This window comes from Bos indicus, chromosome 12, assembly GCF_029378745.1.
Source record: "Bos indicus isolate NIAB-ARS_2022 breed Sahiwal x Tharparkar chromosome 12, NIAB-ARS_B.indTharparkar_mat_pri_1.0, whole genome shotgun sequence".
NCBI lineage: Eukaryota > Metazoa > Chordata > Mammalia > Artiodactyla > Bovidae > Bos > Bos indicus.
Window position 1 is genome coordinate 52,805,166 of NC_091771.1, and position 72,089 is coordinate 52,877,254.

Sequence of the window (72,089 nt, forward strand, 5' to 3'; positions counted from 1 at the left end):
ATTTGAATAGTTTCAGGTCCAGGACAGAGGGGCTGTTCCTGGTTGTTGCGTATCTGGCCCTGGTGATTAGGGCTGTCTTCTTCTAGTAGCCCCAAGTGTGAAAGCCTAGAAAGGACGTGGTTGGAGACTTAATCAATTAAGTTCATTGTTGAACTTATTTGATTAACTTAATCAAATAAGTTCAACAATCAATCATTGTTCAAAGAAAGAGAACTCATGGGCCTCTAACTAGCCAGGACCTCAATAGCCAGGTCAAGATAGTGTTTTAAAACCCAACTATATTCCATTCATACCCACCATTGTGCTTGGACCTCAGAGGACTTATGGAGTAGAGCAGTAAGTGAGAAGATGTGCTGCTATTGAAGAAACATCCTCCAGAAGAGGAGGATGATTTCCGAGGGTCAAATTCCCAGGTATATACAATAATTGTGCAAGGTGCCTAATAAGGAGGAAAAAAGGTATCGTAATTACTTCTGGCTTGGAAATTCTGGGTGAGCTTCTGCAGTCTAAATTCTTCTATAGACTTTACTAGTTCCATGTGAATGTCTGCTTCTTACTCAAAAAAAAAAAAAACAAAAACTTTATGGAGATGTAATTTACATAAAATTTATCTGATTTAAATATACAATTTAATGATTTTTTAGTAAAGTTACAGAATTTTGTAACCATTGCCACAATCCATTTTTAGAACATTTTTATTATGCAAGAAAGAATCCTGTGTCTATGTGCCATCCATCTCCTTTCCCAACCCCAGCCCTGTGTGCTAAGTGCGCTAAGTCACTTCAGTTGTGTCTGACTCTTTGTGACATTACAGACTGTAGCCTGCAGGCTCCTCTGTCCGTGGGAATTCTCCAAGCAAGAATACTGGAGTGGGTTGCCACGCCCTCCTCCAGGGGATCTTCCCAACCCAGGGATTGAACCCAAGTCTTGGTTGTCTCCTGCATTAGCAGGTGGATACTTTACCACTAGCACCACCTGGGGAAGCCCAACTCCAGCCCTATACAAAAAGCTCTAATCTGCTTTTTGCCTGTGTAGATTTGCCTTTTCTGGACATTTCATAGAAATGAAATTATACAATAAGTTGTCTTTAGATCTGGGTTTTGACTTAGCATGTTTTTGAGGTTCATCCATGATTTAACCTAGCACTTTATGTTCCCTTTAATAGAGGAACAGAATTCCATTGTATGGCCATACCACATTTTGTTTATTCATTCACCAGTTGACGAACTTTGAGGCTGTTTCCAGTGTGGGGACCTAACAAACAAGGTTGCTCGCAATGCTGCATAAAGTCTCTATGTGGACTTATGTTAATTTCTCTTGGGCAGATACCTGGGAGTAGAATTACTTCATCATATGATACGTTTCTGTACACTTTTTGAGAAACTGCCAAATGGTTTTCCAAAGTGGCTGCATTATTTTATGTTCCCATCAGCAATGTTTGAGAGTTCCAGTTTCTCCACATCTCCACCAACACTTGTGATTTATTGTTTGCTCTTTTGATTATAACCATTCTAGTGGATGTGTGCGAACATTTACTTCTTGGTCTTGGTGTTGGAGGTTGATGGGAGCAAAAAGTGCCAACTGAACTGAGAAAGTATCTTGAGACAGAAAAGTGAGGCAGCAAGCTCCATATGAGCAAATGGGTCAGTTTGTGATAGGGTAATTTACGCACAGGGCGGGGTCCGGCAAATGATGATCTGAAAGCATTTGCAGCTGTACTCAGACCTCTAAGGAGCCATTTGGGACCATTTTATCATTAACTCAGGGAAGGGGGGTTTGTGCTTGGATGTAGGATGTGTATTCCTGAGTCAAGATTTATGAATAGTGACTAGTCTCATAGTTGCCAAGAAAACACCAACAAAGGTCTTCATCATTGTTTGGAGACTAACAGAGCATAGAGGCCACCTGGACCTAACAATTATTAGACAATATTAACTACAAAGCCCTTGATGACAGGGAAGAGATTTACTACACAGCACAGTCCTAGGTGGTAGGGTCAGTGAAAGGACAGGAAGAGTTGAATGGGCCCAACATGGCATTGGTTATACTAACAATCCTACAACTGGTTTGATAGTGTGTTTGAAATGCATCTTTACCCCAAAAGCCTCTTCTATTCTATGAGGTGAAGATACTACCTCTGTCTTGGAGCTTACTTCCCAAGCTTAAGGGGAGGCATTCAGTTCCCTTTTGTTAGGACTCAGGGATCCAGAAAATGGGTTTGTACCTGTGTTCTTTGCTTGTTAGTCCCAGAATGTATGAAGGATATTTCTGTATTGATTCCCTAACCAGAAAGTCATGAAAAGGTATGATAAATGAAAAGTGAGTGCTTATTTCAAGCTTCATCTGTGGTAAATGATTCTATGGTGATAAATACTTCAGAATTAATTGCTGTGGTCCTATCATCCTTGGTTAATTGAAAGCACATAGCTGAAATACTTTGGAGTGAGAGATGGCAGACCTAACCCAGATTATCTGTGTTTCAAAATAGATTTGTTTATGGGGAAGGAAGTTGGTACAATGATATGAAGTTTGGATGAGGACTCAGAAGACAGATTATTATTAGTCCTCAAAGTGAAAGTGAAAGTGGAAGTCACTCAGTCGTCTCCGATTATTTGTGACCCCATGGACTATACAGTCCATGGAATTCTCCAGGCCAGAATACTGGAGTGGGTGGCCTTCCCCTTCTCCAGGGGATATTCCCAACCCAGGGATCAAACCCAGGTCTCCCACACATTGCAGGTGGATTCTTTACCAACAGAGCTATCAGGGAATCACTGATTACTGGGCCTTGAGCAGGGTTCTGGGACATAGTTACATTATCCATAGAATGGAAATGGTAAAATAATCAGAGGATTTACAACTTAAAAAAATATGAAGTTCTCTTTTATCTAGAAACCTAAGATATTAACCAGAAATAAGAGGGTTCGCTTCAATTTGGAATGGGATGAGATGCTAAGCTCCTAATTTTTTGCTTTCTTTTGTGGTTCCTTATCTCTCTCTCTCTCTTTGGGTAGCAATATTAACAGATCTCTAGGAATGTGCAGTAAGGAAATCACTGACAAGATCATCTGTGAAATTCCTGCTCAGTAACTAGGAATCGATTAGTATATAGCTTTTCAATTCTAGGAAAATTTCTTCTGATGCATTGTATAGATTTTGCTGCTGTTCAGTTGCTAAGTCATGTCCAGCTCTTTGCAACCCCATGGACTGCAGCATGCCAGGCTCCATTGGGTTCTACAGGCAAAAATACTGGCTACCATTTCCTTCTCCAAGGGATCTTCCTGGATCAGAGATCAAACCCGCATCTCCTGCATTGGTAGGGGGATTCTTTACCACTTAGCCACCAGTGGAGCCCACAGATCCTCAGTGGTATAGATTTTACCTCTGTGAATAAGCAATTGGCATTAAAGACGCTCAAAACGACTTATTTATAACATTTTACATGAAACTCATAAGCTCAAAACAATGTATTCAGACTATTTTACATAAAATTTGAAGAATATCAGTTCAGTTCAGTCAGTCAGTTGTGTTCAACTCTTTGTGACCCTGTGGACTGCAGCATGCCAGGCTTCCCTGTCCATCACCAACTCCCAGAGCCTACTCAAACTCATGTCCTTTGAGTCAGTGATGCCATCCAACCATCTCATCCTCCGTTGTCCCCTTCTCAGGGACCAGGTCAATTATCCATAATCTAATGATTAAAATGCAAAAGAAATATGAAGGTTCACTTTCATAATTTTGCCCTTCTTTGACTTCCCTGGTGGCTCAGACGGTAAAGCGTCTGCTTACCATGTGGGAGACCCAGGTTCAGTCCCTGGGTTGGGAAGATCTCCTGGAGAAGGAAATGGCAACCCACTCCAGTATTCTTGCCTGGAGAACCCCATGGAGAGAAGAACCTGGTAGGCTACAGTCCAAGGGGTCACAAAGAGTCAGACATGACTGAGTTACTTCACTCACTTTGATGAACTTTTAAATTAAATTTTTAAAAATTTTACTATATAGTTATTACCGTCTTGATTTTTAATTTAAAAAATTTAGAAGAGATTAGTTGTTTGTCAGTTGCTTCATTTGCTATTATTTTCTCCCATTCTGAAGGCTGTCTTTTCACCTTGCTTATAGTTTCCTTTGATGTGCAGAAGCTTTTAAGGTTAATTAGGTCCCATTTGTTTATTTTTGATTTTATTTCCAATATTCTGGGAGGTGGGTCATAGAGGATCCTGCTGTGATGTATGTCAGAGAGTGTTTTGCCTATGTTCTCCTCTAGGAGTTTTATAGTTTCTGGTCTTACGTTTAGATCTTTAATCCATTTTGAGTTTATTTTTGTGTATGGTGTTAGAAAGTGGTCCAAGCAACTCCTACAGCTCAACTCCAGAAAAATAAACGACCCAATCAAAAAATGGGCCAAAGAACTAAATAGACATTTCTCCAAAGAAGACATACAGATGGCTAACAAACACATGAAAAGATGCTCCACATCACTCATTATCAGAGAAATTCAAATCAAAACCACTATGAGGTACCATTTCACACCAGTCAGAATGGTTGCGATCCAAAAGTCTACAAGCAATAAATGCTGGAGAGGGTGTGGAGAAAAGGGAACCCTCTTACACTGTTGGTGGGAATGCAAACAAGTACAGCCACTATGGAGAACAGTGTGGAGATTCCTTAAAAAACTGGAAATAGAACTGCCTTATGATCCAGCAATCCCACTGCTGGGCATACACACTGAGGAAACCAGAAGGGAAAGAGACACGTGTACCCCAATGTTCATCGCAGCACTGTTTATAATAGCCAGGACATGGAAGCAACCTAGATGTCCATCAGCAGATGAATGGATAAGCAAGCTGTGGTACATATACACAATGGAGTATTACTCAGCCATTAAAAAGAATACATTTGAATCAGTTCTAATGAGGTGGATGAAACTGGAACCTATTATACAGAGTGAAGTAAGCCAGAAGGAAAAACATAAATACAGTATACTAATGCATATATATGGAATTTAGAAAGATGGTAACAATAACCCGGTGTACGAGACAGCAAAAGAGACACTGATGTATAGAACAGTCTTATGGACTCTGTGGGAGAGGGAGAGGGTGGGAAGATTTGGGAGAATGACATTGAAACATGTAAAATATCATGTAAGAAACGAGTTGCCAGTCCAGGTTCGATGCACGATATTGGATGCTTGGGGCTAGTGCACTGGGACGACCCAGAGGGATGGTATGGGGAGGGAGGAGGGAGGAGGGTTCAGGATGGGGAACACATGTATACCTGTGGCGGATTCATTTTGATATTTGGCAAAACTAATACAATTATGTAAAGTTTAAAAATAAAATAAAAATTAAAAAAAAATAAAATAACAAACAAAAAAAAATTTAGAAGAATATGACATACTATGTGGGCATCACCTCATGTCTTTCTACATACACATGTTTTAGAAAATCTGTCCATTCATCTAAGCAATTATTGGAAACAGCAGTTCATAAGTAGAAGATGGAATGATCTACCGGAAAGACACAGGACAGGGAGTCAGGGTATCTGAGTACTCAGTCTCGCTCTATGTCCAGCCATCTATGTAATCCTGGGCAACAGCAGTCAACAGATACTTGGTGAACAAATGGATTGACTCAGCCAATATTTGTTGCATGTCCACCATGTTCCAGGCACTGCTCTATGTCCTAGGATTAGAGCAGTGAACCAAAGAAACCCTGCCCCTGTGGAGCTGTGATTCCAATTGAGAAAAGGAGACAACAAAACAAATACATTTATAGGGTGGCAGATCTGATAAGCACTGTCATGGGGAAAAATAAAGCAGAGAAATAAGAAGCTATAGATTGAATGTTTGGGTCCCGTCAAAATTCATATGATGAAACTTAATCATCAGTGTGATGGTATGTGGAAGTGAGAACTTCGGGAGGTGATTAGGTCATGAGAATGGAGCTTTCATGAGTGGGTTTAATGCCCTTCTAATAGAGGCCCCAGAGAGCTCCCTTGCCCCTTCTGTCATGTGAGGACAGAGAGAAGACAGGCATCTGTGAACCAGGAAGAGGGCTCTCACCAAATATCAAATCTGCTGGCTTTGATCTGGGACTTCCCAGTTCCAGAACTGATAGAGGAGGTTGCTACTGAGGGAAAGGAAAGGACTTTGTTTTCTCATACAGGGCTGGGTTTTAAAAATGCTTTGTGGAGTTGGAGGTGGGGAGTCTCTCTGTGAATGCTCACACATATGTGTGTGTGTGCACGTGCACACGCACCTGCATACGTGATGGGGTAAAAGCAGGGTGAGGTAAGTGGTTAGGAAAATTGCCCTTCCGTCTCCACTTGCAAGTACCATGGTTTAAAAGGCATGACTATGTGCAGATTCTGGCTGTGAATGGCAGTTAATAGCTGCATGAGGCCTCTATCACATGCACATCGGATAGAAGGGGCATGTCTCCACATCTACTGTCTATCAGCTCCCTGTGTGTACTGCATATTTATTACCAGTCCCTGAACAGGAAGAACAGGCAGCATTGTATTTCCCTTTTGGTTTCATGCTCTGTGTGGTCTTACTTCCTACCCCTACTTTTGGCACAGTTGATTTCTTAGGAACCACACGATTTGGAAAAACAAATCCTTTTGACTGATTCATGACTCTTCTTCCAAGTAATAGAGCTGAAGGTAGATGCTAGATAATTGCACATAAGTGCTTTTTAAGAGATTTTACCATTTGGGATGAACATTCAAGACAAGAAAATCAGGCTATTCCTCTTATTGTCCCTAAATGGTGGATTGTATCACACGGAACTCACCATGACATATGGAGGAGGGCATGGCAACCCACTCCTGTACTCTTGCCTGGAGAATCCCATGCACAGAGAAGCCTGGTGTGCTATGGTCCACAGGGTTGCAAACAGTTGAACACGACTGAAGCAACAGCACACATGCACATCATGACACACAGTGGTGGGTTTTTTGGATTGACACTAGCCTCATTGATTTGTTCTCAATTACTCCTGTGAGTTGAATAGCATACAATGGTTTTTTTTTTTTTATGTATTAGGGTATATATATTTATTGTTCTATTTGTTATACCTTGATCTATTGACACTGATTCACAACAGATTGAAAACTTAGAGCTGAATTTCAAAAATGACTTTTCAAGCAATAGGCCTGGAAACAAGGTGACTTTTTGGTTTATATTTTCTTGGTAAAGGCAAACTTAAAATGTCTTTTTGGAAAGAGTACATGTTTGTTAAGATGTCTGGCTGGGTAAGTGGGATTTACAAAGAGGCACAGGAAGGAGAAGTAATCATAAACTTCCAAGAAAACTATAATTTCAATTCAAGCTGCTGTCCAATATTTATAGAAAGCAATTAAGTAATTTTCTCATGTAATAATCTCAACAAAGTCCTGTTGTCCCCATCATGGTTTATTATGTATAAGGAAGATTTTTTGTAGAATTTGTGCATTGAATATCATCTGTTTCAGCATTCCAAATTGTATTTTGTAGATATACAATTATGTGTGTCTAAATAACAGCTTTTTAGAAGTCAAGGAGAAAATAGTGACTTGAACCAAGATTAATCAAAAGAGTTGTTATAAAAGAGATGGGAATACCAGACCACCTAACCTGCCTCCTGAGAAATCTGTGTGCAGGTAAAGAAGCAACAGTTAGCATTGGACATGGAACAACAGAGTGGTTCCACATCAGGAAAGGAGTATGTCAACGCTGTATATTGTCACCCTGTTTATTTAACTCATATGCAGAGTATATCATGAGAAATGCTGGGATGGATGAAGCACAAGCTGGAATCAAGATTGCTGGGAGAAATATCAATAACCTCAGATATGCAGATGACACCACCCTTATGGCAGAAAGCAAAGAAGAACTAAAGAGCTTCTTGATGAAAATGAAAGAGGAGAGTGAAAAAGTTGGCTTAAAGCTCAACATTCAGAAAACTAATTTTATTGATTTGATTTTTCTCCCTTTGTTTCTTGATGAGTCTGGCTAATGGTTTGTCAATTTTATTTATCCTCTCAAAGAACCAGCTTTTGGCTTTGTTGGTTTTTGCTATGGTCTCTTTTGTTTCTTTTGCATTTATTTCTGCCCTAATTTTTAAGATTTCTTTCCTTCTACTAACCCTGGGGTTCTTCATTTCTTCCTTTTCTAGTTGGTTTAGATATAGAGTTAGGTTACTTATTTGACTTTTTTCTTGTTTCTTGAGGTATGCCTGTATTGCTATGAACCTTCCCATTAGCAGAGGAAGATAAACTTCCAAACTCATTCTATGAGGCCACCATCACCCTAATACCAAAACCTGACAAAGATGCCACAAAAAAAGGAAACTACAGGCCAATATCACTGATGAACATACATGCAAAAATCCTTAACTAAATTCTAGCAAACAGAATCCAACAACATATTAAAAAGATCATACATCATGATCAAGTGGGCTTTATCCCAGGGATGCAAGGATTCTTCAATATTCTCAAATCAATCAATGTAATACACCACATTAACAAATTAAAAAATAAAAACCATATGATTATCTCAATAGATGCAGAGAAAGCCTTTGACAAAATTCAACATCCATTTATGATAAAAACCCTCCAGAAAGCAGGAATAGAAGAAACATACCTCAATGTAATAAAAGCTATATATGACAAACCCACAGCAAACAGTATCCTTAATGGTGAAAAATTGAAAGCATTTCCCCTAAAATCAGGAACAAGACTAGGGTGCCCACTCTCACCACTACTTTTCAACATAGTTTTGGAAGTTTTGGCCATAGCAATCAGAGCAGAAAAAGAAATAAAAGGAATCCAAATTGGAAAAGAAGAAGTAAAACTCTCACTGTTTGCAGATGACATGATCCTCTACATAGAAAACCCTAAAGACTCCACCAGAAAATTACTAGAGCTAATCAATGAATATAGCAAAGTTGTAGGATATAAAATCAACACACAGAAATCACTTGCATTTCTATACAATAATAATGAGAAAATAGAAAGAGAAATTAAGGAAACAATTCCATTCACCATTGCAATGAAAATAATAAAATACTTAGGAATATATCTACCTAAAGAAACAAAAGACCTATATATAGAAAACTATAGAACACTGGTGAAAGAAATCAAACAGGACACAAATAGATGGAGAAATATACCATGTTCACGGATCAGAAGATCAATATAGTGAAAATGAGTATACTACCCAAAGCAATCTATAGATTCAATGCAATCCCTATCAAGCTACCAACGATATTTTTCACAGAGCTAGAACAAATAATTTCACAATTTATATGGAAATACAAAAAACTTCAAATAGCCAAAACAATCTTGAGAAAGAAGAATGGAACTGGAGGAATCAACCTGACTTCAGGCTCTACTACAAAGCCACAGTCATCAAGACAGTATGGTACTGGAACAAGACAGAAATATAGATCAATGGAACAAAATAGAAAGCCCAGAGATAAATCCATGCACCTATGTACACCTTATCTTTGACAAAGGAGGCAAGAATATAAAATGGAGCAAAGACAATCTCTTTAACAAGTGGTGCTGGGAAAACTGGTCAACCACTTGTAAAAGAATGAAACTAGAACACTTTCTAACACCATACACAAAAATAAAGTCAAAATGAATTAAAGATCTAAATGTAAGACCAGAAACTATAAAACTCCTAGAGGAGAACATAGGCAAAACACTCTCTGACATACATCACAGCAGGATCCTCTATGACCCACCACCCAGAATACTGGAAATAAAAGCAAAAATAAACAAATGGGACCTAATTAAAATTAAAAGCTTCTGCACAACAAAGGAAACTATAAGCAAGGTGAAAAGACAGCCTTCAGAATGGGAGAAAATAATAGCAAACAAAGCAACTGACAATTAATCTCAAAAATATACAGGCAACTCCTGCAGCTCAATTCCAGAAAAATAAATGACCCAATCAAAAAATGGGCCAAAGAACTAAACAGACATTTCTCCAAAGAAGACATACAGATGGCTAACAAACACATGAAAAGATGCTCAACATCACTCATTATTAGAGAAATGCAAATCAAAACCACAATGAGGTACCATTTCATGCCAGTCAGAATGGCTGCGATCCAAAAGTCTACAAGCAATAAATGCTGGAGAGGGTGTGGGGAAAAGGGAACCCTCTTACACTGTTGGTGGGAATTCAGACTAGTACAGCCACTATGGAGAACAGTGTGGAGATTCCTTAAAAAACTGGAAATAGAACTGCCTTATGATCCAGCAATCCCACTGCTGGGCATACACACTGAGGAAACCAGAAGGGAAAGAGACACGTGTACCCCAATGTTCATCGCAGCACTGTTTATAATAGCCAGGACATGGAAGCAACCTAGATGTCCATCAGCAGATGAATGGATAAGCAAGCTGTGGTACATATACACAATGGAGTATTACTCAGCCATTAAAAAGAATACATTTGAATCAGGTCTAATGAGGTGAATGAAACTGGAGCCTATTATACAGAGTGAAGTAAGCCAGAAAGAAAAACACCAATACAGTATAATATTGATGGTAACGATCATCCTGTATGTGGGACAGCAAAAGAGAACTGATGTATAGAACAGTCTTTTGGACTCTGTGGGAGAGGGCGAGGGTGGGATGATTTGAGAGAATGGCATTGAAACATGTATATTATCGTATGTGAAACGAATCATTAGTCCAGGTTCAATGCATGATACAGGGTGCTCAGGGCTGGTGCATTGGGATGACCCAGAGGGATGGTATGGGGAGGGAGGTGGGAAGGGGGTTCAGGATGGGGAACACATGTATACCTGTGGCAGATTCATGTCAATGTATGGCAAAACCAATACAATATTGTAAAGTAATTAGCTTCCAATTAAAATAAATAAATTTATATTAAAAAAAAAGAAAACTGAGATCATGGCATCTGATCCCATTACTTCGTGGCAAATAGATGGGGAAACAATGGAAACAGTGAGAAATTTCATTTTCTTGGACTCGAAAATCACTGCAGATGGTTACTGCACCCATGAAATTAAAAGACCACTTGCTCCTTGGAAGAAAAGCTATGACCAACCTAGACAGCATATTAAAAAGCAGAGACATGACTTTACCAACAAAGATCTGTCTAGTCAAAGCTATGGTTTTTCCAGTAGTCATGTGTGGACGTTAGAGTTGGACTATAAAGGAAGCTGCGTGCTGAAGAACTGATGCTTTCGAACAGTGGTGTTGGAGAAGACTCTTGAGAGTCCCTTGGACTGCAAGGAGATCCGACCAGTCCATCCTAAGGGAAATCAGTCCTGAATATTCATTGGAAGGATTGATGCTGAAGTGGAAACTCCAATACTTTGTTGCAGGAAGAGGGACCCCTTCTGGGGCCCGAAACTGGGCTCTTGTCTAACATTCAGAAATGAATTGTCCGAGGAGACTTTTGTGCTGACAAAGCAAGAGATTTTATTGGGAAAGGGCACCCGGGTGGAGAGCAGTAGGGTAAGGGAACCCAGGAGAATTGCTCTGCCACGTAGCTCGCAGTCTCGGGTTTTATGGTGATGGGATTTGTTTCTGGGTTGTTTTTGGCCAATCATTCTAATTCAGAGTCTTTCCTGGTGGCACACGCATCGCTCAGCCAAGATGGATGCTAGCGAGAGGGATTCTGGGAAGTGGATCCACACGCGATGTCTCCTTTTGACCTTTCCCGAACTCTTTCGGTTGGTGGTGGCTTATTAGTTTCGTATTCCTTACCAGGATGTCCTGTCATAAAACAGCTCATGCAAATGGTTACTAAAGGGCCTGACCAGGGTGGGCGGTTTCAGTCAGTGTGCTTCCCCTAACACTTTGGCCACCTGTTGGAAAAAAACAACTCTGATGCTGGAAAAGATTGAAGGCGGGAGGAGAAGGGGACGACAGAGGATGAGGTGGTTGGATGGACTCAATGGACTCAATGGACATGAGTTTGAGGAAGCTCTGGTAGTTGGTGTTGGACAGGGAAGTCTGGTGTGCTGCAGTCCATGGGATCACAAAGAGTCAGACATGACTGAGCAACTGAACTGAAGTGACAATTACATCACTATTTTTTTAAAAGTTTTTTTTTTCTCTCTCTCTCTTCTCCAGTTTATACCCAGTCTCTCCTTCTTGAAATCCAATCTCATCTCCTCCTGCTTTCTCAGGACTCTCTTCTTTACACCATTTCCCAAATCCTCTTCTGTATCTTCAAACCTCTCCCTCTCCAGCAATTTAACCCCATTATTATATAAACTCTGTCAAGATTCTTGTGTATTATTTTAAAAAGACAAATGTTGTAGAAGTTCTTCAAGTGTAAGTGACGCCAAGTCAAATATTTATATGTTCTTCCTTTACTTTCGGCGTGTCAGGTGAGTGCATGTGTGCGTACACACACACACACACACACACACACACACACACCCTTCAAAAGCATTAGAGGCTGCCTTTCTCTTGTGGCTCCCCCTCTCAGTGAACAGCATCACCCAAGTCAGACACCTGGGATGTGTCATTGACTCTTTACCTATCTGACTCCCACTTTTCATTGATCACTAGGTGGGATCCTGTTGATTTATTTTCTAAATATCTGTTTAGTCCAGCTACATCTTTCCAGAACTATTACCCTAGTCTAGGGTGCAATATCTGTTACCTCATAACCTAGGGCCTTTTAATCTGTTTCTAGAATTCCAGTTTTGCCCTCATTTACTGTCTGTAGAAGGTCCATGATCATCTTTCTAAGTGCACATCCTGGATTGAAAGTGCTTAGTGTCTCCCCATCACTGATTTGAAACTCTTACCTTTGAAGGGCCTTCTGAACTGGATTTTGTTTACTTGTCTGTCACTATTCTCTTGCTCTGATGCCACATACACACAGAGTTCAGATATACGCACATGCATATGCACACACAGACCCACACCCATGTACATACATATACATACAAACACACACACACACACACACAGACATTGTCAGAGATCATGTCCTCTCTCATCTCTAGGCTGTACGTGTGCTGTCCTCTCTCAGGAGAAATCTCCTTGTTTTGGACTTTGGTCTGGCTAACTCCCACTCACTCTTAGCCTTCAGGCTAAAAGTCACCTGCCCTAGGAAGCCTTCCCTAAATGCCACAGAATCCAGGCTCCTCTGCGCTTTGTTTTTCCTGTAAGAGTTCTTATTGAGTTCCACGTGTGTTGTTGACTTTTGAGAAGAATAAATGAACGGTGTTGCTTATCTCAGATTTATAACTTGGCTTTCTCCACAGTCTGTTTAATATGTACTGAACAGTGAGGCCAAAGTTGACTACAGTGTCAATTTAAGTACTTGAAATAATAAAAACTTTCCTAGTCTTAAAGCACACTAGGATAATGCTAATTGATAATACTAATTGCTAATTAGGATAATTGATTAAGCTATGTTTCAACCTCTTGGAAAAAAACAATTTTTCTAGCACCACCTACAATGTAATAAAGTGGACTTCATGTTCAGCCATTGTTTTCTTTTTCCCCTATTTCCTTTGATTTGCTAAAAAGTTTAAACTTTCAAGAATTAATTTAGTAAGTCATTCAAATTTGCCTGTTTATTATGTTAAATGTATTACAGTTTTAAAATCCCCTTTGGAATTTATTTGCTTAATCTTTAGTAAACATCACAAAATGCTTCTATATTGCCTATTTAGTAAAATACCCTTGTTATACTTCTGCCAACCCCAAAGCATTCAGACACTCTGCAAATAATAAACACTCTGATTAATATGTGGTATTAAAAAATCTAGCCAGAGTGCTTACAGAGCTTACAAACCAGGAAATGTATTCATATGCCTCTACCACTATTCCACTTTTAAAGATTAATTTTTACATTTAATAAACTAACATATGTGCCCTAGTTTATTGTAAGAAGGTTTATAATGAATACTAGCTTCTTCCTGCCCCTCCCCCATCCTTTGTTCCTGTGAATTCTGCATCATTAAGTAATATCTTTCTTTTTTCCTAGCCTTTCAAGCCTTTTTCTTTCATGTTTCTGAAAACATAATTTACTGCCATTTCTCAATTTTTCAATTAGGTGTTATCTACATTTTTCCTTTTTTTTTTTTTCCACTTCTTAAATTGTGAACTACAACATAACTACAGAAGTGGTCATAAGACATTTATACTTAAATAATATACAAATTTAGTAGTATATAAAGTACATCATATTTTATGTAATATGTATATATAATAGTATCAACATAACGCATGTATAATGTATGCCAACTTACATTCAGTTCAGTTCAGTTGCTCAGTCGTGTCTGACTCTTTACGACCCCATGAATCGCAGCACGCCAGGCCTCCCTGTCCATCACCAACTCCCGGAGTTCACTCAGACTCATGTCCATCGAGTCAGTGATGCCATCCAACTATCTCATCCTCTGCCATCCCCTTCTCCTCCTGCCCCCAATCCCTCCCAGCATCAGAGTCTTTTCCAATGAGTCAACTCTTCGCATGAGGTGGCCAGAGTACTGGAGTTTCAGCTTCAGCATAATTCCTTCCAAAGAAATCCCAGGGCTGATCTCCTTCAGAATGGACTGGTTGGATCTCCTTGCAGTCCAAGGGACTCTCAAGAGTCTTCTCCAACACCACAGTTCAAAAGCATCAATTCTTCGGTGCTCAGCTTTCTTCACAGTCCAACACTCACATCCATACATGATCACTGGAAACACCATAGCCTTGACTAGACAGACCTTTGCTGACAAAGTAATGTCTCTGCTTTTCAATATGCTATCCAGGTTGGTCATAACTTTTCTTCCAAGGAGTAAGCGTCTTTTAATTTCATGGCTGCAGTCACCATCTGCAGTGATTTTGGAGCCCCCCCAAATAAAGTCTGACACTGTTTCCACTGTTTCCCCATCTATTTCCCATGAAGTGATGGGACCAGATGCCATGATCTTCGTTTTCTGAATGTTGAGCTTTAAGCCAACTTTTTTACTCTCCTCTTTCACTTTCATCAAGAGGCTTTTTAGTTCCTCTTCACTTTCTGCCATAAGGGTGGTGTCATCTGCGTATCTGAGGTGATTGATATTTCTCCCAGCAATCTTGATTCCAGCTTGTGCTTCTTCCAGCCCAGCGTTTCTCATGATGTACTCTGCATATAAGTTAAATAAGCAGGGTGACAATATACAGCCTTGACGTAATCCTTTTCCTATCTGGAACCAGTCTGTTGTTCCATGTCCAGTTCTAACTGTTGCTTCCTGACCTGCATATAGGTTTCTCAAGAGGCAGGTCAGGTGGTCTGGTATTCCCATGTCTTTCAGAATTTTCCATAGTTTCTTGTGATCCACACAGTCAAAGGCTTTGGCATAGTAAATAAAGTAGAAATAGATGTTTTTCTGGAACTCTCTTGTTTTTTCGATGATCCAGCGGATGTTGGCAATTTGATCTCTGCTTCCTCTGCCTTTTCTAAAACCAGCTTGAACATCTGGAAGTTCACGGTTCACGTATTGGTGAAGCCTTCTTGGAGAATTTTGAGCATTACTTTACTAGCGTGTGACATATATAATACATGTATGTATAATAGATGTGTGTGCCTGCTAAGCTGCTTCAGTTGTGTCTGACTCTTCCCAAGCCTATGGACTGTAGCTGCCAGGCTCCTCTGTCCATAGGATTCTCCAGGCAAGAATCCTGGAGTGGGTTGCCATGCCCTCCTCCAGGGAATCTTCCCTAGCCAGGGATGGAACCCAAATCTCTTACGTCTCCTGCATTTGCAGGCTGGTTCTTCATCACTAGTGCTACCTAGGCAGCCCCATATATAATATAGTTATATTTAAAGTACATGTTGGGCTTCCCTGGTGGCTCAGATGGTAAAGAATCTGGCTGCAATGCAGGAGACTCGGGTTAGATCCCTGGGTCAGGAAGATTCCCTGGGAAAGGAAATGAAACCCACTCCAGTCTTCTTGCCTGACAAATCCCATGGACAGAGGAGCTTGGCGGGCTACAGTCTATAGGGTCATGGAGTCAGACATGATTGAAGTGACTTAGTACAGACATGAAGTATATATTTATATATAATATAGTTGTTACTGTTTTTGTTTAGTCGTTAAGTCTTGTCTGACCCTTTGCAACCCCATGGACTGCAGCCTGCCAGGCTCCTCTGTCCATTTGGATTTCCCAGGCGTGAATACTGGAGTGAGTTGACATTTCCTTCTCCAGGGGATCTTCCCAACCTAGGGATGAAACGCACTTCTCCTGAATTGGCAGACAGGTTCTTTACTGCCAGCTACCAAGGAAGCCCCTATATAAATAGTTAGCCCCTATATAAATAGTTATTACCATAGATAGCCATATTATATACACCATATATTTTGTATTAATATGCATGTTAGCATACAGAATACTATAAATTAATAACATAACAAATAATAAGCATCTTTCCAAAGCCAGTAGAGCCTCGTGTGAATAACCATCATCCTTCCTGTATAATTATTTTCTTGCTTACCTTTATTTATTTATTGTCATCTATGGTTGCAATACTGTGAAATATAGCTTGGTTTTGCAAGGTTTTGAACTTCATGTTAATGAAATCAGACTGATGGAACTCAGTGGTTCTCAACAGGAGGCAGTTTGGCCCCCACGAGGCACTGGACAATGCCTGGAGACATTTTGTTGGTAACAACTGAGTGGGTGGATGCTACAGGCTTATTATTTAAAGCTGAGGCTAGGAATGCTGCTAAACATCTTAAAATGCACAAGAAAGATGCTTTAAAAAAGAATTATTGGGTCAAAAATGTAAATAGTGCTGAGGTTGAGAAAACCATAGTAGAGTATATTGCTGTATGGCTATGGACCACAAAATCTAGCCATAGAAAGTATCATGGATAGAGTTAGAGTTTTTCTATTTTTGACTGAAACCAATAATACTTCACTGAACATTCTGGTATCTGTATCCTGATTACATAAGCAGTATCTCTACAAGTAGTAATTTTGGTCATAGGATAAGCGTATCTTCAACTTTTTTAGGTAGTTAGCAATTGTTTTCTCTGACGTGCTGTAGGCCATGGGGTTGCAAAGAGTTAGACATGATTTAGCGGCTGAACAACAACAACAGCTATTGTTTTCCCAAGTTGGGGTTAGGTTTTTATTATACAAAATTAAGATTTACATCTGTTGCACCACAACCATTACACACATGTTTCTTCCCCCTTTTTTTTTCTTCCAATTTATTTATATAACAATTTCATTTGTGTCACAAGATTATTTAAAACCATCTTCAGTGTTCACATTGACAACAACATATCCAAGTCATGTAGGTATGATAATTTATTTTTTCTCTACCAGAAAAAATTTTGGAGATGAATGATTACCTAATTACTTTTTGTTTGCTTACATTCTATGCAACTGCTATCCATTTATCCTCAGGAGCTTTAATAGACTTGCAAACTCCTATAAATACGGTCAAATATGACAATCTCTTCTAATTTTTTTTGGTGAGCTCCTCCCCCTGCTCTTCAGCTCTAAACTAGACTGATTGCACTGTAGACAGGTTAAACAGTATTTCCTCCCCCTCAGTTATCTTGGGAATAGTTTCTGAGCCTTTCCTGTGTGGGATTCACCTGTTTCCTGGATCCCTTAATTTCCTTCCTCAGTTTAGCTTAAGCACACTTTGGTAGAAGAGCATTACATTCTACTTTCCCTCAAGTTCATTTCTGAAATCCTTTCATTGTATTTTATTTTATTTCTCCTACCAATGTTCATTTTCCAGGAGCATGTTTTCCATCTTTGAACGTTCCTTTTGTGTATACAACGTCCAGTATTTGCTGCTCATTATTTATTGCTCTGGGAAAATCAGTTATGATTTTGCTGCATTTTTTTACGTTTGTTTCCCCAGTCCCTTTGCTTTTTTTTTTTTTTCCCCTGGTTGTTTTGGGTTCTTTCACTTCAGACGTTTTTCTAAAATGCCTACTGATCTTTGCCTGATTATTCATATTTCAAAATGTGGCACTAAGGTAATTCTAGGTATGTGGTGGGGAAGAAAACCCACTGCAATGAGAATTTTCCCCACCCTCAATAGAGATATCTGTAGACATTATTTTTCTTGAGCTGAGCTGGTTATTTCCTCAGAACAGAATCTTCAGTCTCCTGCTGGGACATACAAGACTGCCAGTCATTCTTCTGGTGTGTCTGGTAGGGGATGAGGGCTGAAGCTCCCACTGTCTATAGGGCAGTCTTTGCTTCATCCTTTTGATTCCAGTAAGGGGTCTCTTTCCCCTCCCACCTTCTCCTGTCCTCCATGTGACCAAAGAGCTGACCTCCACGGACCATGATCTCCATAGATAACCTGGCGCAACCTCTCCAGAAGTTAAGCCACATGTCTTCAGCGGACTCGGGGCACTCACTGGTTTGTACAGGCTACAGATGGATGCTCCAGTCTGATCTCTTAGACTTTTAATCAGTCATTTTGTTTCTTGCTTCACTTCAGTCTCTTGTCTTCAAAGGGAAAGAAGACACCTGCCCTCCAACACCCAAGTCTCTTCTGGGCTGTGAAACATGTCGACCTGCCTCTGTGGCAGTCACTGCGTAGAGAAAGCCCAAATTTGAGCTGTTTCTCATCTTTCTGGTTTTCATCTTACTTCTGTTAATATTTCTAATCAGATGCTATCTTCTCTTTCATCTCTGTCTTTGTGGGTTTATACCTTAAAAAATTCTTATTCTGTCATTTTAGTGGAGTTTTGGAAGGAGTATGAGGAAAAAAGCATGTATTTTTAATACATTAATGTTAACCAAGAGCCTAATCCTCCTCTATTGCTAAGGTGGCATGATATATGACATATGTATAAAATACATATTAATGAGTGAATAGGAGATGAGAAAATGGAGATATATTATCATCGTCATCATCATCATCATCACCTCTCTCTCTCTCTCTCTCTCACACACACACACACACACACACACACACACAAACTGCTCCTGATGACGCCTCTGATGTTTTTCAAATTTCCAATTTCAAAGATCACTTTGAACATTCTCATTTTACTCTGATTGACAGCTTATCCTTTGTTTCTGCACCACCTTCCCATGACTTTAGTGACACCAGTTTTCATTGTTGCTTGAAGTCTCTTCTGAATTTTTTTTCTCTGTTCACCCCTCTTGCATTTGTGACCCCTGTTTTTTTTTCTTTTTACTACTTTTTCTGATTCTCCTTGAACCTTTTCCCCTTTAATGAACATCTCTAAACTGTGGTAGCTAAGATGGTAAAGAGTCTGCCTGCAATACAGGAGACTTGGGTTTGATCCCTAGGTTGGGAAGATCCCCTGGAGGAGGGCATGGTAATACACTCCAGTATTCTTGCCTGAAAAATCCCCATGGACAGAGGAGCCTGGTGGGCTACAGTCCATGGGGCCATAGGAAGTCAGACATGACTGAAGTGATTAATACAAACCATGATAAAAACATCTTTGTCTTGAACCTTGACATAACTTCTAAATCTCTCTGTGGATGTTTCATGGTACCTTAAACTCATTCCATCCCAGACAGACTTCATTTAGTTCCCATAATTCATTTTTGTCCTCCAATTTAATTGCTGCCTCTCTTTTCCTTTAATGTGGTTTACCTAAGTTGTGCCGGTGTGCTAAGTTGCTTCAGCCATGTCTGATTCTTTGCAACCCCATGGACTGTAGCTTGCCGGCTCCTCTGTCCATGGGGCTTCTTCAGGCAAGAAAACTGGAGTGCGTTGCCATGCTCTCCTCTAAGGAATCTTCCCAACCCAGGAATTGAACCTTATTCTCTTATGTCTTCAGCATTAGTAGGCAGGTTCTTTACCACTAGCATCGTGTGGGAAGCTCTTATCTAAGTCAGTTCAGTTCAGTCACTCAGTCGTGTCCGACTATTTGTGACCCCATGAATCGCAGCATGCCAGGCCTCTCTGTCCATCACCATCCATCAAGTTGGTGATGCCATCCAGCCATCTCATCCTCTGTCATCCCCTTCTCCTCCTGCCCCCAATCCCTCCCAGCATCAGAGTCTTTTCCAATGAGTCAACTCTTCGCATGAGGTGGCCAAAGTACTGGAGTTTCAGCTTTAGCATCATTCCTTCCAAAGAACACCCAGGGCTGATCTCCTTCAGAATGGACTGGTTGGACCTCCTTGCAGTCCAAGGGACTCTCAAGAGTCTTCTCCAACACCACAGTTCAAAAGCATCAATTCTTTGGCACTCAGCTTTCTTCACAGTCCAACTCTCACATCCATACATAACCAGTGGAGAAACCATAGCCTTGACTAGACGAACCTTTGTTGGCAAAGTAATGTCTCTGCTTTTGAATATGCTATCTAGGTTGGTCATAACTTTCCTTCCAAGGAGTAAGTGTCTTTTAATTTCATGGCTGTAATCACCATCTGCAGTGATTTTGGAGCCCCCTCAAATAAAGTCTGACACTGTTTCCACTGTTTCCCCATCTATTTCCCATGAAGTGATGGGACCAGATGCCATGATCTTTGTTTTCTGAGTGTAGAGCTTTAAGCCAACTTTTTCACTCTCCACTTTCACTTTCATCAAGAGGCTTTTGAGTTCCTCTTCACTTTCTGCCATAAGGGTGGTGTCATCTGCATATCTGAGGTGATTGATATTTCTCCCGGCAATCTTGATTCCAGCTTGTGCTTCTTCCAGCCCAGCGTTTCTCATGACGTACTCTGCATATAAGTTAAATAAGCAGGGTGACAATATACAGCCTTGACATAATCCTTTCCCTATTTGGAACCAGTCTGTTGTTCAATGTCCAGTTCTAACTGTTGCTTCCTGACCTGCATATAGGTTTCTCAAGAGTTAGGTCAGGTGGTCTGGTATTCCCATCTTTTTCAGAATTTTCCACAGTTTATTGTGATCCACACAGTCAAAGGCTTTGGCATAGTCAATAAAGCAGAAATAGATGTTTTTCTGGAATTCTCTTGCTTTTTCCATGATCCAGCAGATGTTGGCAATTTGATCTCTGCTTTCTCTGCCTTTTCTAAAACCAGCTTGAACATCAGGAAGTTCATGGTTCACGTATTGCTGAAGCCTGACTTGGAGAATTTTGAGCATTACTTTACTAGTGTGTGAGATGAGTGTAATTGTGCAGTAGTTTGAGCATTCTTTGGCATTGCCTTTCTTTGGGATTGGAATGAAAACTGACCTTTTCCAGTCCTGTGGCCACTGCTGAGTTTTCCAAATTTGCTGGCATACTGAGTGCAGCACTTTCACAGCATCATCTTTCAGAATTTGAAATAGCTCAACTGGAATTCCATCACCTCCACTAGCTTTGTTCATAGTGATGCTTTCTAAGGCCCACTTGACTCCACATTCCAGGATGTCTGGCTCTAGGTGAGTGATCATACCATCATGATTATCTTGGTCATGAAGATCTTTTTTGTACAGTTCTTCTGTGTATTCTTGCCACCTCTTTTTAATATCTTCTGCTTCTGTTAGGTCCATTCAATTTCTGTCCTTGATCGAGCTCATCTTTGTATGAAATATTCCCTTGGTATCTCTAATTTTCTTGAAGAGATCTCTAGTCTTTCCCATTCTGCTGTTTTCCTCTATTTCTTTGCATTGATCTCTGAGGATCAATTATCTAAGTCAGGGACTGGCAAATGTTTTCCGGTAAAGGCAAATAGTAAATACTTCAGGCTTTGCAGTCCATGAAGTTTCTGTCACAATTGTGCTATTAAGGCAATTATAGTCAATATGTAAACCAATGGATGTGGCTGTCTTCCCAGACCTTATTTACAAAAAAAAAAAAAAGAAAGAAAGAAAGAAAGAAAACAGGTTAGTAGGCTGGCTTGGCCCTTGGGCCACAGTTTGCTAATTGAGGTTAATGGCCCGCCATCCAAAAACCTCGTAAAAACTTTACCTGCCACATCTTTCTGCTCGAGTAGGTTATGATGACCCTGTCTTTCCAGGTCTGTCCTCCATCCTCTCCACGCACATTCCCCCCTCAGACCCTCATGTCTCTATTCTGTCTCCTTGCTTTCTGTCTCTTAGTCAGGCTCCACGCTGCTTCCAAACCAGTGTCTTATGGGAACAGAATTTACCCTGTTGCTTCTTATTTAAATACTCGGTGTTCTGTAAACATCTACATTGCAGGGCTTCCTCAGTGTTTGATGCATAAGAGTTACTTGAAATCTTCATTAAATTAAAGACTTCTGGGCCCCACCCCAGAGATTCTAAAGATATGAATTGAAGGCTAGGAATCTGCATTTTAAACAAACCTCCAGATGATTGGCACATGTGGTCCTCAAACATTTGAAAAACAGTAGCCTTAGATAAAGGGCTTCCCTGGTGGTTCAGATAGTAAAGAATCTGCCTGCAATGCAGGAGACCTGGGTTTGATCCCTGGGTCAGGAAGATCCCCTGGAGAAGGGCATGGCAACCCAGTCCAGTACTCTTGCCTGGAGAATCCTATGGACAGATGAGCCTGGCGGGCTACAGTCCACAGGGTCGCAAAGAGTCAGACATGATTGAGTGACTGTCACTTTCACTTTCAGCCTTGGGAAGGGCGAACCCCTCTGCATGGAGCACAGTCCTGCATGACCTATAATCTCTCCAGCCCCACTTCTCATAACTCCTCCTTCAACATGCTGTGGGTCAGCCCTTTTCTTGAACTGGCCATACTGGTTCATCCTCTTTTTCCCCATTAGATGGTCACTTTGCCAGTAATGCCATTATCTCCTGGTCTGTTGGGTAAACTTCCTTTAAGGTTCAATTCAAGTTCCAACTGCTCTGATGAGTTTCTCTGAACTGTCTATTCTTACTGTGTATGTATCCATATTCTAGAACCTGTAACATATTAGCTGCTTGAATTTATTTGTCTACTTCTCCCAGTAGAGTGTGAATTTCTGAAGGACAGGGACTATGTCTTCTGCATTTGAATATACCTATGTTTTAGAAGGTACAATAAAATTATGTATTAAGACTGATGCTTTCAAACTGTCGTGCTGGAGATGGTAAGGCGATTAAATCAGTCAATCCTTAAGGAAATCAATTCTGAATATTCATTAGAAGGACTGATGCTGAACCTGAAGCTCAGGTTCATACTATGGCTACATGATGCAAAGAGCCGACTCATTGGAAAAGACCCTGATGCTGGGAAAGATTGAGGGCAAGAGGAGAATGGACGACAGAAGATGAGATGGTTGGATGGCATCATGTCAGTGGACATGAGTTTGAGCAAACTCCGAGAGACAGTGAAGAACAGGGAAGCCTGGCATGCTGCAGTTCATGAGGTCACAAAGAGTTTGATACCACTTAGCAACAGAGTAACAACAATGGAATAAATGTGTTGATTTGATATAAGAGTTAGACTAGGAGTGTTCATATCTATGTTTTATAGGTAATTCAACTGGAACTCTGAGATGTTAACTGACTTGTTTGAGATCAACCAAAGTGTCAAAACAATCAAGGGTATCACTTTTTTTTTTTTTTACATTTGGAGTTTTTTCCATTACACATGCTGCCTTCCTACCATGATGGAGTTATTCCCTGGGCTGGTGAGCCTTACATTCTGGAAGTGTTCAGTGGGATTTTCTGATTTGGGTATACACATTCGGTCTGTTGCTTATTTAATGTTGTCACTTCTGTGGTTAACTAATGACTGAAAGCGAGTCAGTCCAGCCAGATACATTATTCTTCATGAGTTTGGCCTCTGCACTATTTGGATTTCTGGACATTTCCATCTTAGTGCTGCCACATCTTTTGGTTTTCTTCCAAGAACCTAAATTGTATTTGTTTTGCCTACATTTACTATCATGAATCATTTGGGCATTATTATTATTATTGTGACTCCATAACTCATATAGTTCAAGAGAAGGAAGGCTTTTTGTTGAATCCTTAGAGAGGATTCTGCCTGGGTTTTGCTTTCTTGTACTTCTCACATAGCTCCTGAATTCAGAACATCTATATCTCAAAATAGATGGGGGCTTCCCATATGGCACCAGTGGCAAAGAACCCACCTGCCAATGCTGCTGCTGCTGCTGCTAAGTCACTTCAGTCGTGTCCGACTCTGTGTGACCCCATAGACGGCAGCTCACCAGGCTCCGCCGTCCCTGGGATTCTCCAGGCAAGAACACTGGAGTGGGTTGCCATTTCCTTCTCCAATGCATGAAAGTGAAAAGTGAAAGGGAAGTCGCTCAGTCATGTCCGGCTCTAGCAACCCCATGGACTGTAGCCTACCAGGCTCCTCCATCCATGTGGTTTTCCAGGCAAAAGTACTGGAGTGGGGTGCCATTGCCTTCTCTGACCTGCCAATGCAGGAGACATAAAAGATGGATGTGGGTTCTATCCCTGGGTTGGGAAGATCCCCTGGAGGAGGGAATGGCAACTCACTCCAGTATCTTTGCCTGGAGAATCTCATGGACAGAGGAGTCTAGCAGGCTGCAGTCCATGGGGTTACAAAGAGTCGAATGTGACTGAAGTGACTTAGCACACAAGCATATCTCAAAATGCCCAGCTCAGATTAGGCAACTTGACATTCAGAAAAGGTGAGGAATAACTCATACAAACCTCTAGAACACTAGGCTGAGTTTATATAATTATTTGGTAAAAGAGTAAATGCAAATTCTTGATTATTTTTATCAGGGGAAGAAAGAGGTTGTGTACTAAGAGATACAAGCATGTGAACCTTGAGAGCTGCAAAACACAGTTATTTAGTGGTCACTTCATTTTGTCTTGTACTAATTTTTGCTGTCATTTCTATCTCCTATCAAGTAAGAGCTGACCTCTTATTTTCTTAATTTCATCCTATCTTGCACTTAGTAAATACTCAAAAGGAGCTTGTGAAATGAAATGAGTGATTCCAAAATCTCATTTCAGCCTTTCACCTTTCATCTATGGTACAGTAATAATTAGACAATGAAATGCTCCCCAGGCAAGAAACCAGAGGTAGAAAGACATAAGGTGCCATTGGCAACTATCAATCAGATAACCTCGGAAAATTGAATGTATATATGTATCTGGTTACTCGCAACAATAAACCATTAACAGAAACTTGGCATTTTAATTTAAGAACTTTCATATTTTCTTTACAGTTGTGTGTTTAACATAAGTAATGTCCATTTGTGACATTTATATTTCCTTTAAACTTTAATACTAAATTAGTGTTTAATAAATTATTGCTTGCACATTGAAAAAATAAGCTGGTCTTTTTCAAAAACAATTTAAATTTTTATTGATTTTGTTTACATCATAAAGAATTAGCAACTATAGTAGTTGCCACTTTAAGTGACCTCAGAAAAAACAAAATATATAATTATTTTACATGGTTATATTACAATTTTATAAAGTTAGTTACAGCTTACTCATGCTTTGTTATAAACTGTATTCCTTTGGCCATATGTTGTAAGCTATCAATACTAATGCACATCCATATTAGCAAATATAAAAGAAAATCTAAAAGTGTTGTAAGTCTTTTAAGCTTTACAACCATGTTAACACTACTTTTGTCCATTGTTATATTATGCAGTCCTTAATACTAGAAAATATGTTTGAAAATTAAACGGTAGCCCCTTTCCCCATATTGATTTTATTTATGCTGAGAAATCATGTTTGTTTCTTACCAACCTTTGTCAGTCTGTTAAAATTTTGAATCAACCATTTTTAGAAAAGCTACTGAACATGCTGCTGCTGCTGCTAAGTTGCTTCAGTCGTGTCCGACTCTGTGCATGAGTTCATTATAAATAATCATGTATATACTTTCTGAGTGCAGTTTAAAATTTGGCAAGATGTTTACAGCCCATGATTCTGACACAGAGAAAGGGCACAGTAATGTAAATGAGGAAGAAACAAAATGAAATTGTCACAAAATGAGCTCAAATTTAAATAGGAATAAAAAAATCTATTAACAAACTGAAAACAGTAGTGACCCAAAGTTAAAATAAGATCTGAAGTTTAAAATGTCTTTTGTGATGACAAGGATCTGAAAATGTGATTAGGAAGACATTAATAAACAAGACTGTGATGTGTATATAAATTCCATGTGGCATATGAATCCATGACTTGTCTTTCCTTTCTGGCATTGTTGGGTTTTTGGTATCATCACCTTAGGTGCTGGAAAGCAGCATTGCTCATTTATTCCCAACATGTGGCTCTGGGTTACCAAAAAAAAAAAAAATCAGAAACTCTGTAATATTTTAAGACAGAGTTAAAGCTCTTGGGCCCAATTTGTTCCTGAAGCCACTCTGAGAACATTGCACTGTGTTTTGCTGGAACAGAATCAGGACCTTTTGCATTGATGTAAAGGGCAATGACGAACATCAGGCTAAGAATGGGAATCTGTCCCCATGGGTCTCCTCCCGCCCCATCTCATTTCCTCTGTCTTCCGTTTCCCTCTCGTACATACTTTCACACACATCTCATCTGAGTTAACCTAAGGCACTTTGCTGGGGAGATGAAAGAATTCGGCAAGAATGCACAAAGTTAAAAGGTTCTTAACAGTCTCATATAGCAGCTTTGCCTGTGACAGGAAGGCACTGCATCCAGAACTCATTTCTATTAGTTATTTACAAAAATAATGTAAAAGTTAGTAATAAGTTTTAAAGGTGACTGTTGCACTGACTGTAATAGCTATGCTCTTAGAGACAGTATTTTAACTATCACATGGTACATATGCCAGATACCGCCTTAATTGCAGAGAAGATGCTGCTGTCTCCTTTGCCATATGGTCAATGCTCCAGGCAACTCACATTCTGTCCATGATGGGGTTACTGGCATCTCTCCGTTGTAAAGGTATGAACACCGGGGCCTGCCTTTGTTTAATCACCTACACGTTGTGTATTGTAGCGAAGTATTTACAGATGACAAAACTAGATGTACAGCTTTTAAACTACAGTGGTAAAAGAAGAAAGCTTTAATAATCCTCAAAAAAATTTGTAGGTAGTCCTTTCTTTGCCAAGTACACGAATAGGCGATTTCAAAGCATTGTTTTGGGATGGCATTCCAAAACTTCTCTCTCTGTCCCTTTGTGACATTTGATCTCATCTGAATGTAAAGTTGCATGATTTTCAAAAACCTCAGTCTGTCTGATTCTCCCTCCTGATCATTTAAATACATCTCTAATGTCAAAAATACACCAGCTGAACTATTTTCACATGTTGTTTCCAAATATAATCCCTACCAATGGTGTGAAACTTTAAAAGATTTTTTTAAAATTTCATCTACAAATTCTGTTTTGCAGTGACACATTTTTCCTTTACATCAGATTCACCTTAATTTACAAAAATAAACATCTTTCACAGGAATTCTGAGTGAACTCAAGTTAAATGTAAGTGGTGTATGAATAGACCAGAAGTTCTGAAGAGCTATAATATAGTGAAGTGCTAACTGTAAAGAATTAAGTGCTTTCACAATAAGGCTTTCTTAATTCTCACTGCTTGTCTTCTCATGCTGGAAACAGCTCATCAAACGTCATGTGGAACTCTTGAGTGTGAAGAAAATAATCACTCTTACATTTGTACATTGTTTTGTGCAAACACACACGTTGTTTTGTTTTACTTTGGCAGATACCTCTTTGTTTGAATGATTTCTGTCCAAAATAAAGAAAATGAATAATCCTTCTTTCAAGATGAGCTGTATTTATTACTGGAACGGAAGTTGTCATATCCGTGATCGTTAGCTTTGAACTTTAAGCACGACTGCTTTTCCTCCAAGGACTGTTTTTCTTCAAATGATTGGCACCAGCAGCATAAACATGACTGCACAAAGCAAAGTAACTTCGTTATAAGTTTACATCAAGTTACACTATCACAACCCTCCTTGCTCACCAGAATTCTGGCTTTCTCTGCATGAACAGCAATTCTTGGGCCACTTTCTTGCCATGCCCTCTTATTTTCCCCTTAAAAACATATAACTACAGAAGTAGTATATGATAAGTTTTTAAACTAGAAGCTACATTGAAGAAAAATGTATATAATTAAACTTCTTCATTTTTTAATTAAAATGAAATAGAAAGACACTCAATTCTTGGATACTTACTCTTGATTACTTGAGGAATATTCTTAATATTTGATAAATATATAACTCAAAGCTTTTTTCCTATGCAAGTGGAAATATTACCATACCCATACATCCATAATAATCTGTAACTTTGTGGGCATCAAAATAATTGTAGCTTGTTCCCCCCATATATTTAAGTACAGAACTAAAATTGTCAGCAAAGAGATGCTACAGACCCATGTTGACGTCTTCCACTCTGAGAATATGGTGCCCTAGAACTTCACCCCTAATTCCATAGAAATGGAATGGTGGTTGACAGTGGGGAACTGAAAACAGCTCCTTTGTCCCTTTCCTGTTTACCTATTTCTGTTCACTTCTAACCTTAAAAGAACCTAATTATAGGCTTCTCTGGTGGCTCAGAGGATAAAGAATCTGCCTGCAATGCAGAAGACCGAGGTTCAATCCCTGGGTTGGGAAAATCCCCTGGAGAAGGGAATGGCCCAGTCCAGTATTCTTGCTTGGAGAATTCCATGGGTAGAGGAGCCTGGTGGGCTACAGACCATGGGGTCACAAAGAGTTGGACGTGACTGAGCAACTAACACACCCCTAGAGATTTGATCACTAAGCAATTGAAACTGACTCCTGACTTAATGCTCAACTGGGTACACAAGATGCCTTGTCTAACCTGTTGATGCTTTTCCTAGATAAAAAGAAGCGGGACTAGGTCTGAACCCACAGCAATCCCCCCAAGGGATCCTGCAAGCAGATCACTTGGCAAGATAACATCTGAAGAGAGAGCCAGATTGTCTGCCTTCCATGGAGAGGCAGAACCCAACCTTCTGCCTGGATGATTTACTGAGATTCTTCTCCCTCCATTTTTCCCTTTAAAAATTGTCATGACTGAATAGAATCTTTAGAGTCGGTCTCTGCACCCGAATCCACCATCTCCCTAGATTGCTGGCTTTTCTGATGAAAGTATTTTTCTTCTTTATTAACACTTGTCTCTGGAATTATTGGTGTATGAGCACAAGCAGCCAACCTAGGTTTGGTTACACTAAGAATAAGTGGATATAAGGGAAGGAATGTTTTATTCCATACTAGGTAACTGAAGGAGTGAATGAATGGATGGATGTTACACACAAATGGAAGCAGGCAAATGAGGAATAATTTCACGTATTCTATATCAAGGAACACTGCTATTGAATGAAGACAGAAAAGTGAAGGTAGAACTTGAATTAAGCTGCTTTGTTTGACTTGTAATTCTCACCTGTGTATGAAAAAGGAGACTAACATAGTTATAATTAGGAGTGGGCTACCTAGTCCAAAATCTTGCAAAAAGGGAAATAGTGCATTTAATTCATGTGTAGCTCTTATTTTATCATGTGAGAGCATTCATATATCGATGCATGTAATTTTTTATTCATTTTCTGAGTAATTCTATGAGTAAAACTGATTGGTTGAGGCAGTAGTGAATGGTTGACTGGGATTTGTAGGGAGAAATCAATTATAGTGATTTATGAGCAAAATTTATATTTAAACAATCATCTATCATGTAATACAAGGGAAAATTATAAAACAATTGACTAGATCTCTCTGGATAGAAATGTTAATAGTTTGTAAGGGTTGTATTTGATACCAGATTACAAGGGTTTTTGATTTTCGAATACTGTCTTACCTTAAAGCAGTTTTTGAATCTTTTGCTCACCAAATACAGAGCTATTGGGTTAATACAGGAATTCAGGGAGGCCATGTTGATGCCAATGTAGTCCAATACCAACAAAAAGCTGCAAAAATAATATGAAAATTTATTTATGTGCTATGAGCACAAATCCTTTAAAGACTTTTGTGCTTTATAAATTTAAAAATCACCCATTTATAGTTATTTTAACTTTATCACTAGTCTTTGCTGATTTTGATCTCTCTCTCTCTCTCTTTCTCTTTGCTTCTGTCTCTCTCTTTCTCTTATTCTCTGTCCCTGTCATATCATTAACCGCTATTCCCACTCCCATGCTCAATTCTCTGCCTTAAAATGAAATATATTTCATAAGTGCCCAGGCTGTGTAAAAAAGAAAGGATTTACAAAGTGCAATGTAGAACCAGATCTGGTATTTTCAATCATGCACTCACTCACTTGGACAGCCCTGGCTCTCCATTCTCAGGGTTCTCCAAAGCTCCCCTTACTTCTCCATTGGAAATAGAAGTAAAAGTAAAAAAAAGGGGGGGGGGGCATCTTAAATTGCTTTAGGATTAGAAAAATGGTACTCTCTCTTCCTGCCAATGAAAGGAATCAATGGAAAAACTTCTGAATGGCATTTATTTACACAACTATTTCTATTTTACCTTACTTACCTTAAAAACTCACATCTACGGGGATCATGCTGATCATAAAGAGTGAGCTTCAAAATCCTGCTAAGATGAAGAGGAAGCCAACACAGAGCAAAGACAAGGACCAGGCAAAATACTGTTTTGGCCACTTCCCGTCTCTGAAATAAAACCACAATCAGACTCTGTAATGGATGGCTCATTATAATCATAGCATTCTCTCTTTCCAAAAAAAATGTTTAATACTGTTTACAAAAAGTCAGTGGCATTTGTAAAAATTCAGGATACAGAGTTCTAAACTAAATAGTTACTGTGAATTAGAACCTAAATGACTAGAGACTCATCTTTTTCTTTAAACTTTTCATTTTGTATTGGGGTATAGCCAATAAGGAGAAGGCAATGGCACCCCACTCCAGTACTCTTGCCTGGAAAATCCCATAGACAGAGGAGCCTGGTGAGCTGCAGTCCATGGGGTCGCTAGGAGTCAGACACGAGTGAGGAACTTCACTTTCCGTTTTCACTTTCACGCATTGGGGAAGGAAATGGCAACCCACTCCAGTGTTCTTGCCTGGAGAATCCCAGGGACAGGGGAGCCTGGTAGGCTGCAGTCCATGGGGTTGCTGAGGGTCAGACACGACTGAGCGACTTCACTTTCACTTTTCACTTTCATGCACTGGAGAAGGAAATGGCAACCCACTCCAGTGTTCTTGCCTGGAGAATCCCAGGGACAGGGGAGCCTGGTGGGCTTCTGTCTCGGGTCGCACAGAGCCGGACACGACTGAAGCAACTTAGCAGCAGCAGTAGCATAGCCAATAAACAATGCTGTGGTAGTTTCAGGTGAACAGCAAAGGGACTCAGCCATACATATACATGAATCCCTTTTCCCTCAAACTCCCCTCCCATCCAGGCTGCCACACAACATTTAGGAGAAGTCTATGTGCTAATATAGTAGGTCCTTGTTGGTTATTCATTTTAAATATAGCTGTGTGTACATGTCCATTTAAACCCCCCTAACTAGCCGGCCCTTCCTCTCATCCTAGAGATGGACTGGAATGGGTGAATTTAACTCAGATGACCATTATATCTACTACTGCGGGCAGGAATCCCTCAGAAGAAATGGAGTAGCCCTCATGGTCAACAAAAGAGTCTGAAATGCAGTACTTGGATGCAATCTTAAAAACGACAGAATGATCTCTGTTCGTTTCCAAGGCAAACCATTCAATATCACAGTAATCCAAGTCTATGCCCCAACCAGTAATGCTGAAGAAGCTAAAGTTGAACGGTTCTATGAAGACTTACAAGACATTTTAGAACTAACACACAAAAAGATGTCTTTTTCATTATAGGGGACTGGAATGCAAAAGTAGGAAGTCAAAAACCACCTGAAGTAACAGGCAAATTTGGCCTTGGAATACGGAATGAAGCAAGGCAAAGACTAATAGAGTTTTGCCAAGAAAATGCACTGGTCATAACAAACACCCTCTTCCAACAACACAAGAGAAGACTCTACACATGGACATCACCAGATGGTCAACACCAAAATCAGATTGATTATATTCTTTGCAGCCAAAGATGGAGAAGCTCTATACAGTCAGCAAAAACAAGACCAGGAGCTGACTGTGGCTCAGACTATGAACTCCTTATTGCCAAATTCAGACTTAAATTGAAGCAAGTAGGGAAAACCACTAGACCATTCAAGTATGACCTAAATCAAATCCCTTGTGATTATACAGAGGAAGTGAGAAATAGATTTAAGAGCCTAGATCTGGTAGATAGAGTGCCTGATGAGCTATGGAATAAGGTTCGTGACATTTACAGGAGACAGGGATCAAGACCATCCACATGGAAAAGAAATGCAAAAAAGCAAAATGGCTATCTGGGGAGGCCTTACAAATAGCTGTGAAAAGAAGAGAAGCAAAAAGCAAAGGAGAAAAGGAAAGATATAAATATCTGAATGCAGAGTTCCAAAGAATAGCAAGAAGAGATAAAAAAGCCTTCTTCAGTGATCAATGCAAAGAAATAGAGGAAAACAACAGAATGGGAAAGGCTAGGGATCTCTTCAAGAAAATCAGAGATACCAAAGGAACATTTCATGCAAATTTGGGCTCAATAAAGGACAGAAATGGTATGGGCCTAACAGAAGCAGAAGATATTAAGAAGAGGTGGCAAGAATACACAGAAGAATATACAAAAAAGATCTTCACGACCCAGATAATCACGATGGTGTGACCACTGACCTAGAGCCAGACATCCTGGAATGTGAAGTCAAGTGGCCCTTAGAAAGCATCACTATGAACAAAGGTAGTGGAGGTGATAGAATTCCAGTTAGCTATTTCAAATCCTGAAAGATGATGCTGTGAAAGTGTTGCACTCAATATGCCAGCAAATTTGGAAAACTCAGCAGTGGTCACAGGACTGGAAAAGGTCAGTTTTCATTCCAATCCCAAGAAAGGCAATGCCAAAGGATGCTCAAACTACCACACAATTGCACTCATCTCACACACTAGTAAAGTAATGCTCAAAATTCTCCAAGCCAGGCTTCAGCAATATGTGAACCATGAACTTCTGATGTTCAAGCTGGTTTTAGAAAAGGCAGAGGAACCAGAGACCAAGTTGCCAACATCCGCTGGATCATGGAAAAAGCAAGAGAGTTCCAGAAAAACATCTATTTCTGCTTTATTGACTATGCCAAAGCCTTTGACTGTGTGGATCACAATAAACTGTGGAAAATTCTGAAAGACATGGGAATACCAGACCACTTGATCTGCCTCTTGAGAAATTTGTATGCAGGTCAGGAAGCAACAGTTAGAACTGGACATGGAACAACAGACTGGTTCCAAATAGGAAAAGGAGTTCGTCAAGGCTGTATATTGTTACCCTGTTTATTTAACTTATATGCAGAGTACATCATGAAAAACGCTGGACTGGAAGAAACACAAGCTGGAATCAAGATATCCGGGAGAAATATCAATCACCTCAGATATGCAGATGACACCACCCTTATGGCAGAAAGTGAAGAGGAACTCAAAAGCCTCTTGATGAAAGTGAAAGAGGAGAGTGAAAAAGTTGGCTTAAAGCTCTACACTCAGAAAACAAAGATCATGGCATCCGGTCCCATCACTTCATGGGAAGTAGATGGGGAAACAGTGGAAATAGTGTCAGAATTTATTTTTGGGGGCTCCAAAATCACTGCAGATGGTGACTGCAGCCATGAAATTAAAAGACGCTTACTCCTTGGAAGGAAAGTTATGACCAACCTAGATAGCATATTCAAGAGCAGAGACATTACTTGGCCAACAAAGGTTCGTCTAGTCAAGGCTACGGTTTTTCCTGTGGTCATGTATGGATGTGAGAGTTGGACTGTGAAGAAAGCTGAGCACCGAAGAATTGATGCTTTTGAACTGTGGTGTTGGAGAAGACTCTTGAGAGTCCCTTGGACTGCAAGGAGATCCAACCAGTCCATTCTGAAGGAGATCAGCCCTGGGATTTCTTTGGAAGGAATGATGCTAAAGCTGAAACTCCAGTACTTTGGCCACCTCATGCTCAGAGTTGACTCATTGGAAAAGACTCTGATGCTGGGAGCGATTGGGGGCAGGAGGAGAAGGGGACAGCAGAGGATGAGATGGCTGGATGGCATCACTGACTCAATGGACGTGAGTCTGAGTGAACTCCGGGAGTTGGTGATGGACAGGGAGGCCTGGCATGCTGCGATTCATGGGGTGGCAAAGAGTCAGACACGACTGAGCGACTGATCTGATCTGATATGTGGAATCTAGAAAAACGGTACAGATGAACCTATTTGCAGGGCAGGAATAGAGACACAGACACAGAGAAAGGATGTGTGGACACCAAGCAGGGGAGAGGAGGGTAGGATGAACTGGGAGATTAGGCTTGACATCAATATACTACCATGTGTAAATGGATAGTGGGAACCTGCAGTATTACACAGAGAGCTCAGCTCAGTGCTCTGTGATGACCTAGCTGAGTGGGATGGGCGGTGGTGAGAGGGAGGTCCAAGAAGGGGGGGGAATCTATGTATACATACAGCTGATTCACTTCACTGCACAGCAGAAACTAACACAGCACTGCCAAGCAATTATACACCAATAAAAAATGGTTTATCTAAAAAATTGATGGCTCTTTTCACATTCCTTTAGATTATGTAGGGTATCTCCAGGTAGATAGTATAAACCATATTAAAAATATCAGACTAAGAAAAAGGAATTATGCTCTAGTATATGATACTTTTAGTTTATTATCACTACAATTATTTTCATATTCATAATTGGAATTATAATCATGAGTCAGCAAATATTTCTATTTCCTTACCTGTTTTAAGTGATCATTTAAGGCAATTTGCATACCACTCTTCTTTCTCAACATTTCACAAGTCATCAGGGTATAAAACAATGCAGTGATGGCCAGCGGCAGGCAGAAATAGAAACTAAATAGCCACCAGTCTTTAGCTGTCTTGTAAAACTATGGGGAAGAAAGGATGTTATAGTTAATATTCCTCTGTAAGAAAATCTTACATATCAGATATTAAAAAATGCTCATCAAGGAATAATCTTCTAAAGTAGATCCATTTTATAAATACTATGTAGAATCTTTCAGTAGAATCTTTATTCTACTATGTAGAATTTTTTGTCTGCTGAACAAAAAATTAAATTAAATGAAACAAACTTTTCCTAAAAGGTGTTTCAATTCTCTAAGGCAGTGTGCTATAATTATATATAAAAATGTAAGCAATTGGGCAAAATTGATAACTCAAATATTTTTGTCTTCACACAAGTGAAAGGAACTTCTTGTGTGAAATACCACATCTTGATGTGTAAAGATATTCTAGTGTTTTGGGGAACTTCTCACTTTTTAACAAGTTTGTTTCTGGGGAAAGCAGGTAGGAAGAGGTCTATGGCAATCATTTAGCTCAGGAATGTATACATCTAAGCTATCAACTAAAAATCAAAATTGCTTATAAAATGACTTCTCTCTTACTCGTTCTTTTTTCCTTTTCCTTTTAAAGACTGTTGTTCCAGATACGTCTCTGTTGGAACAGAAGTTATGGAATCTATGCAGTACTTTGGGCTTCCCAGGTAGTCTTATGGTAAGGAACCCGCTTGCCAATGCAAGAGACATAAGAGATGCGGGTTCGATCCCTGGGTTGCAACAATCCCCTGGAGGAGAGCACAGCAACCCACTCTAGTATTCTTGCCTGGATGATCCCATGGACAGAGGTGCCTGGTGGAGGTGATCCATGGGGTCGCAAAGATTGGGACACGACTGCGACTTAGCGCACACCCATGCAGTACTTTTTCTATTGCAACTAATAAGAAACAAGGAAACGGCATTTTCAGTTTCAGTTTCCCATTAAAGCCCCTCTTTAGTCTTTTGTTTATCATGATCTATACACATATACATAAAATCTTATATAAACTTACGTGTAAAATAGAAAATAATTATTTGTGACATTTGGACCCACTCCCTTTGCATTAACTTCTCCTCACCCTTTCTGTTGGGAAGAGCCTTTTTTACTTAGGGTCTATTTTCTGATGACCAGCATTGCTATTTTTCCCCATTCCCTAATTAAACACTCTTAAATAAATAGACAAGATGAAGTTCTTTGCAATAGCAGCTTTCCCTTTAGAGAGAGGACAAGCTTGTCATTCATACCAAGATTCATGGAGTCACAGATTTCTGCCAGTCTGTCCATACGAGGGACTTCTCCTTGATCATTCCTTTAACCACACACTGCCTCCAATGACTGCTGTGTTGCTTAATGCAAAATATGTTGTAGCTGCCAGTTCTTATGTGAATTTGAGTCGGAAAGCTATAAATTCCAATCGATTCTCTTATGTCAACTTGGCTTATCTGTATTCCTGAGAATCAGGGAATTCTTGGAGAAGTAATGACCTAGCTTCTTGCAGCATGGGTCACTAGTCCCGCTGTTAACCCTGAGGTCCTGGGACCTACACTTTTAATTTATGCCAAGGATAGTCATAAATCAATAATTTCCCAAGAAGAAGAGATTGGGGGAAAATAGCTAAACATTTATAAGGCAAGAGCAGAAAAGGGAAAAAAAAAGTAAAATTTACCTGCATAAATGCTGTTTTCTGAGTGGGATGGAGCAAGCAGATTCTCAGTTTATTTCCTATGTGATCACTGGTAATTATATCAAAACCCACAGCCTCAGGGACAGCCAGAACCACGGAGACCACCCAAATTAAAACAATTTCTACTGCTGTCCATTTTGGAACCCCGATTCCTTTAATTCGACTCCAAGAAGCAACAGCTCGATATCTGAAGAACAAAACAGAATCAATTGCCAAGCTGGCAGAGCCTGGTTTTTATTGAATTACAGTTTACTTTCTAAGTAACGTAGCAAGCACTAGGATCGTGGTCAGGATATATGTCGCTTAGATACTTGCTCTTACCTGTCAATACTTAGAGCACATAGACTCAGCACAGTGATGCCCACGGAGGCCTTCTGAATGAAAGGCACCAGCTTACACATCTCAACCCCAAAGGGCCAGTCCTTGGCAAGCAGCTGCATTGAGGAGACACAGAGCTCTGTTAGGGAGATGTTCACAGGGTGCTCTTGAACTGTATGTATTACTTAGTGGAGGTGAATGAACTTGTGGAGTGAAATAACAAATTTCAGTTCTTATTCTTTTTCTCATGGACTCCTCTGAAAATCATCTGCATTTGTTAGATATTTGGAACAAGAGAGTGGGCTGGCAATCATGAAAGGGCAGACAATTCAGGAGAATTAGCTACACATGAACAGGAGCTTAGGGTCAAGGTATCTTCTACTGCAGGGCCAAGAGGGGCCAATTGCTTAAGTTCTCCTTACAAAAATGGGAAGCTGCTGTATAGCACCAGGAGCTCAGATTAGTGCTCTGTGATGATCTAGAGGGGTGGTATGGGGGGCAGTGGGAGGGAGGCTCAAGAGAGAGAGGATATATGTACACATACTGCTGATTTACTTCATTGCACAGCAGACACTAACACAACATTGTAAAACAATTATATTCCAGTTTAAAAAAATTTTTTTAAATTGAGCCTGTAGTGCTGAAAATGCCTCTCATACTCTTATGAAGTCTCCAATGCTCAGTTGATGGCCAAATCAAAATAAAGATTAATCAAAAATAGGTGAAAAGTGTTTCTTAGACTACATGACTCCCTGGGCTTCCCTGGTAGCTCAGCTGGTAAAGAATCTGCCCGCAATGCAGGAGATCCTGGTTCAATTCCTGGGTTGGGAAGGTTCCCTGGCGGAGGGATAGGCTACCCACTCCAGTATTCTTAGGCTTCCCTGGTGGCGCAGACGGGAAAGAATCTGCCTGCAATGCAGGAGACCTGGGTTCTGTCCCTGGGTTGGAAAGATCCCCTGGAGAAGAGAGTGGCAACCCACTCCAGTATTCTTGCCTGGAGAATCCCCATGGACAGAGGAGCCTGGTGGGCTACAGTCGATGGGGTCGCAAAGAGTTGGACACGGCTAAGTGACTAAGCACAGATGACTCCTATGGAGAGCAGAGTGTGTGTTCATGTACTTACTCTTCACTCTGGCCAACTGCACTGTCAGTCAGCACACTGTTCAGCATGTGTTCAACACAAGGCACCCTTTTCCTTAAGACTTCACCTGAGTCCGTCCTTCTCCAAGAAGGCTTTCCCCCGACAGATCCACTTGGCTAAAACCTTTACTTCTCTTAGCTCTTATTCAAGTCTCATTTTTTCAATATGACCACACTGCTAAGGATAGGAAATGGTCAGGTCTCCCCATCTCTGTCTTTCTACTCCACTTTCCTTTACACCTACAGCCCTTATTAACTCCTACTGTGTATAGTATAGTATACTTGTTTGTTTTGTTAAGTTTTTGCTGTCTGCAACCCCTAGCCTATCAGACAGAATACAACTTCTGCAATTGCCTAGCACAGTTCCTGACACACAGCAGATGCTTAAGTATTCAAGTCCCTAAAATACATAGGCACTGGTTATTCTGTGAGCAAAATGACTTAGTTCTTGCTACTATACCTACATTTCTATTTCAAACTAACTATGCAGCCATCTTCTGTTAAACTCATGATTTCCTTTTGTAGGACAACTGGGTATACCCCACACACAATGTAAATGAATCACATTAGGTAAACATCTGGGTCAAATGTTTACGCAGTTTGAAAAGAAACTGTTTTAAATCTACCTATGTGTGTTTAGAGTTGACTCATTGGAAAAGACTCTGATGCTGGGAGGGATTGGGGGCAGGAGGAGAAGGGGACGACAGAGGATGAGATGGCTGGATGGCATCACTGACTCAATGGATGTAAGTCTGAGTGAACTCGTGGAGTTGGTGATGGACAGGGAGGCCTGGCGTGCTGTGATTCATGGGGTCGCAGAGTTGGACACGACTGAGCGACTGAACTGAACTGATGTGTGTTTTAATGTTTTAAAGAATAACCTTCCAAAGTTGAAAACTAGTTTGAAACATAATTAAGTCTTTCCATTCTCCTACTTGTAACGTTTCTTTGTAGAGTTTGTCATGCTGGGTAACTGTTTGGCAACTAGAATGGCACCCAAACCTGAAACGTGTGTCTCAGTATGAATATGACTCGGAGCTCCAGCATGAGACCAATTTCACTTCTAAGGCAGACGTGAAAAATTACACTGACATGTAGACAAATGTTGGCAAACTTACAGCAAATATGCTTTTTCTAGGGTCGGAAAGCCTGCATGGCCAGGCAGATCACACAAGAGTGAAGGCAGCCAGGTGCAAGAAAGTTACTGGTGTCAGGAAATAATAGAGGGCAGAGGGGTCTGGGCTAAATCCTGTCTAAAAGGAACCTGTGCTAATAAACATGATGTGATTGTTGATAAGAAATCCCCAATACCAAAATATCTCGATTTTTATCCCCAAATGTTTATATAAAATCTCATAATTTATAAAAATTGTCAACTAATTCAAATTTTTGAGAAAACAAAAACACTAACAGATAATAACATCATGTTAACAAAATAATTTTATGTGTCGGACCAGTCTCTAACTTGTGACCTCTGGATTAAAATGGGCTGGCTCATAACTCTGCTTATTCATTTATTCATTCAACAAACATGTATTCAATACTCACCATGTGCCAACACCATTTGGAGTATGGGGGCCCATTAGAGAACAAGGCAAACTCCCTGCTCTCATGGAGCTTACAGTCTAGTGAGGGAGGCAGAGAAAGAACACACAAATACTTAATATGGTGTTCACAGGATTTGTGGCAGCTGATGCGAAGAGCTGACTCATTAGCAAAGACCCTGATGCTGGGAAAGATTGAGGGCAGGAAGAGAAGGGGATGAGATGGCTGGATGGCATCACTGACTCAATGGACGTGAGTCTGAGTGAACTCCGGGAGCTGGTGATGGACAGGGAGGCCTGGCATGCTGCAGTTCATGGGGTCACAAAGAGTCGGACATGACTGAGCGACAGAACTGAACTGAGAAACTGTAATGAAATTTGGGATGCTTTCTTGTTTTAAAGATAGTTTTGATGTGGACCATTTTTAAAGTTTTTATTGCATTTGTTACAATATTGCTTCTTCTTTATGCTTTGATTTTTTTGGCCATGAGGCATGTGGGATCTTAGCTTCCCAACCAGGGATCCAACCTGCACCCACTGCATTGGAAGCAAAGTCTTAACCCCTGTACCACCAGTCAGGTCTCTCTCATAAGAGGCAACCTTCAGTAGGGATTTGACTAAAATAAAAGAGTAAGCCATGCGGACTGTACTCTAGGCAGAGGAAAGAGCAAATACAAAGGTCCTGAGATCAAAATAAGCCTAGTGAGAGGAGATGAAAAGAAGTTTCTTAAAGCTGACTGGAGTGTTCCAGACCAGTCTAGATGTAGTTAGAGGGAGGAGTGTGATTTTTTTTTTTTTAAGGAAATCCATTGCAATATTTTGAACAGGGAGATGGCATCATCTTATTTATGTTAAAAAAAAAAATCACTCCAGGGATTTCCCTGGTGATCCAACGGTTAAGATTTCACCTTTCAGTGCAGGAGTTGCAGGTTTGATTCCTGGTCAGGGAACTAAGATTCCATACGTCTATGGCTAATAAAACCAGAACATAAGTAACAGAAGCAATACTGTAACAAATTCTACGAAGTCTTGAAACAAAATGGTCCACATTAAAAAAAAAACAACAAACAACCCTTCTCATTCTAAAAACATAAAAAGATCACTCTGGGTGCTCAAAATAGACTAGAAAGTGGTATGGCAGACTATGAATGGACTAGATAGACAATGATAGACGACTAGAATAGTCAAGAAAAGAGGATTTGATGAGAGATCATGGGCTGAAACTTGTGGTGCCTTGCAACTGAAAGGAATTGATTATAGACAGGATATATTTTGATAACAGAGCTAGCAGGACTTGTTGATGGGTTGGATATAAGATGTGAGGAACCAGAAAACTCAAAGAAGTTGATCATATGAATGGTGAAGACATTGACAGAAATGTAGAAGACCCAGGATCCCACAAATCTGAACCAGCTACAAGCTTGAGGTGGTTTAGAAGACTTGTCAATTACCCTTGCAAACATAATAAAAAGATTCCAACCAGTTGAAAGAATCCTTCCAGACACAATTTGGTATAAACTACTGCATCTAGATGATACTCTTTCTAATCATTCTGTCTTTATATGTATCAGAGGGGGAAGAAAAAGGAAAACTGACATTTACAGTGGGTTAAGGACTATTCTAAGCCATTTACCTATGGTATATCATTGAATGCCCAAAGCAATCCTATAAGGTAAATTACTATAAACTGCATTTTAATAGGTTAAAAGACTTAAAGGTACTTAGAAGTTTATTAACTTGCTGTGTTGGTTTTTTAGGGCTCCCCTGATGGCTCAGACAGTAAAAGAATCCACCTGTAATGCAGGAGACTTGGGTTCAATTCCTGGATCAGGAAGATCCCCTGGAGAAGGGCATGGAAACCCACTCCAGTATTAAACATGCCCACAAATTCTTTGACAGTCCTCCCTTCAAAAGGTGAAGCTCATTTCCCTCTCTTTGAAGGGGGGGGGGTACTTAATGATTCACATTTAGTGAATAGAATGTGGTGGGACTGATGATGCCTGACATCTGAGACTAGTTCATAGATGGCATTATGGGTTCCTCCTTGCTCGCTCTTGGATCATTGCTTTGAGGGAGTTGCCATGTCAAGGAGGAGACTCAAGGGTCCCTGTGAAGAGGCAACATGGCAAGGAACTGAGGCCACCTGAAAACAGCTGGCACCGATTTTCCAAGTGTCCAGCCTTGGACAAGCCTTCTCATGACTGCAGCCCCACCAATAACTTGACCCTCCTGAGAGACCCTGAGTCAGGACAACCCAGGTCTCCCACACTGCAGGTGGATTCTTTATCAGCTGAGCCACCAGGGTAGCCCAAGAATACTAGAGTGGGTAGCCTATCCCTTCTCCAGCGGATCTTCCTGACCCAGGAGTGGAACTGGGGTCTCCTGAATTTCAGGTGGATTCTTTACCAATTGAGCTACCAGGGAATATATCTGTCCTTGGTCACTCACTTATGTGAGGCTTCCTGTGTGGCGTTTGTGGTAAAGGACCCATTTGCCATTGCAGGAGACATGATATTGTGGGTTCGATCCCTGGGTCAGGAAGTTCCCTTGGAAGAGGGCATGGCAACCCACTCCAGTATTCTTGCCTGGAGAATCCCATGGACAGAGGAGCCTGGAGGGCTATAGTCCATAGGGTGGCAAAGAGCTGGACACAACTGAAGTGACTTAGCACGCACACACATGCTCACTTAGGTAAGTAATAGATAACTCCCTGGCTATTTTATTCATCTAATGTCCAAAAATTCAGATCGTTTCAAGTATCTTATTGTCTTGAACAATCTCTAAATATGCAAATGTGAGTGTCACAGGGTACAGTCATTAGATGAGTCAAAATGAATGAGTGTCTGGTCACTGAAGAGAGAGATGTCTGGCCAATGAAAATGAGTTCTGCGTTGAATCCAGGCTCTGTTTTGAGGTTATTATTGCTTTTGGCTCAGACTGGACATTGGATGATTGCTTTTCATACCACTGGGAGGCCTGCAGTCCAACCTCTGACCCAAGTTATCACAGGGGACAGGGAAACACAAACTGAAAATTGTAGCAATTCTCTTCAAGTTCAACACAGAGATAATCAGAAACTTAATCACAACCGACAGATTACAATTTTCTAATCTACCCTTCCAAAGGAAAAGAGACTGCCAAAAAACCCTTCATGATTTCAATTCAGACATGAATGCTGCCAGTCCTGAGAGGCCACAGAAGGTGAGGGATTGATCACCCATTTCTATTATTTTGTAGTCAGAAGGATGACTTTGGCAACCTCTGCTTCTCTCATCAGAAGGCTTTGTGGAGACACTGAGAAGCCTGATCTCCTGTGACATAGACCATGCGTACTGTTGATGCTCATCTCTGTCTAAATGGCCTCCATCCAGAATGTCTTGGCAATTTAGGGCTTGGAGCTTATTAAGAATGCAAAGACATTAATCTCTTGCCCTGAGTGGAGGAAAAGCTGTGAACTTAAAAAAAAAATCAATCTCAACCAAGATGCCACTTTAAAATTTGGTGAAAGAATGTTCTTAGAGGTTTTCATAATTCTTGGAAATTATTTCACTATTTCTTGACAAAAATAATGACACCCAGTGCCTATAATCTGAAGTTCAATGATTCAGTTTTCCTTTTGGTAGAGGAAACTGATTCTCTTTTATTGCAAGAAGAAGCAAGTCTAACTTTAAACCTAGCAATAATACATTCATATTTCTTATTTGCAGTTTTCGTCATTCAGTTAGATAACTTAAGGGCAAAATCTGAGTACTGAAGACAAATTATGCATGTAATCAAATCTCTCTGATTGCAAAAAAAAAAAAAAAAAAGGTCAGGGATCAATATTGTTTCTAGGTCCCTGCCACCTAACTTAAATGTTTGGGTCCTGTTTAAAATTAAGTTTGAATACATACTACTTACTATTTATCAAATGCGAGCCAGTCAGAAAATATTCCCGTTACTGACACTGGTTTGCAATGGTGATGGCTCATTTGAGAAAGAGCCTTTGTTAGTATTGGTCCTAGAAGCAATGCAGTGTCCATTTGACAAATGATAGCCTGTCCTCAGGCTTGCCTCTTTCCCCTAAAGCTTCCACTGCTCTGCTAGCACATTTCTTTTGTATAAATAAATACAAATAAACAAACAAATAAACACTGGATTGAAAATAGTCATGGTCATACTGACTATAAGATTTCTACTCAAAGATGCACATGATTTCATAACTTTATGTTGAAACAGCTGTTTGAGAAAGAAAAAAGGCAACAGAATACTACAAAAGTTCATATATTTATAATTGTTTTTATAGTACATAGTTTATACTATGTACTGTATACTACTATAGTATATACATATTTTTATATTACATAGTTTAAAAAATTTCTAAAAGGATAAATAGTGTGAATAGAAAATCAATGTCTTTTCTTTAAAGGTATTGCTAAATGAGTCCTACAAAATCTTTCCAACTGGGGAAATTTATATTTTCCAATTCTCTTTTTTAATTAAAAATTACATTCTTGACAAATTAAATGGAGAAAATCCTATTAATACATACCATTCTTAATTCCCAATGGAATCTAGACCCTCCTGCCTTCAGTCTTTCCCAGCATCAGGGTCATTTCCAGTGAGTTGGCTCTTAATGATGAATGAATGAGTTCATGGATGAGTGAATGAACTTGATCATAAGACAGACATCTTGTATTAAGACTTGTCATGAGCTTTTCAGTTCCCATATTTGAAACAATTCTTCTGAGAATTGAGATGACTGTGCTTACTACTGATTGACTGATTTTGTAGTGTCTAGTCCAGGTCCTCCTCCCTACCAGATAGATCAAGTCTTCTTGACACATAAAGCCAGGGCCTCCAGAAATGAGGCGTTGGCTCTTCTCTGGGAGTTCCGCTTGCCAAGCAGACAGGAAAAAGTGGAAAGCAAAATTCCTTCCCTTCCCTCTCTCTCTCCTCCTCAAATGTGTCACGGAAATGACTGGTATAAAACAGAACCCACTATTTCTCACTATCTGCTGGGATTCTATGCGGTGTGTTATTTGTAAGCATGGTGGAGATGAATGTGGAAAGCACAGAGATGCTTTTAGGTAGGTGGGTGAGCAACGCATTACAAGTGACAACCAGGGCTACTTTGCCAGACTGCTGTCTGTTCCATCTGGTGATGAGCTGTGAACATTTCTTTCAAATGACTGATATTATAGAAATATTTTTACAGTCAGAGTCAAAAGAAGGAAATAATGGAGTGGCTGTGTTTCACAAGTTTGGGGAAGGGTGTATTCTTCTGCTTTTATCTGTTTCCTGTGGCAGATAAGAGTTTTTCTGCATTTGAACTGGCGTTTTCATAAGATAAGACATCCTCATTCAAGGATTTCCCATGTCCGATTGATCTCCCTTTCTTTTTTTTTCTTTAATTCAAACTGGAGCTCTGTGACAACCTAGAAGGGTGGAGTGGGGAGGGAGGTGGGAGGAAGGTTCAAGAGGGAGGGGACATAGGTATACCTATGGCTGATTCATGTTAATGTTTGATGGGTACCAACACAATATTGTAAAGCAACTATCCTTCAATTAAAAATAAATAAATTTAATTAAAAAAATACAGTGAGAGTTAAAGCTGCTGGTAAAGTGCACAGAAAATATTTTCTTGACTTACATGGTACTTGTGCCCTGGGGACAAATATCAATTACAAGTTCCATCTTACATCCATTAAAATGCAGTTAATCACTTAAAGAATAGGCCAAAGGTGCCATTTAAATAGACTACAGTATGAACAGCACCCCCTGGAGTTGTGTTAGACAGAGACCCTGTCCCAGGAATCTGTCGTGTGCACTCCAACAAAGGGCTTTCCACTGCTCTGAAAAGATTCCTAGGACTGGCTGAAATAGATGAATGACTCCATTAAAATGAGTTAAGTTTCCTGAAACAAAAGCTCTAAGAGCAGCAAAGAGACAGAATAAAAAGATAAAAAATAAATATGTCTTAGGAGTAAATTAACTTCACTTTAAATATATATCCCTTCTCAGGTTACAGTGAAATTTATTTCCACATCTGTAACAGGCCAGTAAATAACTGGATGGCTACTCTTCTATGATCTGAACCTGAAAACTTATCCTCAATTTGTGCTTAAAAGCTTTCATTGACATGTCACATATGTTGAAAAGATTCAACTAAGAGCATTAAGAAATGCTATTCACAAGTCTAGCTTTAGGGTCAGATTCACTTCTCTGAGCTGAATCTTCTAAGATAACTGTGACACCTGAAGAAACAAAAGAGTTATAACCTGTTGATCTCATGGCTCAGAAAGTGACTCTCAAACTTAATAAATTCAACAAATCTTAAGTCATTTCATGTCTTATTTAAACCTAATTCTATCCAGAGAATGGTTTACAGAATAATCTGTGCTTAGAAAACATTTGATTACTATGGAAGTCAAAAGCTCTTTAATATAAATTAAAAACATTGCGTGAGGGGGAAGGCGACATATAGAACCTAACACCCGGAGAATTGGATTACTCCTTTCTGAAAAGTAACATGAAGCTAAGGAGGAGAGAAGTAGAAACACAAGGGTGAGAAGGCACGAGTATGTCTGGAAAGGAATCTTGGGGACAAAATGCCTCAGTCAACTTTGCTGACATATTTCTTTTTCTTTTTTTTTTGATGTGGACCATTTTTAAGGTCTTTATTGAATTTGTTACAACATTGCTTCTGTTTTATGCTTTGGTTTTTTGGCTGCGAGGAATGTGAAATCTTAGCTCTCTGACCAGGGATCGAACCCATACCCTCTGCACTAGAAGACAAAGTCTTAACCACTGGACCCCCAGGGAAGTAAGTCCCTGCTAATAATTTCTGACTCAAGAACAATCCTCATTCTCTCTTTCTTCTACCACCCCATTTTGGCCATTTTCTTATTTCTTTACCAATTTCACCAGAGGATCTTATAGGAAAGACAAATAGTAAATCTCTAAAATAAAAACATTGGAAAGAAAAAAAAAAAGTCTAAAATTAGAGAATTTGCTGGCTAAGGTACATCCATATACCATGCTCAGCTATCTCCCAGACATAACCAACCTCTTCTTAACTTTGCAAAGTCCTCAAAGAAAATGCTTCACATCATAAATTATATTTAGAATCGCATTTCAGCTCAGGCTCTATCTGTCAACATCCTTGAAAGCACTTAGTCACTTATTAGCATTAGGCATGTTTCTCTAAAGATCATCAATCATTGCATATTAGCTACACAGTGAAAACCTTATTTGGTTTTCTTTAGTGAATGAAGACCCTGGCTCCCTGGCTTCGAAACAACATGGTCTTGGCTGTATCATCCTCTTGTACAACTATGGAAATACCTTCAGTCTTGAACGATTCATTTAAAATAAGCAAAGAAAAAAATGTAAAGTCTTTGATAGATAAACCTTACCATGTTGAAAGAGACATTGCCCTGACATTTTAAGAGCCTTAGATTTATGGAGTGACCGAGTGACAGACCAAAGGCAAACACAAGAAGAATCATAGAGTTAACCCTGGGAAACCTTCCATTGTCCATGGCCAAGGGTTTGCCAATCACTTTGTCACAGGCTTCCATGGGCAAAATGTGAAGCAATGAATCAGAACTAGGAAGTGTTGCGTTTCTGGGTTATTTGACATCTGCTATTCACTTTTCACTTTCATACATTGGAGAAGGAAATGGCAACCTGCTCCAGTGTTCTTGCCTGGAGAATCCCAGGGACGGTGGAGCCTGATGGGCTGCTGTCTATGGGGTCACACAGAGTCAGACATGACTGAAAAGACTTAGCAGCGGCAGCATTGACCTCTTATTCTGCAATGGCCAATAGCCTCATATATATAGAAAAAAGAACAAAAATCTCTTCTTTTTCATTTGGACAGTTACAAAAATATGAGTAGAACGTCTGTTAACAAGCATTTGTCTGCGGTTGACTGTTACAGGGTGTTGGAGTGTTAGTTATATTTATTAATTGACTCAAGGTTATTCAAAACAAATAGTCTTACTCTTTATTAATACTTTTAAAATGTTACTACTTCAAATATGATTAATTGGTGGTCCTTAAATTTTTTTTTTTTTTAATTTAAATAAAGGAATCTCAGAAGTATCTAGGTTCTGTTCTGGGTACAAAATGCTTCTTCTACTAACATATCTCTGTGCTCAGTTGTGTCTGACTCCTTGCAATCTCATGGACTATAGCCTGCCAGGCTCCTCTGTACATGGAATTTTCCAGGCAAGAATACTAGCATGGGTTGCCATTTCTACCTCCAGAAGATCTTCCTGATCCAGGGATCAAACTTGTATCTCCTGCATTAGCAGGCAGATTCTTTACCGCTAAGCCGCCGGTGAACCCTAATATATCTCCAGATATTACTAAAATGTCACTAAAATATCACAGTTACTTAACTGGACATATCAACAGTATTGATATCTTGGGCAAAATTAGACTCGCCTACTCAATGGCAGGGGCTTCCCCGGTGGATCAGCAGTAAAGAATCCACCTGCCAATGCAAGACACACTGGTTCAATCCCTGAGTTGGGAAGATCCCCTGGAGAAGGAAATGGCACCCCACTCCAGTATTCTTGCTTGGGAAATCTCCTGGAATGAGAAGCCTGGCGGCCTACAGTCCTGGGGGTTGCAAAAGAGTCAGACAGGACTCAGCAACTAAACAATGACAACCACCACCTCCATGATACCTTTACTTCTTGTGTTGCTCTATACACATCAACTTCCATTTATTAATCAAAGAAGTATAACTTCAAAAGTTAAAATTTGATGGTGTTCTGTTCACTTCTACTTCTAACTATGAAACTAGTTAATCATACACAGAATTGTTAAGTGCTGGAAGTAGTCTAAGATTGAAAAGTGAGAAAGGTGCTTTTGATGGAAATATAGCTTTGCTTGTGTCCCAAGCAGGAAAGCCTGACTATCTGACAGTCACTACAAGGTCATTTCACTCAAAACTCATTTGAGGGTTCAGTGAAGCAATTCCCATTTTGACATACCAGCATTTTAATGTTACATGTATTCCACCGGAAGTGGTTAAATGTTAAAGATCAGTAGTTTTTGCCTCTCAGACCTAGGAAGGCAGCTTCTTTGCCTCCAACAGTGGCCTCCAAAGTCTTAACAATAAAACCATCTAGAGGCACTCGAAACAGGTCACCAGCTTAATTTTTAGAAAGCTCTCCACCGCCACAAGATTATACTTCGATCCTTATCAAAATAATGTCCATGTAGATATCTGTCATCAGTTTTTAAGGAAATTTGTTTTCAAATGCAATTTGTGTGTGTGTGTGTGAGCTCTGTTGTGCCTGACTCTTTGCAACTCCATGGACTGTAGCCCACTAGGAAAAAAAAAGTCCATGGAATTTCCCAGGTAAGAATACTGGAGCAGTTTGCCATTTCCTTCTCCAGGGATCTTCCCGACCTGGGGACTGAAACTGCGTCTCATACCTTTAGGCTTTTTACCAGTAGGGCCACTGGGACGATACTAAATGCTATTTGCTTATACATAGAGGAAACTACATTTCTATTATTTACTATATTTATGTTAACTATATATATCAACTCAGTTATCCATGTAAATACAGCACAAAGAGAATGAATTTGTTACAATTTAAAAGTTCAATATTTGCTCAAGCATTTTTAACTTCTTGAGATGTTAAGAGAAGTTGAAGAAATTTTCAATTCAAGGCTTTAAAAAATATCACTGCTAATCCAAACCAAGCAAACCAACTAATCAATCAATCACTAGCAACACATAAAACTTCACAGCATCTATAAGTACACTCAGCTCCTCCTATGCAACTTTGACATTGGTGCTACTCCAGGATTCTATAGGCAACAAACATCTAGATTATTTCATTCATTTTAGTCTTACAAGAAGGACACAATAAGTAGTTTGTGAATAAGGAGAGATTCACCCTCCCATGAGATACTTAAAACACTAGTCTGTGGGTCAGTGCATACATAGCCCATATAAATACTGGCATAGTGATTCACGTTCTATTTTAGAGATAGATATTGATACATATATATGTGTGTATATATGTATGTATATGTGTGAACATATATATCTATATATATATATGAGGGCTTCCCTTGTGGCTCAGCTGGTAAAGAATCTGCCTGCAATGTGGGAGACCTGGGTTCGATCCCTGGGTTGGGAAGATCCCCTGGAGAAGGGAATGGCAACTCACTCCAGTATTCTTGCCTGGAAAATCCCATGGACAGAGGAGACTGGCGGGCTGCAGTCCATAGGGTTGCAAAGAATTGTACTTGTCTAAGCAGCTAGCAGTTTCACTTTTAACTTTTCATATATATATGAAAGTGAAAGTTGCTCAGTCACGTCCGACTCTTTGTGACCCCATGGACTATACAGTCCATGGGAATTCTCCAGGCCAGAATACTGGAGTGAGTAGCCTTTCCCTTCTCCAGGGGATCTGAGCCACCAGGGAAGCCCATATAAAAATGGCTTCTGACCAGGGCTCTCACCAGGGCTCCTGAGTCAGGGAGGAAATACTGATAAACAGATGTTGTGGGAGACTCAGCAAACTGAAGCTCTAAAAAGGTTTCAGATAATCATGTGAAATGCTGGAAATAAAAGCTTATTTCTCCTTCTCAGCAACACACACTGGGGTTGTCACTGTATTGCATAAGAACATCCAGATGAAAAATGAAATGCAAGCATCCAGAAAGGATGTTTAAAAATATGTAAGTATATATGTATATATATTAATATGTGAATATATTAAATGTTATAAAAATATGTAGATAAGTAGAGAGGTGAATATCACTGGTTACAGTACCTGGTACAATGTAACCAAGTAATAAATGTTATTAGAATGTGTATGAGTGTATGTGTGAATAAGAATGGAAACTGTTTTTTTTATTTTAGCTTTTGCCATTATAAGCATGACTACAAATAACATCTTTGTATAGCTTTGTAACATCTTACACAAACTCATGATTCAAACTAAGAGTACAACAATAACTTTGGGGGTCAGTATAGCAATGCCTATCAAAATTACAAAGGCACATATCCTTTGATTCAATAATTCTAATTCTAGAAATTTATCCTTCAACTATAGTCACACATGCGTACAAAGCCATACAAAAAAGTTATTTGTAGTCAAGTTTATAACGGCAAAAGCTGAAAAACAAGACAATTTCCATTCTTATTCACACGCACTCTCTCACACATTCTAGTAACATTTATTACTTGGTTAGTTTGTACCAGGAACTGTGACCAATGATATTCACCTATCTACTTATCTATACATTCTTATAACATTTAATGTATTTACATATGAATATGTATAACCATATATGTGCATGTGTGTGTGCTCAGTCTCTTCAGCCCTGTCCTACTCTTTGCAACCCCAGGGATGGTAACCTGGCAGGCTCCTCTGTCCATGGGATTTTCCCAGCAAGATTATTGGAGTGGGTTGCCATGCCTTCTTCCAACTGATTCAGGGATCAAACCCACGTCTCCTGTGTCTCCTGCATTGGCAGGAGGATTCTTTACTGCTGAGCCACTGGGGAAGCCCATATACACATACACTTATATATTTTTAAAGGTCCTCTTTGGATGCTTGCATTTCATTTTCATCTAGATGCTCTTATGTAATACAATGACAGCCCTAGTGTGTGCTGCTGAGAAGGAGACACAGCTTTTATTTCCAGCATGCTTACATGCCTATCTGAAGCCCCTTTTAAGCTTCAGTATGCTGAGTCTCCCACAACATCTGTCAATCAGAATTTCCTCCCTGACATAGGAGCCCTGGTGAGAGGACTGACTCTGTCTAGAAGTTTCCAGAGAACAGTTCCTTGAAGGAGTTGAGGCAGAAGAGACACATGCCCTGAGGTTTGTCAGCGCTCATAGCAGCCCCTCCCTGAAAAGTCCCATCCCATTTCTACAGCTGCATCAAGGAGCACGGCTTTCAGCCAAATCTGTGACATTTTGTGGTTTGTCAACTTTATTGAACTCTAGAATTACTGAACTCCAGATTAAGTTACAGATTCATGTTGAAGTTTTGATACCCTGGGTAAACCAATAGATGACTTGCAGTATTATATGAACCTTCAGAAATTGTGAATGTATATTATATTATGTATTAATTATAATGCTCAGATAATGGCACCCCACTCCAGTACTCTTGTCTGGAAAATCCCATGGACAGAGGAGCCTGATGGGCTGCAGTCCATGGGGTCGCGAAGAGTCGGACACGACTGAGCGACTTCCCTTTCATTTTTCACTTTCATGCATTGGAGAAGGAAATTGCAACCCACTCCAGTGTTCTTGCCTGGAGAATCCCAGGGATGGGGAAGCCTGATGGGCTGCCATCAATGGGGGTCACACAGAGTCAGACACAACTGAAGCGACTTAGCAGCAGCATCAGCAGATGGTATAGAATCCACCTGCAACATGAGAGACTCAGGTTGGATCCCTAGGTTGGAAAGATCCCCTGGAGAATGAAAGGGGCTACCTACTCCAGTATTCTTGTCTGGAGAATTCCATATTGGTCGGCATGAGGTCAAAAGAGTTGGACAAGTGACTAATACTTTTTCTTTCATACATAAATTATCTATTTATATATTAATTTATATAGCATATAACATAGATAATTAAGTGGGTTTTCAAGAGACTAGTAACATCCCACAAAAACAAAATTAGAAATCACCAGAGTACCCCACTTTAGGCTAAATTTAAATGATACTCATAATTCACTTAAGTTCCTTTGTGTGAAGTATAATACTTGACTACTGTGAAATTCTAAATGCATTTTTTAAACTTTTTAATATAGTGACACACTTATTTAAAGAAATAAGTGGCTTTTAACTAGTCCTGGATTAGATGTTTTTGTAAATAAAGACTTTAGAATAACAAACAGTGATATTATCAATGTTATACATTATAGATCATCTGAGGGGAATTTCAGGAGATAGAAATCTTCAGATGACAAAATTAAAACTGAATATGCTTCCCAAGAAGCCTACTGTGAAGTAGTGCATCACATAATTGCACCATTATACTCCAGTGAGGTCCTAACAATATTCCAGATTGGAGGAGGTCATGCTGTGAGCAGCTCAGTCTGTGCAGGGTGGGGGGTTCTAGGGCCAGAGGCCTGGGTTCAAACCCAAGTTTCATCACTTTCTAGTGGTGTGACATCATCAAGTTACTTCTTCATCTCTTGAAAATGCAATTTCCCCATCAAACAGGGGTGATAACAATACTCCTTCCATAGGCTTTCTTGTAGTGATTGAAATGAACAAAACCAAGTATACCATGCATAATAATGGTAACCATTATTATTATATCATGTCTCAAGTGACACATATTTATGCATATTATAAACATAAACCAAAGACCACTATGTAGGATTCAGTGATGGCAAACCTAGCAAGAGGACCTAATTCTAGGTGATGGATTAGTTCATAGCTAATAAGGATAACTACAGGGCCAGATTTGTAATGACTCAGAAACAGAAACATAGGTTGAACAGACTTAATGGTTTCAGGGAAAAGAATGTAACTTCCTAGGGAAATCATAAAAGAGTTTGAAAGGGAGGGAAAACCTGTGTGCCCCTTTGGGAACAGGCTTGTCTCTGGCTTATTGAATGTAATAATTTGGCCAGGCAGAGAAAGTAAGATGGTCCTGGAAGAGCTGATTTACATCTGGTGCCCTCAAACCTACCTTCCCTACAGGATTTCACCTGCCAGCTGACCTAGGAGTTAGGAGGATATCTAAGTGGGCTCACCACATGGGATTTCCTGGCACCTTCCTTAACAGATCTTTCACAAAACTAGATGCAATCTCCCTTTTCAGAAGGATCTTATAATGCGGGGAAAGATTGAGGGCAGGAGGAGAAGGAGGTGACAGAGGATGAGATAGTTGGAGAGCATCACTGACTCAATGGACATGAGTTTGAACAAACTCCAGGAGACGGTAAAGGACAGGGGAGCCTGGTGTGCTGCAGTCCATGGGGTGGCAAAGAGCTGGACACAATTTAGCGAATGAACAACAATAAATCACTCATTTTAAAGGTTTTCACAACACCTTGTACTCTAAAGTTTCTTAAGTCAGGTTTGAGGAATGCCTCTGCCACATTAGAACAGTAAGACTTGGTCTGTAGGACTCTTAAAATGGGTTAGTTTTGGTTCTAATGGAGATGGGACTGCATATAAGGGACACATTTCAGCCCGTGCTTCTCCCAGGTAATCCTCAGAGTTCATCAGAACTGGTAGTCATGCAGGAAATTAGGATTTCATCTATTTCTCCCTCATTTCTGGGAGTGTTTCTTTCTAGGACCTGGCTCCTAATCTAAATACTATCTGTAAATCTTACAAATCTCTAGAATTCCTTAATGTCTGATTTTTTGGATTAGGATTTCCAGAAATTCATAAAAGACAACCTAAAAGCATCCTATCTGGTAACTTCTCCTGTCACAAAACTCTAAGAATTCCCCACAACCTTTTCCTAACCCTACCTGCCTTCCCCCTCCTCCCCCAATCTTGTACTGAGCCCAAAGCTAGCTTTAGGCAAATCCCCAAAGTACATTCTGAGTTCCTAACACTTTTGGGTTCTGTGTTTATGGGTGACTTTCTATTGCTGATTATGATGGGGATGCAGAGTTTTACATATTTGCATAGTCCTTTTTAATATTCCATCTCTTTCCCTTAGGCTGTTTTCTCAACGCCACAAAATTCCAGTTGGTGGGTTCCCTGGTGGATCAGAGGTAAAGCGTCTGCCTGCAATGCGGGAGACTTGGGTTCGATCCCTGGGTGGGGAAGATCCCCTGGAGAAGGAAATGGCAACCCACTCCAGTACTCTTGCCTGGAAAATTCCATGGACTGAGGAACCTTGTAGGCTACAGTCCATGGGGTCGCAAAGAGTCGGACACGACTTATCGACTTCACTCACTCAGCAGCTTATTGTAGAGTTGAGGACACTGAGGTCCAGAGATGTTGGGATGTGTTCAGAGTTTCAAAGCAAGCAGGAGTCAAATCATATGGGGGTTTGTGTCCTGCCCTAGCTCTTCATGCCCATTTCCTCTGATGCCAGTGGTAATCACACAATGATGTTAGCTACTGAAACTGTGACAGACTGCAGTTAAGTGTTCTTGGTCTTGTCTGCAAAGTAATTGATGCGGTGCAGTTCGCACTTTGGAACCTGACAGATTGGGCCTGATTTTCCTCAGCTCCATCACTTACTTCTTGTGAGAGCCTTGAGCATCCTATCATTGATAAAATGGAGTCATATCTACTCATAGGTTGTTAGAAGGAGGAAGGAAAAGTAACACATTTATCCCGGTGCTTGGCCCATCATAAGCATTCAGTAAAGACCAGATACGACACAGTCATGCACAGCAGATGAATATGTTTTCCCACTCACCTGTCTGGGAATCTTTCTCTTAGGCCATTTGTTTTCTAAAAACCTATTCGCTTCCCAAGGTTAGTATGCATATGAATCACATAGGTATTGTAAGATGCAGGTTCTGATTTAATAAATCTGGGGTGGACCTGGAGCTCTAACAAGCTTTCAGGTGATAACAATCTGCCAGTCCATGGTCCATCAAACTCTGAGCAGAGAGAATATACCTTTGTGAGTTGAATTTAGGGACAAGGTCCTTCAAGACCAGTACCTTTCAAACTACCTGGAGGGCTTGTTAAAATACATTTCTAACAAGTTCCCAAGTTATATTTAGGCTGCTGGTCTAAGGCAATGGTAACCCACTCCACTACTCTTGCCTGGAAAATCCCATGGACAGAGGAGCCTGGTAGGCTGCAGTCCATGGGATCACTAACAGTCGGACACGACTGAGCGACTTCACTTTCACTTTTCACTTTCATGCATTGGAGAAGGAAATGGCAACCCACTCCAGTGTTCTTGCCTGGAGAATCCCAGGGGTGGTGGAGCCTGGTGGGCTCCCGTCTGTGGGGTCGCACAGAGTCGGGCACGACTGAAGCGACTTAGCAGCAGCAGTAGCTAGGGACTATGCTTTTTCTAGGCTTAGCAGGGGGCTACTGAAACCAGAAGGGTGTTCGGTTCCAATGATTATTGAAAGTACGGGGGGAAACGGGGTTGTGGGGCCGGAGAGTGGAGGTGGAGGAGTTGAGGGGGATGGCTCTTCTTGAGGAACCTCCCTGCAAAGACTTTCCCATCTTCCCGGGCCTAAGGGTGCGCCCTCCCATCGCGATCCTAGCAGGCACCCCTTACCTTGTAGGTATTGATGGGGATATCAATGATAATGTGCAGCAGGTCTCCGAGAGCCAGGCTGGCTATCAAGATATTTGGACCGTTTCGCATGCACTTGTTCTTGTAAATGATTCTCAGTAGCGTGGAGTTTCCGATGATGCCCAGCACGAACACTAGGCAGGACACCACCGTGTTGATGTACTTGAAAGTCTCCTTGATCTCTATGGGTCCATCGCACGGGGGTGGGGTGCGCGGTGGGATTCCCGCCATCCTTCCCCCTCTAGGAATCTGCGGTGTTGCGGACGATCGCGGGTCGCTGGCGTTGGACCTCCCGGGCCAGGAGGTCTCAGTCGGGGTCTCCATCATCTCTCCGGTCCCCGGAAGTGGCTGAGTGGCCCCGGCTGGCGGGAATTCCCTCTCTTCTGCTTGGATCCCCGCCACGCCGCAGGCAAGGATCAGCGCCACCAGGGCGCGTCCGCACAAGCTGGGCAGCGGCTGCATGCTGCTGCCTGCTCCAGAGGGAGTCGGGTGGCCGCTCCTCCGCTTTCCGAGTCTAGAGACCAGCAAGGGAAGGAAGACAGGACACCCGGGTCAGCGTCCCCAGCCACGCCCCTGCAAGCCGCTATCCTGAAGCGCAGCAGCGCCCGCACTCTCAGTGCGCAAAGTATTAATAAGTCGAGCTGGCGCGGGAGTGGGGAACTCTGGCGCGTGGGACTCGCCTGCGCCCCTAGACCGTCCCTCCAGAGCCAGCTTTCGCTGGTTTTTCCTCCCCTGCGTCCCCTGAGGGGTAAATGACTCGCAGTGGGGCGGGGTATCCTGGAAGGGGTGTGACGGGGAGGATAGGACGGGTGTCCAAAGCAAAGCTTTGAGCTCCTGGTGTGCGCAGAGGGAGCAGTATTCGTTCTGGCCAAGGGCGCGCGGGGACGGGGCAAATCAAGGCAGGTTAGAGATCAAGGGCATCGCCAGTCTCTGCTTTCGACTCCACAGCAACCCCGGATGCCGCATGTCTGGACTTTCAGACCCCTTCCTTCCCGGCTCCTTCGGCACCGCCCCCACCCCCCATACACACACCCCAGGACTGAGCCGGCTGACTCGGAAAATCTCCCGGACATCTCCACTTGGTCTATTTGGAAGAGTCTCTATCTGGATTAACTCGGAAGTTTCTATCCCCTTCGAGTGACTTCAGACACTCAAGCCCTCTCCTTCACTCCAATCCCATTTTAATCTGCTGTAGCTACAGGTTAAAAAACAAACAAACAAACAAAAACAAACCTAAGAAGTAATCCAAACTGAAGCCCCAGGATAAGGTTCAATCACAGATTTGAATTAAACACCCAGCAGAACGGTTACCTCTTGGTCCGGACGCACCAGGCAGGGACCTCCTTCCCCGGCGCGCGGCTGGGTTCCCGGCTGCCCGGGAGCAGAGCGCGCCTCCCTTCAGCAGCGGGAGGGTCTGGCTCTGACGAAACGCCGAGGGAATGCCTGACAGTGTGGCCTCCGCAGTTTGCTCGGGATCCTTGCTGTCCCAAGACAAGTACTTTTATTCATTCGCCCCTTCCCCATCAATCACCACCAGACTCCTCCCGTCCCTAGCGACCGCGCAGCAACCTTTCCCCTGGGGCGACGCCTGGACAGCGTCAGTCGGACCTGGCCGTTGCCATACTGGACAGTCCTAGGCCAGAGATGCGTCCTGAAAGGCTGTGGACATGTCATAGCTCAAAGCGCTTCAGATGACGAGTCTCGGCCAAGGGCAAGTTTTTACACAACTCCTGGCCCTCGAGGCGCGAGACTAGAACCTGGCTCTGAATTAAATGTGTTTAATGCCCGCTTCCTAGGTGGTGCTAGTGGTAAAGAACCCACCTGCCAATGCAGGAGACAAGAGACTAGGGTTGCATCCCTGGGTCAGGAAGATTCCCTGGAGGAGGATATGGCAACCCACCCCAGTATTCTTGCCTGAAGAAGGCCCATGGACAGAGGAGCCTGTTGGGCTACAGTCCATAGGGTTGCACAGAGTCTGAAGTGACTGAGCACAGGTACACACGATGTCTGTTAAGACTCCCCTTCCCCGCCCCAAAAGTTAAACATCCCACGGTGACACCTAAACTTCAATTAGTTGGGGGTGGAGGGTGCTCTTGGCTTTTAAAGAAAATTATATATGTATTTTAATTGAAGGACAATTACTTTACAATATTGTGATGATTTTTGCCATATATCAATATGAATCAGCCATAAGCATACATGTGTCACTTCCATCCTGAACCCCCACCCCCACCTCCCTTCTCACCCTATTCCGGCTTTGGGTGCCCTGCTTCATACATCAAACTCCCTGCTGCTCCTGCTGCTAAGTCGCTTCAGCTGTGTCTGACTCTGTGCAACCCCATAGACGGCTGCCCACCAGGCTCCTCTGTCCCTGGGATTCTCTAGGCAAGAATACTGGAGTGGGTTGCCATTTCCTTCTGCAATGCATGCATGCATGCTATGTCGCTTCAGTTGTGGCCGACTCTATGTGATCCCATGGACAGCAGCCCACCAGGCTCCTCTGTCCATGGAATTCTTCAGGCAAGAATATTGGAGTGGGTTGCATTTCCTTCTCCAACATCAAACTCCCACTGACTATTTTACATATGACAATGTATATGTTTCAATGCTATTTTCTCAGATCATCCCACTCTCTTCTCCCACTGAGTCCAGATGTTTTCCTGTTAAGTGTCAAGTCTGCACTGGCCCCCACCAGCATGGAAGAGCTTGATCCTTTCTTCTTAAGCCTCATCACTGCCCTGAGAGAGAATTAAAATTCCTCCCTCATTTTCTCTAGCGGTGGCTCTTCTCTCTTCCTGCTGTGTCTTAAAGTGCTATTGTCAGTCTATCTCCAGATTTTATTACTGTCAGAACCTGATACCTATCTGGGGCATGAAAATAATCAGAGAGCTAACATTCAGATTTAGGATATTTATCAGCAGAGCCATGAAGTGAATTCTTCCTATCCATTCTTGAACTCAGTTTTTAAGAGGTAGAAAGAAATAATACTGGCTGAGAATTTTGGCCAGTTTTAGCTAGATTGTATAGAACGGAAGTCAGAAATTCAGGCTGTACAGTATATACTGGATGTCACTCTGCTGTCCTCCAGTCAGCTAAGTCCCCGTTGGATCTGTGAAATTTCAGACTCGGGAGGAGCCACTTCTTGCAGCAATTCACCTGGTGTCTAGGTGGGTCATTCTTAACTTCACAGCTGGTTAATGGCAGAGGTGGGACCAGAATCTTGGATTTTGGGGCTTCGATACAAAGTTTTCTGGGAAAATCTAAGTAAGAAATCAATTTCTATTTTAAAAGGTGAACTTTAAGTGTGAAATATGGTCTAAAGAACATGATTAAGAAGTAATGCTAAAGGAATGAGAAATATGGTCTAGAATTGTGAGTACTAATTCCAGATCTGGCTATTTTGAGCCCAGTACTCATCCTTCCTGTCTTGGTAAAAAACAAAGTCAACATTCAGTTGCTTCAAAACTGAGTCAAGTGACAATACAGAGTGTTATGTGAATGAGAAATTAAATGGATGAACTTGGAGTATACTGTGCTCAGTTTGGAGAAAGAAATGGCAACCCACTCCGGTGTTCTTGCCTGGAGAATCCCAGGGAGGAGCCTGGTTGCCTGCTGTCTATGGGGTCACACAGAGTCGGACATGACTGAAGCATATTAGCAGCAGCAGCAGTAGTGCTCAGTTTTGGACCTGTCCTTCTCCTCTATGGCAGGCACATAGAGCCCTACAGATGGGGTTACTTTCTTTTCCCTCCTAGTCACTCCCCCATCTTCACTGCCATCTCCAGTCATGTTTCTGCCACCCTGTCCTGGATGTCTACTCTAAGCCTCACCAAGATCTCGCTCTCCTTTTTTCTCTTAGCACTTTAAGACTGTTAAATACAACTGAGCACTTGATCACATTGAGGCTTTCATGGCTCAAGGTTGATTTCATGTGTATTCACTTCTTTTTCAGAACAGAATGATAGGTTCTTTCTGGACCACCACAATATACCTGCCACAAGCTGAGCTCCAGAAATAATTTTTATAGATGTGATAATTACATTTTAAGTTATTTAATTGAATTATATTTTAACAATTGTAGTCATAAGTCTCAGGGTCAAAGCCAAAAATTAAGGTAAATATACACATTCCTCACCTGAAACTTAAAATACAATATTGGCTACCTACTCCAGGACCAGGTAACCTGGGATTTCCTGGTGACTCAGATGGTAAACAGTCTTTCTGCCATGCAGGAGACCTGGGTTTGACCCCTGGGTTGGGAAGACACCTTTGAGAAGGAAATGGCAACCCATGGACTGAGGAGCCTGGTGGGCTACACCCCATGGGGTCACAAAGAGTCAGAAATGACTGAGTGACTAATACACATACACTACAGGAAGAGGAACTAAAAAGTCTCTTGATGAAGCTGAAAGAGGAGAGTGAAAAAGTTGGCTTAAAGCTCAACATTCAGGAAACGAAGATCATGGCATCTGGTCCCATCACTTCATGGGAAATAGATGGGGAAACAGTGGAAACAGTTTCAGGCTTTATTTTTTTGGGCCCCAAAATCACTGCAGATGGTGACTGGAGCCATGAAATTAAAAGACGCTTACTCCTTGGAAGGAAAGTTATGACCAACCTAGATAGCATATTAAAAAGTAGAGACATTACTTTGCCAACAAAGGTCCATCTAATCAAGGCTATGGTTTTTCCAGTGGTCATGTATGGATGTGAGAGTTGGACTGTGAAGAAAGCTGAGCACTGAAGAATTGATGCTTTTGAAGTGTGGTGTTGGAGAAGACTCTTGAGAGTCCCTTGGACTGCAAGGAGATCCAACTAGTCCATTCTAAAGGAGATCAGCCCTGGGATTTCTTTGGAAGGACTGGTGCTAAAGCTGAAACTCCAATACTTTGGCCACCTCACACGAAGAGTTGACTCATTGGAAAAGACTCTGATGCTGGGAGGGATTGGGGGCAGGAGGAGAAGGGGAAGACAGAGGATGAGATGGCTGGATGGAATCATCGACTCAATGGACATGAGTCTGAGTGAACTCTGGGAGTTGGTGATGGACAGGGAGGCCTGGCTTGCTGCGATTCATGGGTTTGCAAAGAGTCTGACACGACTGAGGGATTGAACTGAAACTGAACTACAGGCTGTACTAGGCACCTCATCCACAGGATCTTATTTACTCCCTCATCATAGTCTTTGGGTTAGGAATTGTTTTTCATGAGTTTATAGGTAGTGAAATTGAGCTATAGAAATGCATGTAAGATCATGTAGTTGGTTAGTTGTTGGGATTACGATTTCAATCTAGGATTCAAATCTGAGTCTATCTGGTTATACAGACCATACTTTCGATTAACTCCATAGATTCTACACATATTTTTTTTAATTAATTTGGGAAAGCAGTATTTTAGACATCAGAATATTCAACTGAAGTTTAACCTTCAATTGACTGAAAATGGTAAAGGTAATGATGTGAAAGTTTTCTGACTTGCTCCTCATGAATGACCCTAATCAAGTCACAAGAAGTTGAGTCTCAGTTTCCTCTTTTGTAAAATAGAGGGAAAGGACTAGATGATTTTTAAAGCTGTCTCACTTTAATCCATCACTTTGACAGATAAGCTAACTGATCCTGTAAGTGTGTGAGTGTGTGTGTGTGTGTGTGTGTGTGTGTGCGCACGGGTGTGTGGGTGTGCTCAGTGACCTGAAAAGCAGAAAAGTGAGGAGAGATCTTATGCCAGACCTTATTTTTCTTCTTTGTACTTTCTCTGCTACTCATGCCTTGGGCACTATTACTACAGATACAAGGGTTTTTTTTCACCTAATGACTTAAAAGCCTTTATTGATAAACGTTATTTATAAATTCATCAGTAGCTAAAGTGTTGTGTAAACACTTTTTAGTTGTAAATAGGAGAAAAAAGTTGGATCAAGTTTTAATAATTCTTTCCTGAAAACTTTTGGGTTTGAACTAATTCCACAGTTAGCATTTAGGAAGGGAATTTCTTTTTTTGACTTCGTAAATACGGACTCTTTTACAAAGTTGCTTTTATGAAGACACTTTTTGAAGTGCCCTAGGAAGTACTTCAAAATCCTAGATTGGCTAAAGTCACCAAAGACAGAAAGGGTGGTGAAGAACAATGTCCCACAATCCCTTTCAAATGCTTTAACTAGAAAGTCTTGAAGACATGGTTGAATGCACTCCAGAATTCTTTTCTCAAAGATGTTTGAGAAATGGGGAGCTCACCCAAAGCAAACCTTTTCTCCTGTTAAGAGAACAAAGAAAAAAGAAATCCCTTACAGTCACAAGAAAAAGCTAATGCTTTAGTGTGATCCCCTTGCTATGAATATACCTTTCGAAATCTACCTGCCATTCTCTAAACCATCAATGCTGGGGAACACAGTGTATGCAAAACAGAAAGAGTTGGTTCAGCTGCTCTCCACATCTCCCCTAGGAACATCTGATGATCAGAAGTAAGGGCAAATAGAAGATTTAAAGTGACTGTACAAATCAACAGCAAACAGCCTGAGCCTTTCTATTTTTGAATTTTTCTCATATATTAAGTGACTGTAGCTATTTGGGCCTTATGGCTAAGGATGCCTTTTCAAGGCTTTCAAAGTGAAAGTATAATTTACATAAAGCTAAATGGACAGGCTTCCCTGGTGGCTCAGTGGTAAAAGAATCCGCCTGCCAATGCAGGAGACATGGATTTGATCCCTGGGTGAGGAAGATCCCCTGGGGGAGGAAATGGCAACCCACTCCAGTATTCTTGCCAAGAAAACCCACGGATAGAGGAGCCCGGAGGACTATCGTCCATGGGGTCGCAAAGAGTCAGACGTGACTTAGTGACCAAACAACCACAAGTGAACAGGGAGTAAGTGCACAGTTTTTACTGTTGGAAGACTTTTGGCAAATGCATGCTCCCTGTGACCCATACTTACCAGGGATTTTTGAAAATGCATTTATTCTTCTTTTAAAGTAGCAACATTTGAATATTTTGGATCTGGATACTATTCTTATGGAATTTTTTATTTAGACATCATTTCTACTCTAGTAACTTATTTTACACACGTTATCAGTTTCTGTGATTGAAACATGATTCATTAGAGGTGTGCTTATAATTTACAGACTCTAAAGTTTGAAACTATATTGATAATTGCTTGACAATACCCCTAAAGTCATGAAAGTTTGATAGGTTTTTAGTAACTAGAAATAAGACATAACTAGTTATCTGCTTAGAGGAAATATGAAAAATAGCAAGGCCACACTTCCTTTATTTCCTGAGAAAAACAGCATAGTTCAAATACCTCAGGCTAAAGTCTACTTTAATTAAAGGACTTAATTAAAGGATTTGCTCTCTTGCTTATGGCTTAAGCAATTTTTATATTTCTTTCTTTGATGTACTTTTTGGACACCAGTGTCAGTAAAAGAAAAAAAAATGAGTATAAGCTGGTCTACAAAATCCTTAAAACTATTCACAAGAACTACTTGGCACAACTTAAAAATGTATTAGAAATCCCTTCTAAGCAAGCAGTCCGACCTGGGCCCTCTTGGTTTGCCAGAGCACACTTAGCATTTACGGAAATTATTCTTAGTCCATTCAATCATGGACAAAATACTCCCATTTCTTGATATTAGAATAATCCCGTCATGTGTCAGGAACTCCTTTGGGTGGCTGTTATTTCATTGGGATATAATTTATGATGAATTTATAGATCATTTCTTCTAACTCTATTTTCTTTAATTTTCACCTTTCCTCGTTTCCATTCTTTTAATATCCCAAAAAGAATGTTCAAAAAGATATTAGTCAAAGGAAGTTAGAAAGAAAAGAGAGAGTGAAACATGGGGATTTAACAATTCACTGTTGAATAAAGGAGAATTGCTATTTTCTTGAAGAAAGGAGTTCTTTGCAGTACAAAATAGAATGTGCTAGGAGACGAGAAAAAGAATTTCCACAGCAGGCTTTTTAAAAAATTGCGTTTGATCAATGAGGTATTTTAATTTCACTTTTGCTAATAATGAAAATTATTAGCTAATTTTGCTAATTAATGAAAATATTTTCAATCAAATGCTGCTGACATCTTTAAAAAGTTTCCTATCTGTTGAGATCTATTAGTGGAAGAATAGAAAAGTTTGAACTACAAGTGTAAAGGGAAACTGAATTTCCTGAAAGTTCATTTACCTTACATAAGATGAAAAATTTGATCTCCAGTCCAAAGTGAAATAATAGCTCAGAATTATGACGCCTTTGTTAAGGTGATGCATTATCAGGGGTTTTCAAAACTGTGCCTGATTTCATAAGGCTGTTTTGGTCAGTGGTTCAGTGGTAAAAAATCTGTCTGCAGGGTAGGAGACACAGGTTCAGTCCCTGGGTTGGGAAGATCCTCTGGAGAAGGAAACAACAACCCACTCCAGTATTCTTGCTGTGAAATCCCATGGACAGAGGAGCCTGGTGGGCTATAGTCCATGGGGTTGCAAAGACACGACTTAGCGACTAAACCACAATAACAAAGACTTAGAGATGGATGAGCAGAGAATTGCCTCTTCTATTTCAGGCCTTCTAGGAGGAACAGTTGGGAGAAGGCAATGGCACCCCACTCCAGTACTGTTGCCTGGAAAATCCCATGGATGGAGGAGCCTGGTAGGCTGCAGTCCATGGGGTCGCTAAGAGTCAGTCATGACTGAGCGACTTCACTTTCACTTTCCACTTTAATGCATTGGAGAAGGAAATGGCAACCCACTCCAGTGTTCTTGCCTGGAGAATCCCATGTACAGAGAAGCCTGGTAGGCTGCAGTCCATGGGGTCGCATAGTCGGGCACGACTGAAGCGACTTAGCAGCAGCAGCAGCAGCAGGAGGACCAGTTATTGTTACCTTTGGAAACAGGGATTCTGAAGTGATTTATCAGCTATTAATTATTGACATTGCCCACATGCTCTCATAGGAAATGCACAGAAGACATAGTTACTTCAGGGGCTGGTGGTCATTTGAGGGGCCGCTGCAGAGGCAGTGGGTACAGACCGAGCAATTAGATAGGGAGGCAGACAGGATATAGCAATAGGGAATCTGGCAAGTGGTTTCTCCTTTGAAAATCTACATTGTTTATTTTTGTATTGTGATAAAAAACACATAACATGACAAATGGGACCTAATTAACCTTAAAAGCTTCTGCACATCAAAGGAAACTATTAGCAAGGTGAAAAGACAGCCTTCAGAATGGGAGAAAATAATAGCAAATGAAGCAACCGACAAACAACTAATCTCAAAAATATACAAGCAACTCCTACAGCTCAACTCCAGAAAAATAAACGACCCAATCAAAAAATGGGCCAAAGAACTAAATAGACATTTCTCCAAAAAAGACATACAGATGGCTAACAAACACATGAAAAGATGCTCAACATCACTCATTATCAGAGAAATGCAAATCAAAACCACTATGAGGTACCATTTCACACCAGTCAGAATGGCTGCGTTCCAAAAGTCTACAAATAATAAATGCTGGAGAGGGTGTGGAGAAAAGGGAACCCTCTTACACTGTTGGTGGGAATGCAAACTAGTACAGCCACTATGGAGAACAGTGTGGAGATTCCTTAAAAAACTGGAAATAGAACTGCCTTATGATCCAGCAACCCCACTGCTGGGCATACACACTGAGGAAACCAGAAGGGAAAGAGACACGTGTACCCCAATGTTCATCGCAGCACTGTTTATAATAGCCAAGACATGGAAGCAACCTAGATGTCCATCAGCAGATGAATGGATAAGCAAGCTGTGGTACATATACACAATGGAGTATTACTCAGCCATTAAAAAGAATACATTTGAATCAGTTCTAATGAGGTGGATGAAACTGGAGCCTATTATACAGAGTGAAGTAAGCCAGAAGGAAAAACATAAATACAGTATTCTAACGCATATATATGGAATTTAGAAAGATGGTAACAATAACCCTGTGTACGAGACAGCAAAAGAGACACTGATGTATAGAACAGTCTTATGGACTCTGTGGGAGAGGGAGAGGGTGGGAAGATTTGGGAGAATGACATTGTAACATGTAAAATATCATGTAAGAAACGAGTTGCCAGTCCAGGTTCGATGCACGATACTGGATGCTTGGGGCTAGTGCACTGGGACGACCCAGAGGGATGGTATGGGGAGGGAGGAGGGAGGAGGGTTCAGGATGGGGAACACATGTATACCTGTGGTGGATTCATTTTGATATTTGGCAAAACTAATACAATTATGTAAAGTTTAAAAATAAAATAAAATTAAAAAAAAAACAAAAAAAAAAAACTAAAAAAAAAAAAAAACACATAACATGAAATTTACCATCTTAATCATTTGTAAGTGTACAATTCACCTGTGTTGGGAATTGTTACAGGTCTCCAGTTTTCATCTTGCAAAACTGAACCTCTGTACCTTTTCCCTTACCTCCCAGGCCCTGGTAACAACCGTTCTAATGTTTCTATGAATTTGAGAACTTGAGATACCCTTGTAATTGTCTTTCTGTGATGGGCTCACTTCACTTAGCATAATCCTCAAGCTTCATCTATGTTGTAGCAGGTGACAGGACTTCCTCTCCTTTTAAGGCCTATTAATATTCCTTAATAATCCATTGTATGTATAAACCACATTTTGTGTAACCATTCATCTGTCCATGGACATTGGGTCACTTCTGCCTTTTGGCTATTGTGAATAATATTGCAGTGAAGATGTGATATGAACACATGCCTCCAGAATTCATATGTTGAAACCTAATCCTGTGAAGGCAAGCAGGAAATCACCGGCTGGTACTGGTGATCAGAACAACTTGGGCCAAAACTGATGAGCAGGAAACACATGCTGGACTTCCAACATAATTTTCCTGAGGGTCAGAGCCCCTGGTGTCCTGTATGTGGGCTGCAGGCACACACCTGAAGCTGAGTTTCAGTCCATATGAAAGCTTGTTTATTTCCCATCCTTACTCTTAAGAGGCAACACCTCTGAGTGCAACCCCAGATGGGGGATGGGGGCCCCCACTCAGGGTGTGTCCTGGACTCCAGCTTTTATCCTCCTAGCTCTGCAGGGCTGGGAAGAAACTGCCACTTGCCACAACTGAACTGTTACAGTGCCTGGGGGTGGCAAAAGCAGTATCAAAATCACAGGCTTAACTTCTCTGGTTTTACCGTTTCTCTGAGAATTTGGCCTATTAATTCATTACCTTGCTAAATCTTTGACTTCGAGCAATACACATACATGCACAGTATATATAAGATTAATACATATTTTTTCTCATCTTCATGAAAAAGACTGTCCTTTTTCTCATTATGGTTTATCAGTTCAGTCAGTTCAGTCACTCAGTCGTGTCCGACTCTTTGCGACCCCATGAATCGCAGCACGCCAGGCCTCCCTGTCCATCACCAGCTCCCGGAGTTCACTCAGACTCACGTCCATCGAGTCAGTGATGCCATCCAGCCATCTCACCCTCTGTCGTCCCCTTCTCCTCCTGCCCCCAATCCCTCCCAGCATCAGAGTCTTTTCCAATGAGTCAACTCTTTGCATGAGGTGGCCAAGTACTAGAGTTTCAGCTTCAGCATCATTCCTTCCAAAGAAATCCCAGGGCTGATCTCCTTCAGAATGGACTGGTTGGATCTGCTTGCAGTCCAAGGGACTCTCAAGAGTCTTCTCCAACACCACAGTTCAAAAACATCAATTCTTCGGCGCTCAGCTTTCTTCACAGTCCAACTCTCACATCCATACATGACCACTGGAAAAACCATAGCCTTGACTAGACGGACCTTTGATGGCAAAGTAATGTCTCTGCTTTTGAATATGCTATCTAGGTTGGTCATAACTTTTCTTCCAAGAAGTAAGCGTCTTTTAATTTCATGGCTCCAGTCACCATCTGCAGTGATTTTGGAGCCCCTAAAAATAAAGTCTGACACTTTTCACTGTTTTCCCATCTATTTCCCATGAAGTGTTGGGACCAGATGCCATGATCTTAGTTTTCTGAATGTTGAGTTTTAAGCCAACTTTTTCACTCTCTTCTTCCACCTTCATCAAGAGGCTTTTTAGTTCCTCTTCACTTTCTGCCATAAGGGTGGTATCATCTGCATTTCTGAGGTTATTGATATTTCTCCCGGATATCTTGATTCCAGCTTGTGTTTCTTCCAGTTCAGCATTTCTCATGATGTACTCTGCATATAAGTTAAATAAGCAGGGTGACAATATGCAGCCTTGACAAACTCCTTTTCCTATTTGGAACCAGTCTGTTGTTCCATGTCCAGTTCTAACTGTTGCTTCCTGACCTGCATACAGATTTCTCAAGAGGCAGGTCAGATGGTCTGGTATTTCCATCTCTTTCAGAATTTTCCACAGTTTCTTGTGATCCACACAGTCAAAGGCTTTGGCATAGTCAATAAAGCAGAAATAGATGTTTTTCTGGAACTCTCTTGCTTTTTCCATGATCCAGCGGATGTTGGCAATTTGGTCTCTGGTTCCTCTGCTTTTTCTAAAACCAGCTTGAACAACTGGAAGTTCATGGTTTACGTATTGCTGAAGCCTGACTTGGAGAATTTTGAGCATTACTTTACTAGTGTGTGAGATGAGTGCAATTGTGTGGTAGTTTGAGCATTCTTTGGCATTGCCTTTCTTTGGGATTGGAATGAAAACTGACCTTTTCCATTCCTGTGGCCACTGCTGAGTTTTCCAAATTTGCTGGCATATTGAGTGCAGCACTTTCACAGCATCATCTTTCAGGATTTGAAAAAGCTCAACTGGAATTCATCACCTCCACTACCTTTGTTCGTACTGATGCCTTCTAAGGCCCACTTGACTTCACATTCCAGGATGTCTGGCTCTAGGTCCGTGATCACACCTTCGTGATTATCTGGGTTGTGAAGATCTTTTTTGTACAGTTCTTCTCTGTATTCTTGCCACCTCTTCTTAATATCTTCTGCTACTGTTAGGTCCATACCATTTCTGTCCTTTATCGAGCCCATCTGTCCACGAAATGTTCCCTTGGTATCTCTAATTTTCTTGAAGAGATCTCTAGTCTTTCCCATTCTGTTGTTTTCCTCTATTTTTTGCATTGATTGTTTATCAATGGTTTATCACAGGATATTGAATACAGTTCCCTGTGCTGAATACAGTAGGACCTTGCTGTTTATTGATCCTATATGTTAATATAATAGTTTGTATCTGCTAATTGCCAACTCCCAGCCCTTCCCTCCCTGACCCCTTTCCCCTTGGCAACCACAGATCTGTTCTCTGTATCTGTAAATCTGTGTTTGTTTCATAGATATGTGCATTTGTGTCGAATGTTAGATTCTACATATAAATGATATCATATGTTATTTTTTTTCTCTTTCCAGCTTTGCTTAGTAGGATAATCTCTATGTCCATCCATTTCATTCATAAGAAAGATTGTTCTTAATTGCCTAGTTCTCTGTTCATGGTCATAGAAGTCAGAGATTCAAAGATCACTATGTGAGCTCTGAGCCTCCACATCCTTGATCTGGGAGCCTCAGTAAGTTCAGAGATTCTCTAGTTGAGGTAGGTTGAGGGTTGGACTCTAGAACTGTATTGTTGCATTCAGAACTTGCTCTGGATTTATGTAGGAATTGGACAGGCCTGAAATTGTACAAGAAGGATATTAACAGACCCATCTGGGGAAATGTGAGGATTGGGGAAGTCTGTGTCTAGAAACCAGGTCAAGGGTTAGCAAGGGTGGGTGTACTCAAGACAAATTTAAGACAAATTTCCCCTTTTTGACAATTTGGTAAAAGCCCAGCTGTGGAGTTTAGGTGAAATCAACAATCAGGAACTTCATAGAAGTGTTTCCATGATATTGTTCCCATTTCAAGGTAGTTGAAAAAGTAGGTGAATGATTATCATCACTGCAGTGCTGTAAATAAAATTTATCCTAAGTAAGAGCTATAACATCTTTAGATTTTCACAGTTGCTTTTCTTCTACTTTTATCCATCCATCCATCTATCTAGATATTCAGAGTAAATAATCCATATCTTGTGAGGGAGTCAAGTATTTGTAGAAAAAAGTATATTGGATCTTAAATATGCAAGCAAGAAGACAAACAATTAAATTAATCTTTTATTTTATAATCATTTGGGCAGTAAATAAGATGCTACTTTTATTATGTATACATATATGTGTAGATTTATTATAATATTACATATGACTATAACTATTTTGCCAAAAGTTTTACTTTCATTTTAGGTTGGAAGGAAATTTGTTAACAAAAGAAATCTCCTGTTACTCACAAGTAAACAATTTAAATTTTTTATAGAAAATTATTTGACAATTTCAATATACAGTCATTTAAAAGAAAAGATGTAGAAACAATAGAGAGAACAGTGTATACATCACCAAATTGGGCCAACAATCTATATCCAGACTTGAACAGCACTGGTGAGTCCCTTGTTAATAACAATCAGGAGTCTCAGTTGTGAAAGGGTTCCAGGCGATGCATCTACCCTACAGGTAAGCCTTCAGATGGCAGTGTGGGGGGCTCCTGCTTATAATTCCAGGCTGCAAACTGATACCATCATCATCAGTTTTTGTGCAAAAATTCAGCTCTGTTTTAACTTTTACAAGCTTTTACAATGCTGTTACAGTTTGTTTCACCTTGTGAGTCATAAGACTTCTTAGACCCTGGGAGGCTGGCCTGGTCCTCAGGGGCTTAAAAGAGATTCCAAGACCCACTCCCTTTCTTATCTCAAGTGTTGCCTGACTTGCTGTGCTTGCAGGCAGGCACGGAATCCAAGCAGAGTCCAGGTCAGTCAGGAACAAGTCAGAGGCCTGCTCTCTTGCTTCTGAAGCCTGGATAAGACTTTCTCCATTTTAATTTCCATGACGATAGTATATCATCGTATTTTTAAAGCTGCAATGTTAACCACTGTCTTATATCAAGAACCAAGTGATCTGATCTTTGGTGGTCCTCTTTTACCACCAAGAAATATTCTGAGGAATGTTTCATCCCTTTTGCTTACCACAGGGTGGTTCTGTGCTGGTACTGCTACCAAATATTTTATATATTTTTTTCATGACAGTGTTTTTTGGTATAAAATTATCTAGAGTACAAGATATTTTAAGATTTGTTTTCAGAAGGAATGTTTTTTCCGGAAAAAAGTTTACCACTGGAGGCATCAACAGTGTATTCAGCTGAAAAGCAGTTCTAAAAACACATGTTTAAGTTATTCCATCTGAAATATATAAATGAAAATGTCTTTGCCTGAGATAAACAAATGGCCTTTTCCCTTTGGAATTCCAGACATCATACAGCTTCTTGGAAATCAAGAGAAGATCAAGTCAGGGAACAATGTGATCCTTACCTTTAGGGAAAAGCGGTATTTGCTTGAGGGATGAAGGTAAAATGTCATGGTCTTGGTAACGTTTTCACCAAATTATTTAGGAAGAATTTCCTAAGTATTTCTTAAAATATTTCTAATGCGTAATTTAGCAACAATCATTGTCCAATCTCCAATTGTTAAAACAATTTCTCTAAGTATCAAATTTACTTAGAGCTCAGGCTGTCAGCAGAGGAACCAAAGCAATATGGCTGAAGCATTTTCAGTTGTATTCAGTCATGTATCAGGTTGAAATTTTAGGTGCAGACATTGACGAGGGTCAAAAGGTGAGTGATTCATTTCCTGTACTTGTCAGGATGCTGCTTGTTACAACAGATTTCTGGAAGTGACTGACAGTGGAAATAATCATGCAAAGGGATTGTTTGTTTTGCCTGAGCAAGTGTAATGTGGGCCTAATACCAGGAATTGTTTTGGTTATTAGAAATTCTCAGAGTATATGAGTGAGAAGACCAAAATATACAGGATTATGTCTTCCTAAACAGTTACTAATACATAAGGGAAAAGGGTAAGATAAATATCTTAGATCTGGTCATACAAATTGTACCTCTCATCTACATGTATGTGTGACTCTTCTTTGATACTTAGTGATGTATATTGGCTTCAGCTTGCTCTTATAACACAGCCTCTGTTTTCTTTGGTTGGTGTTTTTAGTTACTCAGTTGTGTCTGACTCTTGCAACCCCATGGACTGTAGCCTGCCAGTGTCTTCTGTCCATGGGATTTCCCAGGCAAGAATACTGGAATGGGTTACTATTTCCTTCTCCAGGAGAATCTTCCCAACTAGGGATTGAACCATGTCTGCATTGCAAGCGGATTTTTTACCGCTGAGCCATTGGGGCAGCCCATCTGCTCTCTTTAGTGCTGCTACTGCTAAGTTGCTTCAGTTGTGTCCGACTCTGTGCGACCCCATGGACTGCAGCCTACCAGGCTTCTCCGTCCATGGGATTCTCCAGGCAGGAATACTGGAGTGGGTTGCCATTTCCTTCTCCAGGGGAATCTTCCCACCTAGGGACTGAACCATGTCTTCTGCATTGCAAGCGGATTCTTTACCACTGAGCCATTGGGGCAGCTCATCTGCTCTCTTTAGATGGCCTTTATTTTTTAAAAAGTACATTAGAAGACTTCCTCTTCTGTGGCTTTTTGCTATTATTTTTGGCTAAGATCTATCATTAT

General features: G+C 40.7%; 1 protein-coding gene across 2 annotated transcripts; it reads right to left on the minus strand.

The window, feature by feature from the left end:
* Positions 1 to 17,068: 17,068 nt before the first annotated feature.
* On the minus strand, positions 17,069 to 57,045 carry EDNRB (endothelin receptor type B). Of its 2 annotated transcripts, none has more exons than XM_019971599.2 (8): positions 56,881 to 57,045; positions 55,552 to 56,083; positions 36,670 to 36,782; positions 36,331 to 36,535; positions 34,568 to 34,717; positions 30,266 to 30,399; positions 29,592 to 29,700; positions 17,069 to 27,675 (listed from the first exon to the last, which is right to left on the minus strand). In XM_019971599.2, exons 2-8 carry the CDS (start codon positions 56,029 to 56,031, stop codon positions 27,541 to 27,543), a joined length of 1,326 nt encoding a protein of 441 aa, XP_019827158.2. In that variant the 5' UTR covers positions 56,032 to 56,083; positions 56,881 to 57,045; the 3' UTR covers positions 17,069 to 27,540. The 2 variants fall into 2 exon arrangements, with proteins under 2 accessions (XP_019827158.2, XP_019827159.2); XM_019971600.2 differs by lacking the exon at positions 56,881 to 57,045 and adding an exon at positions 56,803 to 56,817.
* Between the last annotated feature and the right edge of the window lie 15,044 nt (positions 57,046 to 72,089).

Coding starts and splice junctions, on each gene's coding strand:
- EDNRB (XM_019971599.2), bottom strand. CDS start 56,031: ATGCAGCCGCTGCCCAGCTTGTGCGGACGCGCCCTGGTGGCGCTGATC. Junction 36,536..36,669: donor TGTGCTCTAAGTATTGACAG/GTAAGAGCAAGT, acceptor TTTGTTCTTCAG/ATATCGAGCTGTTGCTTCTT. Junction 27,676..29,591: donor GATTCAAAAACTGCTTTAAG/GTAAGACAGTAT, acceptor TGCTTTGTGCAG/TCATGTTTATGCTGCTGGTG.